The sequence below is a fragment of the Onychostoma macrolepis genome, chromosome 03, assembly GCF_012432095.1.
Source record: "Onychostoma macrolepis isolate SWU-2019 chromosome 03, ASM1243209v1, whole genome shotgun sequence".
Lineage (NCBI taxonomy): Eukaryota > Metazoa > Chordata > Actinopteri > Cypriniformes > Cyprinidae > Onychostoma > Onychostoma macrolepis.
The window spans coordinates 4,741,330-4,813,418 of record NC_081157.1 but is presented as its reverse complement, the minus strand read 5'-3'; the positions used below and the strand labels follow the sequence as shown (position 1 = coordinate 4,813,418).

Sequence of the window (72,089 nt, the reverse complement as noted above, 5' to 3'; positions counted from 1 at the left end):
ACCAGATACCTAGTCTGTCCAATACTTAGTTTGTCTAAAAACGTGAGTATGTGGTCGGTGTTGTAAGAAGCTATTTTGGCATGAGGACCCCATTCTGCGTGATTGCAGCAGTGATGTTACCACCATGTTGACCTGGGACATTCAGATGTTTCTCCCTATTCCTCTTCCTGCACCAATGGGTTTCATTTTTGTTGAAGACAAAAATTCACCTGTTACCTTTTTATAGTGCTTATACCTTGATTGTTGAGTTCACAGTAAAGCACCTAAGTGTCTGCACACCTGACGGCTGTGTTCGATCAGTTGGTTCATACAGGTGCATCTCAATAAATTAGAATGTCGTGGAAAAGTTCATTTATTTCAGTAATTCAACTCAAATTGTGAAACTCGTGTATAAAATAAATTCAATGCACACAGACTGAAGTAGTTTAAGTCTTTGGTTCTTTTAATTGTGATGATTTTGGCTCACATTTAACAAAAACCCACCAATTCAGTATCTCAACAAATTAGAATATGGTGACATGCCAATCAGCTAATCAACTCAAAACACCTGCAAAGGTTTCCTGAGCCTTCAAAATGGTCTCTCGGTTTTGTTCACTAGGCTACACAATCATGGGAAAGACTGCTGATCTGACAGTTGTCCAGAAGACAATCATTGACACCCTTCACAAGGAGGGTAAGCCACAAACATTCATTGCCAAAGAAGCTGGCTGTTCACAGAGTGCTGTATCCAAGCATGTTAACAGAAAGTTGAGTGGAAGAAAAAAGTGTGGAAGAAAAAGATGCACAACCAACCGAGAGAACCGCAGCCTTATGAGGATTGTCAAGCAAAATCGATTCAAGAATTTGGGTGAACTTCACAAGGAATGGACTGAGGCTGGGGTCAAGGCATCAAGAGCCACCACACACAGACGTGTCAAGGAATTTGGCTACAGTTGTCGTATTCCTCTTGTTAAGCCACTCCTGAACCACAGACAACGTTAGAGGCGTCTTACCTGGGCTAAGGAGAAGAAGAACTGGACTGTTGCCCAGTGGTCCAAAGTCCTCTTTTCAGATGAGAGCAAGTTTTGTATTTCATTTGGAAACCAAGGTCCTAGAGTCTGGAGGAAGGGTGGAGAAGCTCATAGCCCAAGTTGCTTGAAGTCCAGTGTTAAGTTTCCACAGTCTGTGATGATTTGGGGTGCAATGTCATCTGCTGGTGTTGGTTCATTGTGTTTTTTGAAAACCAAAGTCACTGCACCCGTTTACCAAGAAATTTTGGAGCACTTCATGGTTCCTTCTGCTGACCAACTTTTTGAAGATGCTGATTTCATTTTCCAGCAGGATTTGGCACCTGCCCACACTGCCAAAAGCACCAAAAATTGGTTAAATGACCATGGTGTTGGTGTGCTTGACTGGCCAGCAAACTCACCAGACCTGAACCCCAGAGAGAATCTATGAGGTATTGTCAAGAGGAAAATGAGAAACAAGAGACCAAAAAATGCAGATGAGCTGAAGGCCACTGTCAAAGAAACCTGGGCTTCCATACCACCTCAGCAGTGCCACAAACTGATCACCTCCATGCCACGCCGAATTGAGGCAGTAATCAAAGCAAAAGGAGCCCCTACCAAGTATTGAGTACATATACAGTAAATGAACGTACTTTCCAGAAGGCCAAAAATTCACTAAAAATGTTTTTTTTATTGGTCTTATGAAGTATTCTAATTTGTTGAGATCGTGAATTGGTGGGTTGTTGTTAAATGTGAGCCAAAATCATCACAATTAAAAGAACCAAAGACTTAAACTACTTCAGTCTGTGTGCATTGTGTTAATTTATTTAATACACAAGTTTCACAATTTGAGTTGAATTACTGAAATAAATGCTCCGTCATCGAGCGGAGCGCAGGAACAGAGGGAGGCTGTCTTTAGAAAATGAGTAGGAAGCGAAAAATGAAGTTAGCTGGGGGGGAAAAGAGAAACAGACGAAAGAAGAAAGAAAAACACAGGATGCTGCGATCTGGAATGACAGGAGCTCGAGAGACAAGTAAGGGCAGGTCTGGGACAAAGAGCTCGGAAAGAATTAAAAAACAGCAGGCAGAGAGAGAAAGAGAGAGAGAGAGAAGGAGTGTTTAGACAACTTTAACCTGCGTGTAGTAAGATGACATGCTTAGCTAGTCCCACCACTGTGTCGACGTAGGACTTGAATAAACTGAGAGTCAAGGCATTTTCGAGGCGCATTTAAACTGGAGTGGAGGGAGTTTCCATGGAAACGGGGTGGCAACTCAGCTGACAAGCAGCAAAAAAACTCTGTCTCTCACTGTTGTTTTTACTGCTTTCAGGTAAATTTAGTCCCTAAAATTGGCTATTATCAATTTATGATATTTTAGTACACAAGCAAAAGAAATATAATGTGAAAAATCACTTAATTTCAGCATCTAGTTTTTGTGTAGTGATGAAAAAAGCAGAAAGTGTCTCTACTGTACTCAGTCTACCCTGCTGTTAATCCACATACATAAACTAAAATGGGCTGAAGCTTATGTTATTTCAAACACGTTTTTATCTTTCATTGTAGACAAATATTGATTCAAATTGTACTGTGATTTTAGGAGTGTCAAAAAAACCCCTCTAATGCTGCTGATAGAGATATAGGAAACACGGCTGATCTGAGAAAGCTTATTAAAGGGATAGTTCACCCAAAAATGAAAATGTGATGTTTATCTGCTTACCCCCAGGGCATCCAAGATGTAGGTGACTTTGTTTCTTCATTATGCCATGGTCTGTCTGAATCCTGGATTCTGATTGGCTGGCAGGTGTTGATTAAATTCGTTGAACTGCAGGTAGTTCCAGGTCAGTTTAATCATGTTCTATATTAATGCGCTAAACATTGGTAACCATAGTAACATACCGTTACAGTTGAACAGTAATACAGACGAAAATAACAGTCATTTTTATCGTTCCTGTCAAATATTGCAGCGTGAATATTATTAACATCTTTAATATGTGAATGCTGGGAAATGACCATGACATAAACGGGATAATCAACAGCTAGCTGTGCATTAAACGATTTGAATGCACTTCGCGGAGGCAACCACCCTCCGCTGCACATCAGGTGGTTCTTTTGCCTCCACGTCGTGCATTCAAATCGTTTAATGCACAGCTAGCTGTTGATTATCCCTTACATAGAACACAAACCGCTGCAGTCTGTCAGTCATATAATGCCAGTCAATGGGCACACATTCTTTGAGAGAGAAAAAAACATGCACAGACAAATCCAAATTAAACCTTGCGGCTCATGACGATACATTGATCTCCTAAGACACGAAACGATCGGTTTGTGCGAGAAACTGAACAGTATTTATATCATTTTTTACCTCTGATAAACCTCAATGTCCGACTGTCACAACATCTGGTGCGTGACGCGTCAACCTGCTCTGGCACATATATATATATACAAATAGATGCCTCATTAGCGACGGTTTCTATGGGCTGCGAAAAAATTTAAATAATAATAACAACAACAACAAATAAATAAACTGTGCAAACATAAAAAAAAAAATACAAAATTCTTGTCAAATACCTTCTTGTTTACATAAAAAGGGAAAGAAAAACAAAACAAAAACAAAAAAGTCCAGACTTCAAAAGAGTAGACATGTCAATTAGCTTGAGTGTCTCTCGGTGTGCCAGCGCTGGAAGCAGTTCCGGGATAACACGAAGCACAGTGCAACGTTGCACTTCACACAATAAATCTAATATATTTACATGTACAGAAATGTAATATGTTAACAAATATTAGAAATTAATATATGGACATATATTGCAATTTAATATATTTACATAGTCTGATATCTAAATGTATTTACATATAAAGGAACTAAATATATGTAAATATTTCCGATAAAAATATGTCGTATATATTTACATATAGTTAATATATGTGAAAAATATTAAAAGCGGCCAAAATCAAATATATAAATATATTTTTAATATATATTTACATATATTGTATAAAATATATTTTCTTCTATTTGAATTAAAAAGATATTTAAATATATCAAAATATATTTATTAAAAAGATATTTCAATCTATGTGACTTCTGTATGGGACGCGCCCACTAACATCTGATTGGTCCTCAAAGCGTCGCTAGAATCGATGACTGACAGAAGCATAGTCCAATCACAGGTGCTGTGAGGTGAGAGTGAAGCAAGAGAGAAAAAGGAGAAAAACAGCGTTCCCAGAACAATAAGGGATGTAACACTCCGAGAGACACAAAACAGTTCTGCTGTGACTTTGATGGGAACTATATTTTCATCAGCAAAATTGAGCAGAAACTGTCAATATTGTGTCTAAAATGTCACTTAATTTGAACTTCTTGTTTATTGAACTACTGTTGTATAAAATTGCATTGCAATGGTGTTGAAACATTTTGGTCGTGCAATGTTACTCAGGCTGTGCAAGCCTCATCTGGCACGACATAAAATCAGTCACCGTAAGTGTGACGTCACAACAGACCGGCTCAGAATCGGCAGACTGACCGCTGGTCACCGGTCCGGGCCGATCATGCGGAAACCGGCTAATTCCAGTCCCTGGCCGGTCAATCGGTGCAGCTCTACTGTTAAGCATTATGGTCACACTTTATATTAGGTGGCCTTAACTACTATGTACTTACATCAAAAAGTAAGTACAATGTACTTATTGTGTTCATATTGTACTGCAAAACACTTTTGCTGCTATTGAGGTGGGATACGGGTAAGGTTAGGGACAGCTTTGGTGGTATGGGTAGGTTTAAGGGTGGGTTAAGCTGTAAGGGATGGGTCAACAGTGTAATTATAAATGTAATTACAGAAATTAATTACATATAGGTATTTAAAAAAATATATAAGTACAATGTAAAAGCATGTATGTACACAATAAGTGCATTGTACCAAATGATTAATTCAAATGTAAGTGCATAGTAGTTAAGGCCACCTGATATAAAGTGGGACCAGCATTATATAATGTCTGTTAATGATTTATTAATGAAAGTTGTTATAAAGTGTTTCCGATTACCTGGAGAGTCAGCTGTAATTAATACACATATATGATGAATTCGCAAGAAAGGAAAATAGTGTGATTGAAATGCATCAACGATGCAAAAGAATGTCAGCACAGGTTAAGACTTGAAATCCCCTCCTTGCATACAACCAGTGTAGCCAGAAAAGAGACTCTGGGCGTGCATCAGAAAAACTGGGTCTGCCACATCTATTGCTCTGCGTATCACTACAGTTACAGAATGGACTGGCCAATGTTCCATCAGCTGTCTGTCAAGAATGGAAATCCACAAGGATTGCAAATCCATGTCACTCCTAAAGGGTGCACATCTATCCACTGTAGAGGTCACATGAGAGTCGGAGAGCCTGGCAGGTCATTTTCTGTTACGTGTCATGCACCCACTACGTCCCAGTTGTGCACATCGGGTTTTTCTTTTTCATGATTCGCTCAAATACCCGTCTGTTATTCCTAAACCTAGCAAAATTTATTTTAGGCCCTCAATCACGTGGACACAGTCAGTAGCAGAAATCACTTGCACTGAACAGTTTAGAAAATGCAACAAGGAGAAAGACAAGGAGAACATCTTGGTCTGTATTTTTTGCAAAAGAGACTCGGCATCTACTGTGGTCTGGCCTGAGTCTTCTGCAAACTCGCTCAGCGTTTCCAGTGTGGCGTGGTACGAGGTGTGCAATATATATCGTCTTCGATAATATCGTAATTGTTGTTTTAATGATGTGCGATTTGACATTGTAGATGTGTTTTGTGTGGTTTTTGCTATATATATATATATATATATATATTTATATAATTTTATATAGTTAATATCACACGAAAACTGTTGTTTTTTCCCCCCTAAAATCAGCATGATTACAAATGTGATCAAGAGACTTATGTTTTAGACACCATATTTCCTGTTTTTGCTCTCTGAGCAACATGATGCTGTTTCGTTCCTGAATGAATCAACCGTTTAAATGATTCGGTTCAATCAAATTATATGAAAGAGTTGCATGGTCTCCTCTGAGAAGTGAGGGAGTCTCACTCGGGATTCTCTCTACTGGAAAAGAAATCTTAAACGGACTTTTTAACATCAGTTTTTCTGTGGCTGCCGTAACTGGGTTTGTAAAAAAGGACATTTGTTAAAGCAAAACGATGAATTTGGTTACGTGATGATGAATATCCGAGTGTCATTACAAGACTGCTGTAAATAATGCAAAACTAACAGCTAATATACTCATTAAACATTAAACTCCTGATGAGATCATTGAATCAGGCCACTATATGATGATTAAATCATCATCATCAATAAGTAGCCAAATTCATCTGAGCAGATTTTCTCTCGCAAGTTCTGCTATAACAAATGTGCTTTAGAAACACACAGTTACAGCAGCCAGAAGCGTCAAGACCTCAACTAAAGCAAACGCTTATCTCCACGGTGACTTCAAATGTTATTATTTTCAATAAAACATCAACATGCAAACCTCTGTTAATTCTTAATAAGAAGTTTTGTATGAAAGAAATAAAGTCAGACTGGATTGTAATAAGTGAAGATGCTGAGATCTAGAGAGATCTGTTCATGTTCTGTTGCTGCCAGTCTTCTAACATGTTATTTATTTATTTATTAATTCATTCAGTGAAGGTGTTTGATCATTGTGTTTGAACACGCTGTGAGGAATAAGCCTTATATTTACCACAGAAACGCGCTGAGAGGAAAAAGCTTTGTTTACCTCACAAACCGAACACAAGCGCAGCTGGAGCCGCGGAGGAGGAGATATTTTATACCGAGTAAGTAATGTTTCTTATTGGCATTCGATGATGTGTTGTTGTGACAAAGTTGAACGCATTTACTAGTTGAACTTTTCCCAAACTATAACTCCAGAATAAAATGTGTGAAATCGAGTGCAACATTTTGAAATATGATAGGCAACCTTTCATTGCATTTAAATGTTGCACGACGTGAGGATAGTTATATGTTCTATAAACAATGATATAAAAGTAATGTCTAAGAAAGTTTAGACCAATCTTTACTGTGAAGTAGCCTACTCTGTTTGCAAATACCTGCTCAAACATGTTTATAATAAGCTTAACAATAATAATTTAGTTTCTCAGTTATAAAATGTTGTTTTTGTATTGTATGAAAATGCATGCAAAGCATGTGTGCATCTATGTTATAAAATCACGTGGGCAATATTGGTGATTGCTAATGTAATAATATAGTTGCTCCTGATAAGACTATCAACATGCTCACTAATTTATTTATTAATTTTAGTGGGGGGGGGGGCTTTATTTATTTTGAATAGTAATATGTAGGCCTATATATTATAATAAATATAATGTACTGTTTTTGCTGTACTTTGGATCAAATAAATGAGCTGAAGACACTTCTTAAAAAAAAAAAACATTACAAATCTTACTGTTTAAATAATTTGACTGGTAGTGTATGTATTGTCACCATGTTTGCTTTGTCTTTGTCCGTTCATTGTGTTGCTCACGTCTGTTTTGTGTTTTCTCATGCAGTTTCTGCTGTCTCCTGTTTTCCTGGGTTCCAGTTTCCTGCCACTGTTTTGGATATTTTGGATATTGCACCCACGATGTCTTGCCTCTTCTGTTGTTTATTTGTTCCTAATAAACTGTTTAACTGCACTCGCAAGTGAATCTCAAGTTATTTTATGTGATAGTTATATGTATACACATTTCTTTTTTCCTCACATTCTTTCTTGTAACTCTTCTCTCTCAGTCACACACCTGACTGAATGGCTCATTATGGAGCTCATTATGCGGGCCTTTGTCTTCTCAGGTGTCAGTCATGCCCTCTTGCATAGAGCCTTTCCACTCAAAAAGTGACTTAGAAAATTTAAATCAATATATTGTTTTCTCTGAATGAGTGAGTTAGATTATTTTCAGATCATTTTGAAGCAAATATTCTAGGCTACAAGATCCAGTTCTCAAAAGTCTTGTGAACAAATGTTCTGTATGTGTTTTATGGCCTTATTTCAGTTACTTTAAAATTTTAGTTTTTTTCTAACCACGCATAAACGTTGTTTTCTCAAAAACACAATAATGCACGTACAAGCTGCTCACATATCATTGTAGCCCAGTTTGTGCTGAATATAGTGTTTTTAGACTTTAACCATTAAAATGTTTATAAGCAACTGAAAAAAGCACAAATGTCAGGGCATGTCAAAACTTCTCCGGGCCCCAAAACACTCTCAGACCCCAGAGAGTTAACAAGGTTTTAAAATCTATACAATGTTTGATAGGGAGCCAGTGCAGTGTTGACAGAACCGGGCTAATATGGTCATACTTCCTGGTTCTAGTAAGGACTCTAGCTGCTGCATTTTGAACCATCTGGAGTTTGTTTATTAAGCTTGCAGAACAACCACCCAATAAAGCATTACAATAGTCTAACCTTGAGGTCATGAATGCACGAACTACTGTTTCTGCATTTGACTTTGAGAGCATAGGTCGTAATTTAGATGTATTTTTAAGATGGAAACATGCTTTTCAAAGGAAAGATTGCTATCAAATAGCACGCCTAGGTTCCTGACTGATGAAGAAGAATTGGCAGAGCAGCCATCAAGGGTTAGACAGTGTCTAAATATACTGTATTCAACATTTTTAACATTTTCTAATTGTATATAATATTGTAATTTTCATAAACTGTATATAGTCATTACAACCAGTAATTTAAACTTAAAATATCTTTTATGTTTGTGCTTTTGGAAATGGACCATCACCATCCCTAATTAAGCTTCTTATTTTGCATTTTAGGCTCATTTTGAGCAAAAATGTCCTTTCTGCAAATGTAATAGTTGCAAGTGTAATTGTTTCGATGAATATTATTTTTATTTGTCCATATTGCTGCATACTTTCACCCACGTGGTAGAAATGTGTGTGAATTCTGTTGTGACAACGGAACTTAATAGGAATGTTTAAAATTTCATGCAAAACAATCCCGCTTCCTGTTATATAGTACATATACATAGTATTAGGCTACTTTAATTTAACATGAGCAGTTTAACTTTGACCCCGATAACTTTGACTCTTTTGATACCTTGATGATGCTTACTCATGTCACGTTGTAAATTCTTCGTCACTAAAGCAGCAGCGCATGACCAAGTAATCAGTGTAGCTCACAGCACCCTCTGCTGGTGAAAATAGTCTCTACATGATTGCTCCGGTACTCTGCAGGCTATGTTGATCGGGCTTTTCCGTGTATTTACTGTTTTTTTTTGGATGTGCTGTAAAACAGGGACATTTCCGGGAAAGAGTTGAAGTGGCCCAATTCCACGGGAAAACCATGGACTTGGCAACACTGTTGCTGTGACAAAATAACCAAAACTCACAATGACATTGTTTGGCCAATTAAATACAGTAAACAATAGGCTAAAAACGTCAGATTATTTCCATGTTTTTGCCACAAAATTATGTTTTATGTACAGAAAGGACATACTCTATTTCTCTCGCTCTCTCTCCCTTACAGACACACACCTATAGTACAGAAACATACACGCTAACATTGTTAGCGCTACTCTGATGATTTTATCAGTAAATTAGCTTAGCAAATTAAAAGCTAGATGATATTTCTCACAAGTGAATCAACAACGGCACTGTTCTTGAATAAAATTAATGTAAAGTTCTACTGGTAGTAGAGATGCTGCTGCCGAACACTGATGAGAGACACACAGACTCAGAGAGGTAATTCACACATGCTCTTTCTCTCTCTGTCCAATAACTTCATTATTAACTGCATTAGTCTGCTAACAACGGCTCAGTCCTCCATTACTAGGTTGAAAATGACGTTTTAAAATTAGTGATGGAGGCGTTGGATGAGATGCAGAAAAAAGGAATCCTACTCACAACAATGTTTTAAGGACAAAAACTGGACGAATTCCTTGAAATATATCATCTGATCGATGTCTTGAGGCGTGGTAGCTGTAGTATAAGTGGAATAATTGACTCCGGGCTGTTCAATTATTAGAAAATAATGCACACCCGAGGTGTAACGGTATATACAGTCATGGTCAAAAATATCGGCACCCTTGCAATTCTGTCAGAAAATGCAACACTTCTCTCAGACAATTGTTCCAATTGCAAATGTTTTGGTATTCATGTGCTTATTGTTTTTGTTTGCACTGCAAAAAGTGAAAAGTCAAACTTGATAAAATTTCACACAGAACTCAAATATGGACTGGACAAAATTATTGTCACCTTGTCAATATTGTAAGCAATAATTGCTTTTCAAGCATGTGATGCTCCTGTAATTTGTATTTAGACACACCTGTGGCAAGTAACAGGTGCGGGCAATATAGTAATCAATCTTGCAACCAGTTAAAACAGAGAAAAGTTGACTCAACCTTTGTGTTGAGTGTCACACTGAGCATGGTGAAAAGAAAGAAGTGTAAAGAGTTGTCTATGGAAATTTTTTTGGAAAAACATGGACAATCTCAAGGCTACAAGTCCATCTCCAGAGATCTTAATGTTCCTGTGTCCACTGTGCGCAATATCATCCAGAGGTTTACAGCCCATGGCACTGTAGCTAACCTCCCTGGACGTGGACGGAAGGGCAAAATTAATGAAAAATTACAACGAAGGATTGTTCGAATGGTGGATAAAGAACCCCGATTAACTTACAAACAAATTCAAGCTGATCTGCAGACACAGGGTACAACAGTGTCAGCTCGCACTATCCGTCGCCATCTGAATGAAAAGTGGCAATTATGGTAGGAGACCCAGGAGGACACCACTGCTGACAAAAAGGCATAAAAAAGCCAAAACTTACAGATTTCATATCTGAAAGAGAGACATTTCTGAGAAATGATCGTAAGATCAAATTTAGGATGGTTCTGTGCAACATTTTATAAATGAGGCCATTTATTTGTGCATTATTTTTCTAATAATTCAACGGCCCATCATCAATTTTTCCTTACATATTTCACTTACATGATAATAATAATAATAAACTGTGACAATTTTTTTAATGAACATATTAATTTGACAATGTGAGTGACAATTAGAGGTCTGCAAGCCCGTCGGGTCCCGACGGGGCCCGACACGCCGAGTCCATTCGGGCCGGGCTCGGGCCATTTTTTTTTTTTACAGATCGGGCTCGGGTCGGGCTCGGGCTCATTTAGCTTCTCTCCTTTTATTGTGCCCATATACGCGCAGAGCACACATGGCTAATTAAATACTGATTATTTTATAAATATTATACATCGCCTAAGCAATACGCAACGCATACGCACACATTAGCATACAAGTGACCATGCAGAGCATCAGGAAGAAGTTGGAGCGTGGAGTTACAAAAAGTTCCCAATGCTTCGGGAAAAGCTGCATTTTTGATCAGCCATACATTTGATGATGATCCACGCCATCTCCTCACTGGATGCGCCTTTAGAGAAATGCATCTTTAGGGATTTTATAATGAAAGAGTTTTTGTTTTCGATTCGAATTATTTCGTTTTAAAGTAGTAATTCAAAGCTTTCTATAGATACTATATTTATCAAGTCAGTGAGGCAGGTAGGCTATATGCTGTGTTTCGGTTTTTCAGAAACGCTCCGCTTGCTCAAAACCAAAACTTTTTTATTTTTTTATTTTTATGAAAGCACGTTTTGTTGATATTGTGAGTGCACGCAAATAAAAGTAGACCCTTTACGGTTCCGAACAACGTAGCCTTTTACTCTTACCTTTATGAGAAAAAATGACAGCGTATTTTGAAATGTTTCCAATGCAAGTGATCATTCTTGCGCGTCCTCTAAAGTGCGCTTCAACTTCCACTTTCCGCACAAACTACTGGATATGCATCAGTGCACATTTATCTAGCTCAAGCGTTTAAACTAACATTGTGGAGCTGTTTTATAATTATAGATTTAATTTTAGAGAAGTCGTGATGATTTGAGAAAGCTAAATTTATCAAACATAGGCAATGATCAACTCGCTGTCTGCCGCTGGCCGCTTGATCGTAACTTTAAAAAACAAAAACTTACATTTAACGAATAAAAAAAAAAATGCTCCAAACGTTTTTCTAAATTAACTTAATAAAATAACTAAACGAATTACAATCACTTTGCCATTTCATACAAAACTGAACTATTTTAATAGCTGAAACGGTAGTAGATAAGCTGTTTTGGGAGAAGGGGGAAAAAAGACGGGCTCGGGTCGGACTCGGGCTGACAATTCTGATGAGCTGTCGGACACGGGCCGGGCTAGGGCCTGAGCGTCTCGGGCCAGGGCCGGGCTAGGGCCTAAATTTTAGGCCCGTGCAGGGCTCTAGTGACAATGGCCATGAATATTTAGTGATTCACACCTGAGAGACAAAGGGCCTCCCATAATGAGCCATCAGTCAGTAATGTGTCTGTGAAGCTGGTAACAAAGAATGTGAGGAGAGTAAAATAATGGGGATTTTGATTATTTGTATTTTATTTACAATACAGTATAATCAAAATATACATAATGAAGGTCAAAGACACATTATTGAGTACAATGATCTAAACACAGACTTGAACAGCAATACAACTTTGTGCCATTCCTAAAAAATATATCATTTTCAACTGTAGAAACATGTAGAAACCTGATTTTTCCAAAGTGTCTGCTGCTTTTTTTCAAGAAAAAAGAAAAAAAAAACAGCCCCATTATCAGTAGTCATGGAGCTTATTTTACCATATTAATGTGGGACATCAGTTTGAAAAGATTCATGAGAAAATCCGCAGGACTCACCTGTGCTGCAGGTATCTGATCACTAATAAATAAATAAATCAGTGATCAGTGGCGGACTGTCCATCTGGATGTTTTGGAGAAGTCAGACGGCCGTTGGCCTGGCTGGTTCATCATCAAAGAAAAAGTATCAAATTAAGTGAAGTTGATGGCCGACAAAAGGGGGCACTAATGCAATCTATTTTTGCTTATAATAAACTGAAACTGATGCGAAAGAGAGAGGGCTCGTGATGGCAAGCAAAAAACATGAAGATAAAGGCGGTTGGGAGAAGCAAAAAGGAAAAAAAGTGAACAGTTACCTTTGCCCGTCTCTCTCACTATACACAGTATGTAGCCTATAGCACTGAAGTAAAATCCCAGGACAACCCTAGTCCGAGCGTCCACTGCTATTTATCACTCCGCATTGTCTAGCAAGAATATCCCATTCATTCATTCATAAAGAGATTCAGCAGCGATTCTACAACTTGAGAGATATTGAGTTAGAAAATAGAGTAAATAATGTAGCCTATAAGGTGATTGCTCCGATTAACACACACACAGGTTTGGGAGGGTTACTTTTAAAATGTATTCCGTTACAGTTACAAATTACTTCATCAAAAAAGTATTCAGTAACGTAATCCAAGTACCACAATATGAAAGTAATGTAAATCGGATTACTTTTTTATTCCTTTTAGTTACAGTGGTAGTTTAGTGGTGTGAAAAAGTGTTGGCCCCCTTCCTGATTTTTAATTTTTGCATGTTTGTCATACTTTAATGTATCTTTAATCAAAGATAACACAAGTAAACACAACATGCAGTTTTTAAATGAAGTTTTTTATTATAAAGGGAAAACAAATTCCAAACCCACATAGCCCTTTGTGAAAAAGTGCTTGCCCCCTCCTATTAAATCATGAAAGAACTGTGATTAACCACATTATTTTAGAAAGCTGAGTTCAATTTCACTAACCAAACCTAGGCCTGATTACTGCCAGACCTGTTGAATCAAGAAATCACTTAAATAGAACCTGTCTGACAAAGTGAAGCATGTTTAAAGAGCAACACATCATTCCGCGATCTTAAGAAATTCATAAACAGATGAGAAACAAAATAGTTTACATGTATCAGTCTGGAAAGGGTTATAAAGCCATTTCTACGGCTTTGGGACTCCAGCAAACCATGGTCAGAGCCATTATCCACAAATGGAGAAAACTTGGAACAGTGGTGAACCTTCCCAGGAGTGGCCGGCCTACTAAAATTACTCCAAGAGCACAAAGACGACTCATCCAGGAGGTCATAAAAGAACCCAGAACAACATCTAAAGAACTGCAGGCCTCACTTGCCTCAATTAAGGTCAGTGTTCATGATTCAACAATAAGAAAGAGACTAGGCAAAAACAGCATCCATGGGAGAGTTCCAAGGCAAAAGCCATTGCTGACCAAAAAGAACACAACGGCTCGTCTCACATTTGCCAAAAAATATCTTGATTATCCCCAAGACTTCTGGGCAAATATTCTGTGGATTGATGCGACAAAAGTTGAACTTTTTGGAAGGTGTGTGTCCCGTTGCATCTGGCGTAAACCCAACACAGCATTTCATAAAAAGAGCATCATACCAACAGTCAAACATGGTGGTGGTAGTGTGATGGTCTGGGGCTGCTTTGCAGCTTCAGAACCTGGATGACTTGCCATAATTGATGGAATCATGAATTCTTCACTCAATCAGAAAATCCTGAAGGAGAATGTCCGGCCATCAGTTTGTGACCTCAAGCTCAAGTGCACTTGGGTTATGCAGCAGGACAATGATTCCAAACACAGCAGCCAGTCCACCTCTGAATGTCTCAAGAAAAACAAAATTAAGGTTTTGGAGTGGCCAAATCAAAGCCTGGACTTAAATCCAATTGAAATGCTGTGGCATGACCTTAAACAGTCCATTATGATATTTCCTTTATCCTTTTTGAAGACAAAATAACTGCCAGCAGGAAGCATCGTAATTAACTGTAGCAGCGTCTCATCCCGCGTTTGAGGAGAATAATTGTAGACCGTGTTATTTGCACACGCACCAGCAGGTGGCTCACGTGCGTCAACATGCGTCAACAGAACCAGGAACTACTGTATGATAAAGCAGCGCTAAATATAGAGTTATTAGAGTTAAAAAAACTCATTTATTTAATTTTAAACTAAACAAATGTAATCCTGACAGTATTCCCACTTTTTACAAAATGTAACTAAGTTTTTGATGTAACTCTAACGGATTACAGTTACTAGATTTTTGTATCCTGATTACGTAACACCGTTACATGTATTCCGTTACTCCCCAAGTCTGCACACACAGATATATGAATACTCAAGTTGAAGAATTCTGCGGTTTCAGGTTTCTAGATTTTATGTCTATTATTATGTCATATACATTTTTGCTTTCTGCTCTTTTTATGTAGATTTCAAGTATTTAAGTTCATATAATAATACATTTATTTCAATCTCCTGCTGAAAAAAAACAACAATAGAAACCATCAATAGAATTTGTAATGGTTTTACTGGTTATAATGGAAATTGTATTGGTTTTAATGGAAATAATAATAATAGAATATTATTATTATTATTATTAATGGAAATTGTAATGGACCCTGTTGGTCTCTGCTGATAATTGGTTGCCTATTATTGTTGTTAAACATTATTATTGTTAAAACAACTAAATCCTAATAGAACATGTCCCAAAACACACTACAGGAAAACATTATTTAATGGTTTTAATGATTAAAAGGTGATGGTTTGTAATGTTTGTAAAGGTATTTGTAGTGGAAACCATTAGAATTTCTGTGATGGTTTCTATTGTCTTTTTCAGCAGGGTCACCATGGATTTTGTGATATTATTTGCTATAAATGCTATACATTGATTGCTGTAATATTGTGAGATAGTAGCGGCTATTTGTAGTTGTGGTGGGCCTATTTGGAAGAAAATCAACCTTCCTAATTTTAGATACTATTATTGAGCTGCTCAGTTTAGGGCTATCACTGCTTGGCTTGGTGTTGATAAAGAGGCAGAATAGAACATAATTCTCTTGCTGGAGTTTCTTTGAAAGTTCTGCCATCCATGGATTTGCAAGCACAAAAGGGAGTGAAGAAAACACATATATGGATACAGCATACTGTAAACATTTGGTCCACAATAATTAAAAAAACAACAACAACATTTAGAGGAGCAACAGCCTTATCACATGCAATACCTATTAAAGATTATCCGATATAGAAAGAAGAAAATCTGGGTTGTGTCTTTAGTAGATCGGAAGAGAATGGTTAATATTATTGAACATGGTTTACCTACTGAAAATCATGTAGCCCATATTTATAGAAAACTAATGCAAGAAAAATCTGATGACTCATTTTATACCAAAAGAAATTGGGAATTAGAGTTTAAATACTACAATAGAGGATGAGATGTGGTTAAATATGTGTCAGCTGTTATATGTGTATTAGCAGTCAAATATGGAAGAAATATGACTGGAAGATGAAAATAATATTCTCCAATCAGATATGTGACTGCAGATTTACAGTTGAAATCGAATATTTTCTGTTTTGTTTAGTTATTTATTTATCCATTTGTATTTATTTATTATTTTTTCCCAGTATTAATGTTTTAAGTAAATGCTATGTGTATAGTTATGTTTACAAACTGTTTTATAAAAATACAGTAAAACAAACCACTCATGCCTGTCTTAGTTCATATAATCTATTGTTATAGTATATAGAGTATAAAAACATCCTCACGTCATACAACATCTAGATGCAATGTTGCACTCGATTTTACACAGTTTAGTCTGGAATTACAGTTTGGGAAAAGTCCAACTAGTAAATGTGTTCAAGTTTATGTCACAATAACACATTATCTAATGCAAATAAGAAACATTACTTACTCAGCAGTAATGATCTCCTCTGCTGGATCAAATGGCGCGTCACATTGCGTTCTTTTTCTGAGGTAAGTGTGTGTGTGTGTGTGTGTGTGTGTGTGTGTGTGTGTGTGTGTGTGTGTGTGTGTGTGTGTGTGTGTGTGTGTGTGTGTGTGTGTGTGTGTTTCTGTAGGTTATCTGGCTGTATGGTGACAAAGGAAGGCTGTGGCTATTTGTCTTCAGCTCTGAGTTCAAACCCCTCACACCTGAGAGAGCTGGATCTGAGCTACAATCACCCAGGAGATTCAGGAGTCAAGCTGCTCTCTGAAAAACTCAAGAATCTGGACAAACTCAAGTATGTTGAACAGCAAGTTTTTAGGTTTTAGTATTTGATTTTGAACTACTCAGTGTCTCTATGTAGCTAGAAGTCTAGGGGTTTCTAGAGGACACAACAATATAACAAATTTAAAGAGCATTAGTCTGAGCCCTGCCACACCACCACAAACACCAAGAGCAGTTTTAATTGAAACTAAAAAAAAAAAATTTATATGGTTGCTTGGTTATTTTAAGTTATATTTATGCCTTTAATGAAAGACGACAGTGGAGTGCAATGTACCTTACATTGAAATGATGTTGGTTTCATTTGGTTAAATGACAACACACAATCAACAACTACTCCCTACTTGTTTTTTTTAAAATACTTATACTTATATATATATATATATATATATATAGAATATTTACCATCAGACTCATTGTCATTGTTATTTATCAGAAATAGACATTATTTATGTGACCACCCTGCTGCATGGAGTTTGTGTCATAACAATATTAAATTATTTGTATATATTTTGTTATGTATTTAGGTATGTCTATTTCTATTTACATGTGTATATAAGTTAAATTAAAATTACTTTAATGTGTTATAATGAGTTTGCACTGGACAGTCCAGCTGCATTTTCCGAATTCCTGGTGGCAGTTGAGAGAGAGTAGAGTTACCGTGACAACTGCAGCGCATCCTCAGACAACAAAGAGGACCGCTTGGGCAACCACTAACTCTTGTCTCTGTCTCTCTCATTTATTATTAAGGTTAGTTAAAGTTATTAAAATGTAATGCCAAACTACAGTTTACATGATTTAATGTGTTAATAATTTGTTTAAATTGATCATTTGTGTAATTGTGTAATTTTCATACCCGTTTCATAGAGAAGTTTATATGAGTCGTTTGCATACTACCTTTAATACTTACCGGAGTAGTTGATCTGAGATATTTATGAGTAAATCCAGATGTGTGGAAGATCTGCAACATTTCTGTATATATTATTATCTATTTATTTGTTTACTGTGATTTGATTTAAGTATTTATATGTGTTGATGACTACTGTGATTCAAAGTGTCTTAATGAAATACAATGTATATTAAAGACAACAAAGAGGACCGCTTGGGCAACCACTAACTCTTGTCTCTGTCTCTCTCATTTATTATTAAGAGAGTACTACATTTATAATAAACTTTCTGGAGTATATACATCGTAGAAGTAAATAGCCAAATATAGAAAAGACATTCACACGCACGCGTTCACAAATATATGTCCAAAAATAAATTTTAAACCAATATAACTCCATGTTACAATTTAAAAGCGATAGTTTTCTCAAGAATGACACTTTTCATAATATACACAGTTTTATTTTGTACCGGAATGTGAGTTTTATCTTCAGTGGAACACAAAAGGAGATGTAAGGCAGAACATTAAGAGACTAACAGCCTCAGTCACTATTTACTATCAATGCATCTTCTGAGACAAAATACTCTCCTCTTTCTACATGCTTTTCTGGCATAAACAACAAATATCTTTGGCCAGCTGTTTACCAGTTAGTTTAGCCAGAAGACAAACAAACAAACAAAAAAATCTAAACCTTGACCAAAAGTTTTCTATAATATTTCAATACATAATGAAAAACCTAATAAAAGTAATTATGGCATCCAGTGGTTACACCAGCAGTTCTCATCTCTGGCCCTTGATATCCACTTTCCAGAAAAGTTTATTACATTTGATTTTATTTATTTCTTTCCATCAGATAGCATTAATCTGCCTCTGTGTATTTTAAATGCCTTTGCTCTGGTTTAACTTACATGCTGCATTAATTGAAAAAAAATAGCATAAAATATGTGTAGGTCACAATAACTACTTTTTGTTGGGCAAGAAATAATTGCAATAAACAGTATTATTCAATTATTATTATTATTGCTCAAAAGTCGGAAAATTCCTGTTTATTTTTACATATCTGTCAATCTGAGGCGTGGGTTTCGTGCGCTTTGCTCGACTGATATTCCAGTCTCTCTCAAGCCATGGTTATTTCAGTGAGTGCCTATGGGTCGACGGAAGGAAAAAATAAACTAAACAATATTTTAAACATTTTTCATCAATAATAAAAGCTAATGTGTCGATTTAATAAAAAATCCACATATTATATATTTTAGAATATTACATAATTCATCAATGCCTGTTTGTCATGTATAATACACCAACCAATCATGATCCAGCACAAGAAGTTCAAATTTGATTGGACAATACGTGAAGTGGAGCGGTTATTTTCCATTCTTCTTCATAAATCGGTAGAAAATGACACGGGACAGATGAGCTTATTTGTGGAGCGATCTGGATCTGCGGTTTGTCTCATTTTATAAATCAAATTACATCGCTGGGAAAATGTATGCTAAAACCAATGCAGCGCTAAAAGTTGCCATAATGGTAATCAGTAGGCTATTCAATTCACTTATATTTATGTATGATATCTTACAACGTTTACTATTTGATGAAACTATCATAGTTAATTAAGCCCAAGTGCCACCTACAGGCCTATTATGTGAAGTGTAGGCTGGCGAAATGGTGACGTGAAAGGACTTTATTATATGACCATTTTTGATAATTATGCAGCATTATGAAAGTGTCTTATGCTCATCAAGCCTGCATTTATTTGATCAAAAATACAGAAAAAACTGTAGCCTAATATTGTGAATCATTATTACAATTTAAAAGAATGTTTTTCTATTTTAATATACATTTATTTCTGTTATTCAAAGCTGAATTTTCAGCATCATTACTCCAGTCTTCAATGCATGGTCCTTCAGAAATCATTCTAATATGCTGATTTATTATCAATGTTGGAAACAGTTGTGCTGCTTAATTTTTTATTTTTATTTTATTTATTGGAATCTGTGATACTTTTTTGGGGTTCATTGATAAATTAAAAGTTAAAAAGAACAGCATTTATTCAAAATAGAGATTTTTTCTAACAATGTCAATCTTTATCACTCTTTCTATCAATTTAACAAATCCTTGCTGAATAAAAACTTATTTCTTTAAAAATAAAAAATACCGACCTCAAGCTTTTGAACGGTAGTGTAGGCTATATTGTTACAAAAGTTATATTTTAAATAAATGCTGTTCTTATTTAACTTTTAATTCATCAAAGAATCCTGAAAAAAGTATCACAGGTTTTCAACATTGCTAATAAATCAGCATTGCATAAAATGCATTAAGTAAATAACTAAAATTTTGATCAGATAAATGCGGGCTTGATGACTATAAGTGACTTCTTGCAAAAATATAAAATAGTAATGTATCCAATCTTTTGATCTATAATTTTGCCCCTTTTTCACATTTGAGCCCCTGCCCCTGAGGAACTCTCTGCACGTCCCTTATTGACAAAGGCCATTCATATTCGATATAGGGCAAACAAAATACAAACCTTTTTGAATTGTAAATACCTATAATTATCTACATAATTGGCTCATATTGTCAACATTACCAGAATATTAGAGTATTAAAATAAAATGACAGAAGGGCATTTGTAGCGAGTTTAAATTCAGACTGAGCAAGCTGTAAAACCTCAATAAACACAGTTAACGTTACTTTGTAGCATTTTCAGCGCAAGCCCGTTCACCAAACAACTTTGTAACCATTTGCTAGGAACACACTAACGTTTCATTGAAACGCTATAGATAACCACAACTACATACGTGTAACCATGTTAACCATATTGTCAGGCAGGTTTATTATAATTATAATATATTAGCATATATATTTTTGTTGTATTATAATTAAAGTTAGGCAAAACATAAAAACACTAACCTGAAATCCCAAGCGCTGTAGCAATCGACATGATCGCATTCCCCCTCGCGTTGCAGTTGGTATACTCGGCCATACCCACTGCATAAAGCTCAAGTAACTGTTCTTCTTTTTGATTTGTCCAGAAACCTGCCATTTTAGGATAACGCTAAGCACGCCCACCACAGCACCTACTAGCAGTCATGGCAACGGTTCGTGGCACGTCAGAGTTTGTTGTAGTTTGTTGGAAAACACTGCTCTGACATTCAAACGTCGATTAAGCATGTTCAGTCGCGTGAAAACAAACTCCAACCAACGGCAACAGGGGTAACACACTGATCCAACAGACTAGTTTGTTGGAGTTTGGTGGCGTTTGTCTGTGCGGTGTGAATTGGCCTTTACAGGCACGGGGTTCACTTCCGGTCCAAACGGGTAGTTACCCTGATAGCACACGTACATCACGGAGACGTCTATTTGACATCTGCATTTACATCTGCAAGACATATTTTTTAGGGTGTTTGTTCATTTGAATACATTTTAAAGGATTTCAAAAGTTTCTATTACTTCATTTAACTTTGTTTATGATGTACATGAATGGATTCAGATGGTTGAGCATCAGTTTCAGTCCAGTACGGGTGTGTCTCACTCGTCCTTAAAAGTGAAGCTGCGGGCTCCTTGATCGCCCCCTGGTGGCTGGCTGCAGTACAGGTCATAAACCCCGCCCTCTCCATGTAAACGAATGGGACTTAAGTCAAAATAAAAAAATTAATTACACTTCCAATACAATTTTCCGAAATATGGTTTTGGTCATTTAAGGTAATTGTTATCACGTTGATATATGTTCAGTTGTTCATTTTTGTGATACGTTTGATTTTAGCTAATAATTTGATGCTATAAAAACGGGGCGTGTTGTTATGGTTGATTGGGTCTGCGGGAGTTTGACTCCGCGGCTCCACCTCACGACTCTACTGCGCAGACTCGGGCTCCAAACGAATCTCTACTGCGCAGACTCGGGCTCCAAACGAATCTCTACTGCGCAGACTCGGGCTCCAAACGAATCTCTACTGCGCAGACTCGGGCTCCAAACGAATCTCTACTGTGCAGACTCAGGCTCCAAACGAATCTCTACTGTGCAGACTCAGGCTCCAAACGAATCTCTACTGTGCAGACTCAGGCTCCAAACGAATCTCTACTGCGCAGACTCGGCTCCAAACGAATCTCTACAGCGCAGACTCGGGCTCCAAACGAATCTCTACTGCGCAGACTCGGGCTCCAAACGAATCTCTACTGCGCAGACTCGGGCTCCAAACGAATCTCTACTGCGTGCAGACTCGGGCTCCAAACGAATCTCTACTGTGCAGACTCAGGCTCCAAACGAATCTCTACTGCGCAGACTCGGGCTCCAAACGAATCTCTACTGTGCAGACTCAGGCTCCAAACGAATCTCTACTGCGCAGACTCGGGCTCCAAATGACGTCATTTACTCAAGATGGCAGCGGCCATACTGAGATGTATTCGCTTCACTTTTCTATAGTGGAAGGAAGCGGAGATGCGTCGTCCATCTTTTTTACAGTCTATGGTCCAGTACAGTCGTTACTGTCGCTTGGCAACAGCTGCTGTCACTGTTGCTAGGAGACCAGGTCAAGCATTCAGCCTGTGTGTAGTGAGATCTCTGAATATTTCAACTCTTATATAATATTCTCATAAAAGACTGTTAAAACAAACATATAAGATATATGAGAATATATATCAGAATATGTTCAGTGACACAGGTTTAGGTTTAGTGCAGGTTTGGATGATTTTATAGTCTTATATTAAAGATCACGTGTTTGTGTGTCTGATTTATGAATTGATTCATGATTTCTGATTCTGATGTGCTTTATCTCCATCAGATTCCCATCAGTTCACTCTGGATCTGAACACAGTGAATATAGAAATTTAAAAAAAAAAAATAAAAATAAAAAACATTTGTACTGTTCCAAAACTTTTTAATCATTTTTAGATATTAAATAGCTGAAGGTTTGAATAACTCCCAAAAACTCTAAAATAAAAAAATAACGTATGTACCTTTTGATCACACTGTAAAAAGTGACGTTCTTCAGTATTTTTGTCTTGTTCAGCGCAAACATCAGAAGATTGCTAAATAAAGATTTTTTACTTGGGAACTAAACTGACATGAAGAAAAGGAGTCTTGCTTTCTGTGAAACTGATCAAAATTACACGAGATAAAGGTTAAAACAAGAACAAACATCTGCCAATGGGCTCCGAAAAACAAACTTAATAACATATTTGTTCTTGTTCTATTAACTCACTAAACTTTGTTCAGTTTTAAAAACATAACGTCTTTATTATTCATCTCAATTAATTGTATCTTGATTTAAAGATATTTAGATATCGGTATAGGAAAACTCCAAAAAAAAAAAATTTAATTGGAAAATTATAGATTTTTTTGCAGAGCATGCAACATTTCACGCCACGACTTCATGAATTTAATTTAAGACCTTTTTAAGGCCTGCAGAAACCCTGTAGATCAGGGGTGTTCAAACTTGGTCCTGGGGGGCCACTGTCCTTTATGATGAGAGAATTCGCGTGAGAGCTGAATTCAGTCAGCCAGTGTGTGCAGTGAACAAAAAACTCATCTGAACGCCTCTGATTGGTCATTGCATTCGTAAGCTCAGGCAGACTCGTGTGTGATTGGTTATAATGCTCAACACTGTAAAAGCATAAAAAATCATGGCGCAACATTGAGCAGATCTAAATTTAATCTTGTGCTCAACACTTTATTTCATTTTCATTTTATTCGCGACAGCCGGTAATGGATTTAGTTTAACTGATTTACAAATCCTTGGGAACTTTTGGTATAACATAAATGCACAATTGCATGAAATATATAAATGGATGATTACGTAAATCTTAATCAGGTCTTAAAGGGACAGTACTTAACATGTTGCTGACTCTCATTAAAGGGATAGTTCACCCAAAATGTAATTTCTGTCATTATTTACTCACTCGCATGTTGTCCCAAACCTGTATTAGTGTCTTTCTGTCTGAGAACAACAGAGTGATTACTCGCACTGACACAGATCAGCCGTATCCTGATCATCCAGACAGATTTGATGGATCGAATGCTCAGGTGTTGTGTAGAGAGTGGAGTGGACTGGGTGTGTTTATATCAGTGTCATATAAGAGCATCAGCAGGAAGGGAGGAGGTGATGAGTGTGTGTTTGGACGTAATGTTCAGTCCTGGAGTTTGATCTGCTCTCCTGACAGATACTCATTCATACACACTAACATAGAGACCGATCTCCCTGTGAAGCCCATCATCAGTAGAACAGGAGTGTATGGTAATGTCTATAGAGTAGGAGTGTATGTGGATGAGAGTGCAGGAACTCTGTCCTTCTACAGCGTCTCTGACACAATGAGCCTCATCCACACAGAACAGACCACATTCATTCAGCCGCTCTATCCTGGGTTTGGGTTTAGTATTTTTAGTTTTGGATCATCAGTGAAACTGTGTTGATGAAGCAGAAGAGACTGATTCTACCCATAATGCTTTGAGCTGCATGATAAATCAGTGACAGGGAGATGTTATAGTCTCTTCATCACATTAATATGAACATGAATCAGAAATCCTCATCTAGACAGTAAATCAGTGAATGATGATCTGTGTTTCTGGGCTTTTCTCAAACTCACATCAGTCTTTTGTGTTATTACTATCAAACTCAGTCTGATATCTTATCATTCATGTGATTTTCTCTATTGTTTGTAATAAAACACAATGTCAAATCATCTTGATCATATTTTATTTGATGATGAATGTGTGAAATGTCTGAATGCTGTATGAATTATGAATAAAATCGATTAATCGACTGAAATCAGCTTCAGGAGAGTTTCTGATGTTATCAAATATGACATTAATCACAGCATTTAATCAAATATATTTATTTTAATTACAGTAAAAGACATTTAATTATTATGAGATCTCCTTCAGTGAAAGATCATGACAGAATATTTACTTTCTGAAATATCTCTTTTCTTCTGAGTAGTGAAATGTTTTAATGACAGTATATTCACTGAACAAAAATCAGTTATTTATTTACTAAAACATGTCCAAATGTGTTCAAACATGTGCAGGCTTTGCTCAATTCATTTCAACAAATATTACCATAGAAATAAAGCAAATATTACTGCTGAAATATAATCCTTTTTATTGTAATCGTCCCACTAAAAACCACCTAGTGAGGCAAGCTACAAATAAATTTGAGGGAGGGACTCACTGGCCAAACTTTTAAAGGTAAAAGTACATAACTTAAACATAAACCCCAAAAACACAAATATATTACTGACACTGTTTAGCAATGAAATTAAAAAGAAAAAATTAACCGACCACTGTCCTCTGTAGAGTAATTCCAACGAATTGTAGTTTAGAGTCAGTTGTACCAGAATAAATGTCCCGTGAATGATCCAAACAACAAAGTGAAGAAGCAAGGCCTTGATACCACTGTCCTCAGGGTATAGACCTTTTATAGGTTGATGTAGACGGGTGAAGATTTATTTAAATTTAAATTAAATGTATTATTTTAAATAATAATATATTGCTTTAAATAATAAAACAATTGTATATACATTTAGGGGAAAACAAAACGTTAGATTTGAGATTTGGTATTCTCCAGTTGTTTTGGAAGCATAAAAAGTATTTTATTCTAAAATGTGATATTCAAGACAGTTACTTTACTATAATCCTTTAAAATAATTGTGACCCTGGACGACAAAACCAGTCTTAAGTGTAAATTTTTCGAAATTGAGATTTATACATCATCTGAAAGCTGAATAAATAATCTTTCCATTGATGTATGGTTTGTTATGATCGGACAATATTTGGCTGAGATGCAACTATTTGAAAATCTGGAATCTGAGGGAGCAAAAAATCGAAATATTGAGAAAAACACCTTTAAAGTTGTCCAAATTAAGTTCTTAGCAATGCATATTACTAATCAAAAATTAAGTTTTGATATATTTACAGTAGGAAATGTACAAAATATCTACATGGAATATGATCTTTACTTAATATCCTAATGATTTTTGCATAAAAGAAAAATGTATAATTTTAACCCATACAACGTATTTTTGGCTATTGCTACAAATATACCCCAGCGACTTAAGACTGGTTTTGTGCTCCAGGGTCACAATTGATTTTCAGTTAGACTAAAACATACCTATAATAAAGGAACAAATCCTGAGGTCTTGGAAGGGTAGTTTGGATTTTTTTCCCCCTAAGGCTATATGCACACAGGACCTCATTGGTGGCCACCTTACGCAGCATTTTCCGAACAGTTGCCCCTGGATTTGAACCCCCGATTTATCATAGGTAGTTCACCTAAAATATACTGTATATAAACAAGATGGCAGTTAAATACCATAAAACCATAGAAATTAACTTCTGCAGGCTTTATGAAGGTAAAATTAAGACATCATCAAGAACTTTTTAAGACCAAGTAAAGAGCTTTTTTAAGACCAGGTAAATTTAATTATTTGAAGGGACACTGTGCATCAATTTGTTGTCGAAATGTAAATTTATAGTAGGCACATAGGAGTTGTATTAGCAACACTTCAAAGTTTGAATAAAAAAATAAAATAAAAACATTTGTACTGTTCCAAAACTTTTTAATCATTTTTAGATATTAAATAGCTGAAGGTTTGAATAACTCCCAAAAACTCTAAAATAAAAAAATAACGTATGTACCTTTTGATCACACTGTAAAAAGTGACGTTCTTCAGTATTTTTGTCTTGTTCAGCGCAAACATCAGAAGATTGCTAAATAAAGATTTTTTACTTGGGAACTAAACTGACATGAAGAAAAGGAGTCTTGCTTTCTGTGAAACTGATCAAAATTACACGAGATAAAGGTTAAAACAAGAACAAACATCTGCCAATGGGCTCCGAAAAACAAACTTAATAACATATTTGTTCTTGTTCTATTAACTCACTAAACTTTGTTCAGTTTTAAAAACATAACGTCTTTATTATTCATCTCAATTAATTGTATCTTGATTTAAAGATATTTAGATATCGGTATAGGAAAACTCCAAAAAAAAAAAAATTAATTGGAAAATTATAGATTTTTTTGCGGAGCATGCAACATTTCACGCCACGACTTCATGAATTTAATTTAAGACCTTTTTAAGGCCTGCAGAAACCCTGTAGATCAGGGGTGTTCAAACTTGTTCCTGGGGGGCCACTGTCCTTTATGATGAGAGAATTCGCGTGAGAGCTGAATTCAGTCAGCCAGTGTGTGCAGTGAACAAAAAAACTCATCTGAACGCCTCTGATTGGTCATTGCATTCGTAAGCTCAGGCAGACTCGTGTGTGATTGGTTATAATGCTCAACACTGTAAAAAGCATAAAAAATCATGGCGCAACATTGAGCAGATCTACATTTAATCTTGTGCTCAACACTTCATTTCATTTTCATTTTATTCGCGACAGCCGGTAATGGATTTAGTTTAACTGATTTACAAATCCTTGGGAACTTTTGGTATAACATAAATGCACAATTGCATGAAATATATACACAAGTTTTTGAGCCGTTTCCGCTCTACATCCTAAGCTCCTCCCGTCGATGCAATCCACTTCCGTTCTGGCGGGCTGGGCTTAGTTTCGCTAGCTAGCTCCGTTGTGCCGACAAAGCACTGATATCGCAGTGACAAAGAGGATGTAAACAATTAACGTTACAAAATGAAGAAAAGTGGTTCGGGAACGACGTGTGCGGTAGTTTGTTGCAAATACTCGAGAAAGCACCTGAACGGAGTGACACTTTCAGCCAGTACAAATCACGCAACACTGTGAAATATCTCGTCGCTGTGGCCCCTAATGGGCTAATCATGTTTATATCTGATGCCTATGCTGGCAGAAGCAGCGATAAGTTTATCACCATGGACAGTGGGTTCCTAGACTATCTGAGGGCTGGTGATGAGGTCATGGCGGACCGTGGGTTCACCAATCGAGACTTGCTTGATGAGAGAAGGGTCAGTTTGAACATCCCTGCATTCACCTACAGGCGCAATCAGTTGACCAATGAGGAGACGACACGCACCAGGCGAGTAGCCAATGTCCGCATATACGTGGAAAGAGCAATCCAGAGACTGAAGGTCTTTAAGATTTTATCCCAGACCGTTCCCATCAGCATGGCACCGAAACTGGACAACATGTTAACCATCTGTGCTGGCCTAGTTAACCTGACGAGTCCACTGATCAGAGTGCCTCATGAGGTTTAGAATCTTGCCTTGTGTCCCTGTCTACCAACACCCAGCCATGTTGTTCATTAAATATAGATAAACAAAACAAATACTGCATGCAGTGTATTTTTTTTATATATGAATATTTTCATAGTGATGTAATTGTGTGGGCTGCTTTTGTATTTTACTTTTTAATACCTGTTAAGATTAAACACGCAATCTTTCTTGTTGAAGCCATTTGTTTAGTTTCCTCAAAACAATTAATTCATCCAGTGTTATTTATGTACAGTATGAACTTACTATGAATGATGAACTGTGTTAAAAGAAATTGTAGCACTCTAAGGAGCATAAGGCCTATCATTCATGATCGTAGTTCAGTGCAGAAATGAAATAACATCAAACTTTATTTTCACTCAAACAGTACAGCCACACTGATATATTGCACAGCATAAAGAGATAATGTAATGCAATTTATTTTGGTTTTAAAATGCTGAGATATTTATCTTTTAAATAAACAAAACGATCATGTTTGTATGACATGACACAACCGACTTTGTTGCTGTGCAGATATTGATATGCCTCGGAGGCTTTCAGATTGTCCATTGCTTTTCCATCTATTGCCATGGATTCCATGAAGTAGGAGCAAATCTTGCTGTAGGTTATGCTGGGCCACGTCGTCACGTTATCCTCCCAGTTCTGCACTGAATTCGGGTGGGGGAGAGTAACGCCTTCTCCAGTCAAAATAGTAGAACCGTGTTCCCAAGCTAGCATCATAATCGCTGTGTAATCGCTGTTTACACCGGCAGACTACTTCCGGCGGAAATGAAGTGCATTTGTGTAGAGTAATGGCGCCGCCCGGGATTGGGCGCGTAAACTTGTGTATAAATGGATGATTATGTAAATCTTAATCAGGTCTTAAAGGGACAGTACTTAACATGTTGCTGACTCTCATTAAAGGGATAGTTCACCCAAAATATAATTTCTGTCATTATTTACTCACTCGCATGTTGTCCCAAACCTGTATTAGTGTCTTTCTTGTGCTGAACACAAACAAAGATATTTTGAAGATTGTGGGTCACCAGACAGTAGCTGGTCCCTATTGACTTTGATAGTAGGAAAAAATGCTATGAAAGTCACTGTGGACCAGCAACAGTTTGGTTTCCCTCGTTCTTCAAAATAACTTTTATGTTCAACAGAAGAAAGAAACTAATTCAGGTTTTTAAAAAAACTTGACAGAATTGACAGACAGATGACTGAATTTTTATTTTTGGGTGAACTATTCCTTTAATATTAATAAAAAATAAAAACTTTATTTTTTTCTTATTTTCTAATAACAAAGATAAAACAATGACAAAGATTTTTATCTACGCCAACTTTGGCCTAAATGTCTGCCATTCTTTTTTATTTTATACTTAAAATAAAAAAAAGAGCACACCAGTGCTATGTGCAAAACAAGTTAACGTACAGCCCTATATACAGTGCCTATAGAAAGTCTTCATACCCCTTCATTTTTTTCACATTTTGTTATGTTGCGTTATTATGTTAAACTGCTATAAATTCATTTTTTCCCCCCACATAAATTACACCCCACTCACCATAATGACAAAACAAAAACCACATTTATCACAACTTTGCAAATTTTAGCAGACGCAGTACGAGTGAAGTATCGACAGGGAACTTTATTCACTGTGAAAACTTTAGATAATGCTTATTTGTCATGTCATTTGTAATGACTGGTTAGAACAGATTTATCCCGCTGATATTTTATTGCTTGATGCAGTGCAGTGATATGGTTATTCTCCAGTGTGGATCCTCTCGTGTCTTTTCAGGTCTCGTGACTGAATAAATCTCTTGTCACAGTCTGAACATTTATAAGGTTTCTCTCCAGTGTGGATCCTCTCGTGTCTTTTCAGATGTGTTGATCGACTAAATCTCTTGTTACAGTGTGAACACTCGTAAGGTTTCTCTCCAGTGTGGATCCTCTCATGTGTTTTCAGATGTGATGAATGACCGAATGTCTTGTCACAGTGTGAACACTTATAAGGTTTTTCTCCAGTGTGAATCTTCTCATGCAGTTTTAAACACTCTGCTGAAGTAAAAGTCTTTTCACACTCAAAGCACATGCGCTCTCTCACAACAGTATGTGTGTTCTGATGTTCTTTCAAATCTTTTAGACACAAAAAACCGTTACCACAAAAATGACATGAATAAGGCTTCCCCTTTGTATGAACTCTCAGGTGTCCCGTCAGGTCTGAAGCCCACAAAAATGTTTCACATTGATCACATGTGCACAGTTTCTCTCTAGTGTGGATGTTCATGTGTTCTTTAAGGTTTGCTGATTGTGAGAAACTCTTCCCGCACTGATCACAAGTGTACGGTTTCTCTCCCGTATGAACTCTCATGTGACGCTCAAGAAGTGTATTGCGTGTGAAACTTTTTCCACACTGAGTGCAGATGAAAGATTTCTTGGCTCCTGTGCTTATTAAATCTTTCTGTTTGGTTTGAGAGCAACTCAAATCTTTTTCTCCAATTTTGACATTTTTTTCCTCAACTTCCCTGGATTCTTCATTCTCCACTTTTTCTTCAGTCAACTCTGAAATAAAATAACAAATCATTTATTTTCAGTAACTTGTAAAAAGCTGAGAAATGTGAACATAAAAGTTAACCCTGATGTAGGGCTCCAGACTACATTTGAGAGCAGTATGTATCACATTTGCATGTTCACGGTTCTCTGACATTGGTTAATGGTCATATGACCTGCAAACATAAAATATTACTTATTTTTTGGAGTAAGTGAATTATTTTGATTGTTTTTTTGACATTATGATTTAATTACTTGTTTGCCTTTCATTAAACTCACAAACCCCCTGCAGTTCCTTTATGAACCCCAGTTTGGGAAACCAATACAATATAATGCAATGTTTAATGCACTTGATGTTGTTAATTACAATGAAACTCTTTGTATTTTTACATCATTATGCTACAAGATCATCCTGTTTAAATCAATGTGATAAACGAGTTAGTAATCTGATTATATTACCTAGACTGTGTAATGTAATGGATTGTGTTACTTACTACAATTTTTGTCATGTTATTTGGAATCAGTAACAGATTACAATTTGTAAGTAATCTACCCAGCTCTGAGCGCCACTAAGTTCTACAGATGGAGGCACCAGAAGCAGATTTGGTAGTGCTGGGTAGAGGCCTGCACGGGCCTCAAATATATAGCATTCTTGACCCTATTCCGACCCGAGCCAGTCTTTTTTCCCCCTTCTCTCAAAACAGCTTATAGTTCTGTTTCAGCTAATAAAATAGTTTGGTTTTGTATGTAATGGCAAAGTAATTATAATCATTTTTTGTTTATTAACTCTTTCCCGATATTGACGAGATATCTCGTCAATTAAGAGAGAACGCTTCCCTGCCATTGACGAGTTTTTACAGCAATCTGTGTTCTAGGTGTATTACGGTAAGGAAAGCACTAGCGCATGTCCTAAATGAGTTACGGGACGGAAAAAAAGACGATCGCATAACCGGAAGGATATATACAGTGGTGTGAAAAGTGTTGGCCCCTTCCTGATTTCTTATTTTTTTTGCATGTTTGTCACACTTTAATGTTTCAGATCATCAAACAAATTTAAATATTAATCAAAGATAACACAAGTAAACACAACATGCAGTTTTTTATTATGAAAGGAAAACAAAATCCAAACCCACATGGCCCTGTGTGAAAAAGAGCTTGCCCCCTAAACCTAATAACTGGTTGTGCCACCCTTTGCAGCAACAACTGCAATCAAGCGTTTGCGATAACTGGCAATGAGTCTGATACAGCGCTGTGGAGGAATTTTGGCCCACTCTTCTTTGCAGAATTGTTTTAATTCAGCCACATTGGAGGGTTTTCGAGCATGAATGGACTGTTTAAGGTCATGCCACAGCATTTCAATCGGATTTAAGTCCAGACATTCAGAGGTAGACTTGCTGCTGTGTTTGGAATCATTGTCCTGCTGCATAACCCAAGTGCACTTGAGCTTGAGGTCACAAACTGATGGCCGGACATTCTCCTTCAGGATTTTCTGATAGAGTGCAGAATTCATGGTTCCATCAATTATGGCAAGTCATCCAGGTTCTGAAGCTGCAAAGCAGCCCCAGACCATCACACTACCACCACCATGTTTGACTGTTGGTATGATGTTCTTTTTATGAAATGCTGTGTTGGTTTTACGCCAGATGTAACGGGACACACACCTTCCAAAAAGTTCAACTTTTGTCGCATCAGTCCACAGAATATTTGCCCAAAAGTCTTATAATCAAGATATTTTTTGGCAAATGTGAGACGAGCCTTTTTGTTCTTTTTGGTCAGCAATGGCTTTTGCCTTGGAACTCTCCCATGGATGCTGTTTTTGCCCAGTCTCTTTCTTATTGTTGAATCATGAACACTGACCTTAATTGAGGCAAGTGAGGCCTGCAGTTCTTTAGATGTTGGTCTGGGTTCTTTTATGACCTCCTGGATGAGTCGTCTTTGTGCTCTTGGAGTAATTTTGGTAGGCCGCCACTCCTGGGAAGGTTCACCACTGTTCCAAGTTTTCTCCATTTGTGGATAATGGCTCTGACCGTGGTTTGCTGGAATTCCAAAGCCTTAGAAATGGCTTTATAACCCTTTCCAGACTGATACAGGTAAACTATTTTGTTTCTCATCTGTTTATGAATTTCTTAAGATTGCGGAATGATGTGTTGCTCTTTAAACATGCTTCACTTGGTCAGACAGGTTCTATTTAAGTGATTTCTTGATTCAACAGGTCTGGCAGTAATCAGGCCTAGGTTTGGTTAGTGAAATTTAACTCAGCTTTCTAAAATAATGTGGTTAATCACAGTTCTTTCATGATTTAATAGGAGGGGGCAAGCACTTTTTCCACACAGGGCCATGTGGGTTTGGATTTTGTTTTGTCTTCATAATAAAAAACTTCATTTAAAAACTGCATGTTGTGTTTACTTGTGTTATCTTTGATTAATATATACAATTGTTTGATGATCTGAAACAAAGTGTGACAACCATGCAAAAAACTTAAAAATCAGGAAGGGGGCCAACACTTTTTCACACCACTGTATGTATGTATATGGCCGCATTTACACTGCATGGTTCAAGTGACCCAATTCCGATTTTTTCCTCCCATGTGGCACAGATCGGATATGGCCCACGACCGTGTAAGCAGGAAAAAATCACATGGATTCCGATATTCTCCGATCGGTTTCAGGCCTCATTCATATGTGGAAATAAATCAGATTTGAATCGGATACGTGCATTTGCGCCTGCCGTGTAAGCGGTCAGATCGGATATTCCCCTGTAAATGCGACTCCTACGTCATTGAAAAGTGAGGTTTTTGAAACATTTCGCGGTGCAGACATACCTGTAACAAATGAAACATCTCTAGTTGAGTAGCAGAGTATTAATTTCGTTCGTTTGTGTTAAATAAAAGGCGATTTGACGCTGAAATGTGTTGCTTTTGAAATCGCGCTGAGTGCTCGTTGCTGCTGTTGTCAGTTTCAACGGCTCGTGCTCAGACGAGCGCTTCAGTCCCATTCGTTCCATTGAAACCACAAAATAAAATACACACAAACATGTCTCTGCCGTTGATATACAATCACTGATGAACGCATTTAGTTTTAATTACTAAAAAAACACAGACGATGTGACATGCTTAATATCTACCACCTGAGTATTATTCCACTCGCAAGCTTTCAGCGGAGCTGCGTACATCACTGTCCTGAAAAATTTGTACTAGGATATATAATTATTTTGATGTATAGATGTAACTATTGCATTAAAAACGTTTCTATATGAATTCCATGTCAATAAATTAAACTTAATGTACCATTCAAATTGATTTGTGATGTCATATATGCTATTTTTGGCTTGTTTCACCAAGTGCAGTGTAAAAGGCACACATCGGATACGGGTCACTTTTAAAAGAAATGTAAGCACGCCGTCCAAAAAATCGGATATAGTCACAAAATCGGAATTGGTCATCAAGACCTGCAGTGTAAATGCAGCCTATATGACCTCTCACGCACTCTCTCTCTCGGACACACTAACTCTCCGTGTTCGCTTCACTTTTGTCTAGCCCGGCACATCATAATCACACAATCCCTGCGTCCCAAAGTGCATACTATCCACCCTATCTAACCCTAAAAAAATATTAACGCGTTAAAATATTTAGATTAATCGCATGCGTTAACGCATTAATGTTGACAGCCATAACTGTAATGTACTCATACTAATATATTTAAAAATTATCTTTACATTGCTGGTAGGTTATCATTGCACAAAGTAACAGTCTCTACATTTAAAAAGTAAAAATTAGAAGAGATTTAAACTAATGCGCTGTCTTCACTGTACCTCACGCACACACGTTTAGTCAGATCACGCTGCACGTGCGCAGACATTCAGACATTTTGGCTCTACTAAGGCGCTACCTCTGAGTCCGACAACATGGAAAGCTATGTAAAATGTCACGTTGTCATCTCGGAAATACGGTAATTACAACATGACATGAAGGCAGCATTAACCTTGTTGTAGCTTATATATTATGCTCTATTCATTTTTTTTTTAGAAACCTCACACTTTACTCCGTTTTAAACTGTGCAGTGTTTCCGCTACATTCATTCTACCGTGGCGGGCCGCCACGCCAAAAATCATCCCCGCCACGGCTGCAGCTTCTCAGTAACATCAGTGACGCTCGCATCATTCACAGTCGGGTTATTAGCAGAGAACACAGAGCAGAACTTGAATTTTGGTGCAGGATTGCGGCTAATAATAACGGGCTAATTCTACTCATTCCCGCAGGTTTCGTGCTTATAACGCAATGACAGATGACGCAATGTATCATTTTCACGTGCTTTTAAGTCTTGAAAGAGAACTCACTCGCACGCTCTCTTATAGACCATTTGCTGTGAGCCCACAGATCGCGATAAACAGAGTGACAGCTTTTAAAGATTATTAAGGGAGTTTGCAAATGTGATATTGATTTAATACATGTCAATAAACAAGAAGTCAATATTAAGTGATTTACGTTGTCTGAATATAACACTACTGCCTGATTTTGTGCCATTTCATCAAGGAAAATAGTTCCAAATAAGGTAACAGCTGAGCGCTGCGCATCTCTAAAAGCAAACACAGCGGTGTTTTATTCATGAATGAACTGCGTGTTTAAACGAATCTAGCGAGACAGTGATTCATGATTACCCATTCATAAACACAGTCACTTGCTTCATTCCTGAATGAATCAGCCGTTCGAACGAATCAATTGAATGAATGATTCAGTGATAAAATCAGTGACATACCGCCACCTGCTGGGAGTTTAAGTTTAATTTTTAAAGTATAATTTCAGTTATTTAAATCGTTTAACATTTCTATATTCAACTTTTTATATTTAAAACATTAATCTCAACATGAATTTATGAATTTAATTGCACTCATGCCACATCTGAGCCTCATTAAACATACCTACAAGCCACATTTGTGTTCTTCTGTGCCTCTCTGTAGTACAAATTAACTTATTAATACTAATTTCATGTGATTGCTAACTTGTCTTATTCTACTTATTATATTGTTTAAATTAGAAATTCTAAAAAGCTTATAAATATAAATTTTTGAATTTGACAGATTACATACTTTTAATAAAATGAGAAAAATGCCATTACAAAGGTAAAAAGAAAATGCCCCTGTAAATCACTTTAAGGAGTCAAATATTACCTCGTATTAGGAAGGATAATTTTTGATCAGAATTTTTTATTATTGATCAGAATGTGCTCCTAAGTTTTTTAAATTAGGAGGACAAGCACTCCTAAAAGGAAGTGCATAGAGTGTAACAGTATATTGTATCCGTGCAAGAGACAGCAGCCTAAATAAACCTGCTGCTGTCTGTCATTACTGTCTATTTATACAGTGAAGACTATCCAGTGTTATTTTACAGTTGAATAGATTATTACAATTTTAATTTGTATCTTGTTGTTGTTTGTGCTATTAATTGTCATATTTTATTACTTACTATTCACATTTTCAGTTATAATAAATTAAATTCTGAGTGCGTGAGATTCCTGTAGTCCTGCCACCACAGCTGGAAAAAATCCTAGAGGAAACACTGCTGTGTTCTTGTATTCAAATTAAGTGCAGTCCACTGCTGTGTGCGTGTCGCGATATCGATGCAGAGACAGCGGTATCGATACTCGTATCGTCAAATCTCTGTGACAATACACCATCGTATCGAACACAGCCCTACTGTCTTCAGAAAAGTTGACATGGCTTTTATTCATCTTGCCTCTGTATAATGCATTTAAAGTAGTGTTAATCAGCTTAGCACTGCTTTATTTACAGCAGTAACCAAGGAAACGCTGTATTATTTCTTTTCCATAAGAGCCACCTGCAGGCAGAAACTGAATTTGTCTTTATTAATATTTGAATTTTATAATTGTTAGGCTAGTAGTTTTTGCTGTGGTATCAAAATTGGGATAGAGAATTGTAAAATATAACTGGTATCTATAAGAATGAAAGTTAACATGATTCAAAACCAATGATAACAGAAGCTATTTTATTTTTTGTGGCAGGGCCAGTGAAAATATTGGCAGGGCAAGTAAAAATTTTAACCACTGGAAAAAATCCTTAGCGTTGAGCCTTGATATATGTATTTAAATCGTAGCGTTTGTAAATCCACAATAGCATTATGGTTTATTATGAGTTTTAAATGGGTTGAATATATCAGTCTAACAATCTGTTTCATGGATTCCGGAATGAAGCAAGTGACTGTGTTTATGAATGCGTAATCATGAATCACCGACTCACAATGAAATGAAATGAAACACCGCTGTGTTTGCTTTTAGAAATGCGCAGCGGCTCAGCTGTTACTTTATTTGGAACTATTTTCATTGATGATATACAGTAAAATCATGCAGTACTTGTTTATTGATCTGTTGTATTAAATCAATATCACATTTGCAAACTCCCTTAATAATTATTAAAAGCTGTCACTCTCCTTATCGCGATCTGTGGGTGCACAGAAAATGAGAGCGTGCGAGTGAGTTATCAAGATTCAAAAGCATGTGCAAATGTGATGCATTCCATCGGAACCAGGATTTCAATCGCTGGTCCCTCCTTCCTATATCCCTGATTGGTAGGGTTAACTGTATTAAGATGAACGTACTCCCTACATTTTTATACTTATTTCAATGTATTCCTATTTGTATTCCTATTTTTATTCCTAAGTCTTTTTTTGTCACACTTGATAGCTCTATTTCTAGTTTTCTCTGGAACAAAAAAATATTCTTCAGAAGTCAAAACAATTGGGTGGTTTGGCCCTTCCAAATTTTCAAATATATTACTGGGCAGCGAACATACGCCCTACTCTGCATTGGGTCCATTCATCTAACTTAGTCAATCCCCCTCCTTGGCTGCATATTGACATTGCCTCATGTAACAAGTCTTCCTCTTTGGCTTCCCTTTTATGCCTCCCATGTACAATGACCCCAATGAAATATTCAAATAATATAATTGTAAAAAACAGTCTTAAAATCTGGACACAATTTGTGCATCATTTTAGTCTCCATTATACCCTTTTATTATCCCCAATGACTAGTGTTGTCAAAAGACCCGGTACTTCGGTACCAAGTCGGTACTAAAAAAAATGAAAACGTCACAGTACCAGGTTTTTTTAAGTACCGGTGGTACCAAGTACCTGGTCAACCCGGTTCTTGACGCGTATGGCCGTATGATTTCCGCGACGCAGAAAACGCAGACGGAATCGCGGAATCCAGTTATAAAAACGGAATTTACAGTTTAGCACGGAATTTGTCAAAGTTTGGATGAATTAATCAAAAGTAGGTCATTGCACTTGAATCAAATCGAGACACGGACTAGTATCTGTAAATATTAAGCCGCAAAAGTCGATTCAAATATGAATCCCGCATGTTCTGCGAGTCTCTGTGTGAATGGCGGAGACGCGTTTTTACTACACATACTGAAGCGCGCCTGACGCTCGCGGTGATTTCAGCATCTGCCGTCTCAATGAGGACAAAAAATACATAACATCTACAGAACTGCTCTGAGAGTCACTTCACGAGCATTCTACCGTTTCATTTGAGTAAAACCAGCGTCATGTCATATATACACACAGAAATGTAAAGGTATTCACGGCAACCCGTCAAAATAAAAGTTTATCTTAAAGACATTGTGCCAGAAATATATTACTATTATTTAGTAGAATGTATGTGATACTATTACTACTGTTGAAATTTTTTGAAATATTTATTTTTAAAGAAATAATCGCACAGTATTTCTTCCATATTTTAATTTGAATAGTAAATCCCCTTTATTTACCAAAAAAATAAAATGTGTTTAAATTTCATTAATTAAAAGACAAATTAAATTTGGGTGAAACTTTACTGTTTTTCATACTTTTATTACTTGCGGAAAAACTTGAAACACAATTTAAATAAGTATAAAGAATGGCATTGATTTTTGTACATTTTATTTTTGTTTGAATTTATTATTAAAAATAGAGTGTTTTTTAATTAGCATGTGGTGCCGAAATTGGTACCGAGAACCGTGGATTTTCACTGGTATCGGTACCAAATACTGAAACACTATTGGTGACCATTGATGGTGTTTTTGCTTCTTTTGATCAGTTGACCACTCGTTTTAATAATCCCAAACGTCGAGATTTTGTGCGGAAAAAATGTGTTAACTTTCCAAACGCGCTTCTTCCTTCGGATCTTTCATATACAAAAATGTTACTCAATCCTAGCAGTGAACATGGACATTTAAATATTAAATGAGAAAACCCTTTAAATGCTTAAATCAGCGCACTGAAATAGGAGTAGAAAATGGCCTTTAAGAGAACTTAAAAAAATAATAATAATGAAATGAAGCAATTAATGAAGCTGAAATCCTTTCAAAAAAGAAAGCTGCAGGAGGGCAGATAGTGTACAAAAGTACAGGACAGTTCACAGATAGTTCAGCTTTGAGAATGAAAACCAACCTGTTTGTTCTTCATGTTTGACTCTGAATGTTTCTTCAATGTTCATGTCTTCACTCTCCTCTTTAATAAAATCCATCTTTGTTTGTTCCTCAGTATCTTCATGTTTTCCTCTGAAAGCGTTCATGTCTTCACTCTCCTCTTTAATAAACACCATCTTTGTTTGTTCCTCAGTATCTTCATGTTTGACTCTGAAAGTGTTCATGTCTTCACTCTCCTCTTTAATAAACACCATCTTTATTTGTTCCTCAGTATCTTCATGTTTGCCTCTGAACGTTTCTTCGATCATCATGTCTTTACTCTCCTCTTTAATAAACACCATCTTTATAATAGTGTCATGTGGATCTCAGTTAATCCAAGAGGAGTTTTTCCTGTGTTTGAACACTTTGTCCTGTTTAAGATCAGAATAATTAACAGAAAGAAAAGTAAATCTCTGAGTGCATCAGTAGTCAGAGTGATAGTTAATGGACTTAAATGATCTGATTAGACAAACTTTTAAAACCCAACTTACTGTTCAGTTTTGATTAACATCAGGTATTTTAAGGAGCTTATAATATGTCAAAACTATTTGAAGTGTGTAAATTCAATGATTGACAAGCGTCATTTAACCAAACTGAATATTATATGGCATTTAACATAGTTCTGAATTAGATTTTTTTTTTTTATTGAATAATGAACATTTGAAATTTAACACAATTGAGTTGTTTTATGGCAGTTTTTTTAATAGACATGTATTTTGAAACAACGGATTTTTGTTCTGAATTCTTTGACAGCAAATATCCAGTTTTTAAAAATACAGCATCCAGTTTTCAATATGAAGAAATTCGGAACATCAAATTCAATATTTAAAACTCAAAGCGCAGAAATTCAGATCGTACACAAAGCAGGTCAGAGGTCATCCACAGGGAAGAGTAGATGATCTCCGAAGAGTCGAAACGAAGCATTTGCGTGTGCAGACCGATCGGTGTATGCAGTGGTGTAATGTAACGAAAGTAATAATACTTCGTTAATAATAACAATAATAAATTTATTTTTATATAGCGCCTTTAAAAGTTAATTCTCATTCGTTACAGTACTTAAGTATTTTTTGGGGATTTTCTGTACTTTACTTGAGTTTTTATATTTCAGCCAACTTTTACTTTTACTCCACTACATTTCCTAATTAAAATGAATACTTCTACTCCGATACATTTCCCCGAACTATATTCTTTTCTTACAACAAAATAGTCAGAAGTCAGAAGAACACGGACTGCAGGAAAGCATGTTTGATGAATCAGTGGTCTGGCGCTTGCAAGTTAGACTCCTAAAAACATTTGCTCATGTGTAAACTCATGTGTTGTGCAGCACTTCGTTTGCCAAAAAATAAAAGGGTTTAATTTTCATTTGATTAAGATCAATTAAATTAATGTTTTATGCCTTCATCTGATTACCAGAAAAATTAAGAACATTTTATAGGGCCCTATTAATGTTTAAGAAAGGACGCCATACAAAAAAAAGAATAGGTTTAAAATACAGACCTGTGGGTCTTAATTTCTCTTTATTAATTCACTATTTGTAAACTGCGTTTACGGTTCATTTTTCAGAAATATCAATAGCTTTTGTCTTAAAACTATATTCACTGAATGTAATAAAAAAAAATCGAGAATCGAATCGAGAGCTTGCGAATCGAAATCGAATCGGGATATCTGAATCGATATCCAGCCCTAATAGTTAATTTAATCTATATAATCACACAAAGAGTAACGTTTTTCTACAGATATCAGCATGATAACACATTAATAATAATAATTTCATACAAGTTCAGTAAATAAATAAGTGGCTTACATTTTAGACATAATATTGCTTGTTTTTGCTCAATTTTGCCAACGAAAATAGTTCAAAGTAAAGATCACAGCACTTTGTGTGTCTGAGCTACTCATTGAATGAATCAGCTTTTTGAACGAATCGGTTGATAAAAATGATTCAGTGACTCACTCATTAACACAGTCGAAGTCTTTTGCTGTGTCCCAATGTGCCTCCTTATACTACGCCCTTAAAGTATGTACTCTTGGGTGAAGAAAAAGTACACACTTTTGAGTGTGTAGTAGAAGAGTAGGCAAGCTTTGGGACATACTATCACGTCACACAACTGCGTGTTTACCGGACCGCTCTGTTACACGCACCCTGTTACTGTAAACTGGTCTGTCAATCGTCGTCACAGTTAACATCCTCCACATTTCATTTCATTTAACTTCCTACCGGATTGGAGAGAAAAGAAGTAGCTGATCTGCCAGTCGCGGGTCTTTCATGCGGAGAACTATTTTCTGCATAATGATGCATTTTTAAATTTAAAAAAAGTAAACATTTTTAAAAAGTTAACTACTATATGGATGTTTATAAAAGTTCACATTGCTGTTGCAGTTTTTTTATCAGGTTATATGTTGATTATTAGCAAGGTCCCTAGTCTTTGTTATTAGTAACTCAAACCCCTTTTTGTAAACCTCTCTACCTAACAGTCAATCGCGCGCATCCACCACGTTTGTAGTTTTTCTAATGCATTTTATTCGTGTTTGTAGTTCTGGACCGAATCCTTCGCCAAAGTGCAATGGATTGTGGGCAATTTTAGCCATTAGAGCGGATCCACACTTCAAAAATCAACCTGAAATAGTAGACCATCCGGGGACTTTTGGCATACTCTTTTCAACATACTATGCTTTGGGACACACTTATTGTAATCTCACGTACTATTTAGGATGGATAGCATGAACATCAGGACGCAGGGACAATTCCTGAATGAATCAGACGTTTGAATGAATCGGTTGAATCTCAAGGACTCACTCATTATCAGTCCGTCACTTACTGGTGGTTTTAATTTCACATTTTGACTATTTTTTTCATGTCTTAAATTATTTTAAATATCAATATTCAATGTTTTATGTTAAAAACAAACCATTAGGCCTATTTATGCATCTGTAACTGCAGTTTAAAGGCATCCATGTCTCCTCTGAGATACATTAAACTGTGTAAATACATCTAAATGCTGTTTCAGATGCAGATTACATGAAAGACACAAGTACCAGGTGAAGTGCTTCTTATTCATACACAAAAACACAAAATGAAAAAAAAAAAAAGTTAAAACTGAACACAATCTAGCTACTCAAGCTGTGTATAAACATTTTTAAATATGTATTTATTTGCTTCTTTTCCATTTTGCATTTACTTGTACTTTTACTTTCAATACTTAAGTACGAAAATTATTTTTTTTTAACCTTAAACGTACCTAAGTACAATAAATATCACATACTTTAAGACTTTTACTCAAGTACTATTCTAAACGGTGACTTCAGCTTCTACCAAAGTCATCTTCTGGTAAGATATCTGTACTTTTCCTTGAGTATGTCTCTCAGGTACTTTATACACAGATGCACCTCATCTGTTACTAATGTGTGGACTCACAAGATAACGCTCGTTAATATAGTAGAGACACTCAATAATTACCAACTTTACATCGCCTGTAAACACTATAAAACAGACGAAGCGCGTTTGTATTCATTCAAACACTTTAAAAGTTGAAGACCACAAACCTTTCTTCAGCTGAATCTCGCGACGCAGCCTGATGACGTCACGCCACCGGATCAAAATAAAAGTCCTGCTCACGCGCTGAAAGTGCACAGATATTTACATAAAGAAAACACATACGAATAATACAACATATGTCAGTGGTATTCGGACTTTAATTCTTGGTGGAATACATACTGAAATATATATGAAGAAATGAACACATTTTAAATACACATTTTTTACAAATTATATTTATAATTATTATATTTTTTTCAAATGTATTTTTCATTCATTTATATATTTTTGACAACATTTATTTCCACAATTGTTTATTTATACATTAAAGTGTCCATAAAGACAAAATAAAATAATCCACGTGACTTTCATGGTTTAATCCCAGTTTTATAAAGCGCTCCAAATGTGCCGTGTGCAGCAATAAAGGGAAACAATATTGACTTTAAATTTCTTTACTTGAGCACAGATGTGGCTCTTGTGATTGATCGTTGTATGATGCATACATGTTGAAGCAAGAGTCAAACTTCATTTTGAAGTGAACTAACCCTTTAATAATCTGGAACACCACTTCAGTATTTTAAGTAAATAGCTGTTTTTAATTTAATTGCTAATTCAGATCTTTGTAAGCATTATATAATCAGAAAATGTACTTTGCTTCTTTTGTTTCTATCAGGTCCTGTACGCCTATACGGAGTCAGAGGGCAGAACAACAGCCACTGACACCTTCGAAATGAGCAGCATATGAAGCGGGAACAAGTAAAGGTGAGCATTTGATAACAGTATCTTCTTAATTTCATTGCAGGAGTTTTACTGTTTTTTGACTCTGGGAGCTGTGTTTTCCGAAGCTCAGACGGGTGCATAGGCAAATTTCTCCCAGGAAAGAAGGCCAGACAAAGAGTTGTCCAGCATTGTAGTCTCCAATGAAGAAAAAAAAAAACACCTTTAAGTAAATTAGAAACAGAAACAAGACTTCAAGGTTAGTCACACATTGATTCCTTACGAAAGTATGCATCAAATGCACCTCTCCCATACAGAGACAGTGAAGAAAGGGAAGAGGAGGTGCAAAGACAGGAAATTAAGATCAACATTGCAGTCAGAAATTTAAAGGGGAAGGTGCACACACACAGACAGGCATATCAGGTACACATTTGAACATTTTTGTGTAATTCTATATATATATATATATATAATATATACACAGGTGTTGGTCATATAATTAGAATATCATCAAAAAGTTGATTTATTTCACTAATTCCATTCAAAAAGTGAAACTTGTATATTATATTCATTCATTACACACAGACTGATATATTTCAAATGTTTATTTCTTTTAATTTTGATGATTAGAGCTTACAGCTCATGAAAGTCAAAAATCAGTATCTCAAAATATTAGAATATTACTTAAGACCAATACAAAGAAAGGATTTTTAGAAATCTTGGCCAACTGAAAAGTATGAAAATGAAAAGTATGAGCATGTACAGCACTCAATACTTAGTTGGGGCTCCTTTTGCCTGAATTACTGCAGCAATGCGGCGTGGCATGGAGTCGATCAGTCTGTGGCACTGCTCAGGTGTTATGAGAGCCCAGGTTGCTCTGATAGCGGCCTTCAGCTCATCTGCATTGTTGGGTCTGGTGTCTCTCATCTTCCTCTTCACAATACCTCATAGATTCTCTCTGGGGTTCAGGTCAGACGAGTTTGCTGGCCAGTCAAGCACAGTAACACTATGGTCATTGAACCAACTTTTGGTACCTTTGGCAGTGTGGGCAGGTGCCAAGTCCTGCTGGAAAATGAAATCAGCATCTCCATAAAGCTTGTCAACAGAAGGAAGCATGAAGTGCTCTAAAATTTCCTGGTAGATGGCTGCGTTGACTGTGGACATCAGAAAACACAGTGGACCAACACCAGCAGATGACATGGCAGCCCAAATCATCACTGACTGTGGAAACTTCACACTGGACTTCAAGCAACATGGATTCTGTGCCTCTCCACTCTTCCTTCAGACTCTGGGACCTTGATTTCCAAATGAAATGTAAAATTTACTTTCATCTAAAAAGAGGACTTTGGACCACTGAGCAACAGTCCAGTTCTTTTCTCCACAGCACAGTTAAGATGCTTCTGACGTTGTCTCTGGTTCAGAAGTGGCTTGGTAGCCCTTTTCCTGAAGACGTCTGAGCGTGGTGACTCTTGATGCACTGACTCCAGCTTCAGTTCTCTCCTTGTGAAGCTCTCCCAAGTGTTTGAATCGGCTTTGCTTGACTGTATTCTCAAGCTTGCGGTCATCCCTGTTGCTTGTGCACCTTTTCCTACCCAAATTCTTCCTTCCAGTCAACTTTGCATTTAATATGCTTTGATACAGCACTCTGTAAACAGCCACACCTTTCAGTAATGACCTTCTGTGACTTACCCTCTTTGTGGAGGGTGTCAATGTTCGTCTTCTGGATCATTGCCAAGTCAGCAGTCTTCCCCATTATTGTGGTTTCAAAGAACAAGAGATACCCGGAATTTATACTGTAGGGATGGTCATTTATTCAAACTCAAATGTAAATATTCTAATATTTTGAGATACTGATCTTTGACTTTCATGAGCTGTAAGCTCTAATCATCAAAATTAAAAGAAATAAACATTTGAAATATATCAGTCTGTGTGTAATGAATGAATATAATATACAAGTTTCACTTTTTGAATGGAATTAGTGAAATAAATCAACTTTTTGATGATATTCTAATTATATGACCAGCACCTGTATATGGACGTAATACTTTCTGTACCTGTTACATGTGTCAGGGGAGGTGGTGAAATAATAATTAATTATTGATTAGCTACTTGAATCAGTACATTATAACAAAAACAATACCTTAAAAATGAAAAGAAGCAGGTTTTTATGAAATTTCTTAAAATATTTGCGTTGCCTCACAAAACATTTGCATTCTCTTGCAAAACTAGTTAGGACAAACTCTTCCTGTTTACTTTACAGCTTGCAGTGGTTCATACAGTCAATGGAGCGGTTCAAAGAGTATTATTTTCAACACTCAACTATAAAGAAATACAGTCAGTGCTTAGTTCAAGGCACGGTTTTGGGACGTTCAAAAACGCTTAATTTTTAAAACAGTGAAGTGGAGGACCTAATTCGATAATAATAAATACTGATAACAATATTAGGCTAATATTAATAACCTTATCAATAATATTACTATTAATAAAGCAGAATAGCCCCGAATATGAATGCAACACTCTGCACATTAAGCTTTTTCTCCGCCGTCTTTATATAGTTGTAACACTTTAATCAGGGAGGCCGGTGTTCTCAAATATTCGGTGACGCTGGGCGGAGCATACATGAGTTTCCTGTTTCGCGCTAAAGCGCCACTGAAAATATTGACTCTTTGGATCACACACGCTCGGCGGATTACACACAAACTGTTTTCAGAATAAGCGTAATGCTTCAAAGTGTGATGAAGTTCAGCAGGTATTTAGGCTACTGTTCATTTAGGCACAATAGTTTGTAGATTGTGTCGCGTGTTATGTTTAATTCAATTATTACAGCTATTAATCTAAAAAAAAAATGTATGAGCACATTTACAGCATTTCTCTGCCGAATGAGTCTTCATGTGGCAATCAAGTCTTAGCATACATATGAAACGCTTTCCACACTGATCACATTTGAAGGGTTTCTTTCCAGTGTGCCTGATCTTGTGACACTTAAGGCTAAATTCTGTTGCGAGACTCTTTCCACAACGATTACATGTGAACAGCTTCTGTCCAGTGTGAATTCTCATGTGGTAATTATAAGTGTATATATGTGTGAAACTCTTCCCACAATACTTGCGAGAGTAAGGCTTCTCTCCAGTGTGAACACTCATGTGCATTTTAAGTCTTTGTTTTTCATTGAAACTCCTTCCACAATCATGGCAGGTGAATGAGCAGTTAGATTTGGTTTTCTGAGCTCTTTTTTGAAAAGATGCCATTTTAGACTGTATGGCTTTTTCACCAGTTATTAAATCATGGTGTTTCTCGTACTGATCTGTCTGTTCCAGTTAATTCGGATCTTGATTCTCCTCTTTCAGCACCAGCAGGTCTAAAGCAAAAAAAGATAAATACAAGTTAACCACAGTTTGAAGCCACAAAGCAAAAGACGTGAAAACGAACATGAAAGCTTTTAAAGCCGGGACACATCAGGCCGACTTCAGAGAACTATCAGTGATGAAAGCCGACGGTGTTGTTGCCTTGTGTCTACAGCATCTGAACCAAAAATCTGCGCTTGAACACACCGCTTGCAAACTAACGCGTGCTTTCTGCACTTGCATGAGAGGAATTAGCTGTCTATATCAGCAACTATCCAACCAACAACATGTATACTAGAGCTTATAAGTACTAAACTACTGTAAGAGGTGTTACATGTAATCTCAGAACCTCTCAATATTTTTAACTTGGCACTTTCTTTAGGACATACCTAAGTTAGTTAGCAAACCCCTTGTAACTAGGGCTGGGTATCGAATTCAATACTTTTTAGGCACCAACCGCATTGCCTCGATACCTCGATAAACTAAGTTACTCTGCTGCTGTGCGCACGTGAGACTGTTACTGAAAACTGTGCTTTATGCTGGACAATATTTATTTATCATGAGATGTTCAAATCGCGGTAATCGAATACGGTTTTAATGATAATTAAAAAATGAAACCGTAATACTAACCGTGGGGAATTTTATCATGATTTATCGTCAAACCGGTAATCGTTACATCCCTAGTGACCATAGGTCCTCTTTTCCCCGGACGTGTCCTCTTTTTGAACCTACAAAAATGCATCCTGCTGGGATTTCTTAATCGCCCAAAATGACCGGGATTCGGCTGTTTTCTTAATCCCGCTGCCGCTGAATTTCTGACCATTGCCGCCTGCTCCCGCAACATGTGATTTAGTCTCCACTCCTTTAAACATTCTAATATTGTATATAATTTTGGCGCATCATGGATTTGCTATCTGTATGCAGTGTATTTAAATATTTTTGAATGAGCGTTTGCGCTGTTTACTTTAACTTTTGATTTCGCGATCACACGCACTCTGTGTAAAGGGAGCACATCTTACAAAATCAGATATTTGTCAATGAGCTCAAGATCTGTTGAGCAGTAAATACTCCAGCATGGTCTTGTCAGTCATCTCTCCTTATTCTTGACCTGTGATCAGTCAAACCTGACTCCTGCAGCTCTTGTTGGATACAGGGTTGCCAAGTCCGCGTTTTTTTACACAGAATTGGGCTACTTTTAAACTGTCAACCATGGGTCGATTTTCCCAAGTGGGTTAAAGGTTTGAAATATTGCATAAAATACATTTGACTGAAATGCTTTTATTGAAACATTTTGCATTCTACCTATGATAAAACTTTCACAGACTTTTACATTAACTGTTCCCTCCTGGTGGAATGACCTGGCCAACTCAATCCAAGCAGCTGAGTCCTTAATATTTTCAAGAAACGGCTAAAAAAACTTTCATCTTCATTTGACTCCCTATACTAATGCTAATTCTAATTTTATCTGCTTTTTTTAATTAAAAAACTTGACCCTCTAACATTTGTACTCTATTCTATTTCTATTCTATTGACTTTTTATTTTTATTTAAAAATGACCCTCTAACACTAGCATTTTCCTATTCTTTTTCTATTCTAATTGATTTCTTTTTATTTATTATAAAAACAAAATAAGCAAACAAACAAACAAAAAAACCTAGTTATGTATACTGTTAGGTGAAGCCCCGCCCACAAACCCCGCCCCCTACTGTCCTCTTTTTGGAAAACTAAAATATTGTCACCCTAGGTATAACGCGTTACTCAGTAAGGCGTTACTGTAATCTAATTACTTTTTCTGGTAACTCAGTAATGATTTACAATTTAAATGTATGTAATTTGATTACAGTTACTTATGTCAATAAAATTACATAAATTACAAATGCAGTGTTAAAAAATGATGTAAAAATCATGTTTTGTGCATCAGTATGCCCTTTAATAAATCACCAGAGAATGCGAGCTAAAATGAGAGTCCTACAACATAAAATAAAATAAAATAAAATTAACTTGACTTTCAAGGATGCGGGGGGTGCCGTGGTGCCCTACCATTATTTTATTTCCCCTAAAATAGTGGTAGGGGAAACACTGGGTATGACAAGTTTGGAAAGCTGTTGGGCACGTGTTGCTATTTTAAATTCAAGTTTTATAAGTGTCAACTAAGACAAATAGAGATTTAGATTTAATTTCAGTTAATCATACAGCCCTAGATTAACCTCACATATAAACAAAAAGCAATAATTCTCAGATCATGCAAATAAGCAGCTCTGTCTCACACATAAGAAACTGTATCGCCCACGTGCTACTGTGGTAAATTTATTCATCGCACAGACCAATTTTTTTTTTACCACAAAAAATATCTGATTAATCAATTAATTGTCAAAATAACTGACCGATTACTAGATTACCAAAGTAATTATTGGTCACAGCCCTAGATTAGTTAAAACATTTCAAAATGCGCCTGCATTGCATTTTGTGACTTTCAGTTGAATAAAAGACCATTTTTCCAGTCATATATTTCGCCATTGAAGATTTCTTAAAAATAGTTTTACAATATCATCTCGTCTTTCTCATGTGAACCCATGTGTATCATCTTGTTAGTAAAGTGCATCGTCACACCCCTAATAAAACTTAATTTACGAATAACAAAATTGTATTGGGGTGGGCAAAGTAAACCGTATACTGCTTTAATAACAGCAAATGTTGCTTGGCTTACATAATTCCAATTTGACGTATTCTATGTTACTAATATAATGTTCTGAAAATTTCAAGAAAATATTGATCAATCATGTGCACTTGTATTTTTTTTGGGGGGGCACACTGGATGTGTACAAATGCCTTTTCTTTAGTTTTCTCCCCCCAGTTCTCATTTTAAAAGTGTTTAGCAAAATGCCTTTGTCCCAAACACTATGGAGTGAAATTTAACATAGATTCTATTACACTAAGTTTGACCAGCAGCCTGATTACATGACTGATTATTTACAGGTTGAACAGGCAAGCACTAGTGCTTCTGAAGCTCAGTTTTCAGGTAGCATGTATGCAGAAGGTGGTGATAGTGCACCCAGAGTTTTGTCTGTGCAGGCATCTCATTGTCAGAGTGATGTAAGGTATGATGTATTCTCAAGAAATCATCAGTGCACATGTGTAGCGCTAACATTTTTGGCCGACCACAGTGAAGGGATTATGTTCAAGATGCCTGACCTTGATAGGGTTTTAGAGGAGGGGGATGCTTTGTATGTTGGTATTAAAATGCAGCTTATTGCTGAAGCAAGATTTCATCAGGACCTTCTGACGATGGACCATGCTGAGTGTTTCAACATTTAACCAAACATATCATGTACGAAAGGCTGAAGTGATGATGGGATATCTAAGAGCCAGAGGGACCCCCAGCAGGGAAGGGTGGTGGATTCCTCTCCCTGAAAGACTGCAGTGTCTCTCAACCGATGCCAGTCATGCACTGCTTATGGTTTCTCCAGAGTGTATTGCTGTGTTCAGAGACAGGTCTGGAAGGTATGGATTCTTTGATTCACACTCAAGGACTGCCGATGGTTTGCCTCATCCTACTGGTGATGGAACTGCTGTCATTTTAACTTTTACCCAACTAAGTGACATGATTGACAGAATTCTCCAGCTTCTCTGGGAACGTTCTGATGAGGCCAGCTATGAATTCATGCCTGTGTCATTTGAAACAGAGCAACAGTCTGGCCAACTGCCTTCACCATCAGTTTGTGAACAGGTATCACAAGTTATCTCAGCTCTACCAGAACTAGAAACAAATGTTGGAGCTAAAGTAAATCTTGTTGGCTCAAGATCTAAAAACCAGGAAATGGTAGATAAAAGAGATAAGCAGAGGACAAGAAAGGAAATGCATAAAACAATTGACTCCCAAAACAATGTGGAGGACCTAAGGACCCAACTGCATCTCGTGTCATGAGAAAGCATAAAAAAGGATTATGAGAGAAATAGGTATGTCAGCTCTTTGCAATTCCAGACAAATAAAAAAGAGGTCATTAAGGAAAAGTACAATCAAGATCCTCACTTCAGAAACAAAAAGAAAGACTACATGGCTAGACGGTACAAAATAGATAAAGTTGTTCAGACAAAGAAGAAAAAGTACATGGTAAGGAGGTACAGCACAGATCCTTTCTTCCAGAAGAAAATGAAAGAGTACATGGTTAGGAGGAACAACACAGATGCTCTTGTCCAGTCAAAGAAGAAAGAGTACATGGTTAGGAGGTACAGCACCGATACTCTATTCCAGAGGAGAATGAAAGAGTACATGGTCAAGAGATATGCAGGTGACCCAGAGTTCAGAGCACATCACATATTGCGATGTACCCTGCGAAAGACACAGAAATGTGTTGGTGATGCTGCATATCATGTTCTTCATCGTTTGCAACGTGCACTCAGGATCAAAAAGAAATATAACCCATACATCCGTTCCAGCCAGGAAACACCCCAGCCTTTGGTTAGCAAAGTGATGGAAAGTGCCATACATGCATTCCGGTGTAAGATACAGAAAGGCCCTACACATGTCTGCACAGTCCAGGGCTTAAAGTGAAAAAAAATCCTGAGCCTGAACTTTCTGTGGCTCAACCAGGACTTTTACCGATCCAGTTTTTTCTATTAACCAATTCTATGAGCAACAGCACAGTCATATTTTCAACGCATTAACAACTATTGTGCCAAAATAATTGAAACTTTTGCAGTACTAGGCTTACTGTGTCAAGAAAATAACATAACATGAATGTTTGTGCCAAAATTTATTGAATTGCTAGCTTTGAAACATGTTAATGACATAAAGTGCATTTATCATTGGTTTCTTTGTAATGTGCAAACAGCATAACGTGCACTCAACATTGCTCACTCTGAAATAAGCAAACATTCTTAGGTGCTTTTACCAATTGTATAATACCATTTGTATTAGTTAGAGAACATAAACACAAAAGTGCATCAAACCAATAAATGCATAGATGTTAGAAAACTACTGTAGTGTAATACTGTACTGTATTACAATCTTAGTGCAACTCAAAAGGCTATTTATCATTCTAAATCTAATTTTTCTTCTGTTTTTTTGTCGTTTCTGGACTATAAATGAAGTCTTTTAAGCGATCTAAGCATCTTCTTTTCAAAGTTTGGACAGAAAGTACTTCTGTTGAATAGGTCATGGCTGCTTTGGCTGCAGAGGAGCTGGCTTTGGCTGCAGAGGAGCTGGCTTTGGCTGCAGAAGAGCTGGCTTTGGCTGCAGAAGAGCTGGTTTTGGGTGCAGAGGAGCTGGCTCTGACTGCTTCACTCAGTTTTTTCATTGCCTCTGCACGTTTCCTTTCCTTCTTCCTATCCAGGTGTGTCTGATAAGTTTGATATGCCAACAGACATGTTCTCCTCATCGGTTGATCTATTGTCATGTTTGCAGCAGTCATCCGTCTTGCTTTTAAACTGGATTTGACTATTGCCAGGCCCTCATACGTTTCAATATTCATGCAACATCTATCCACCTCAAAAATGTCATCCATTTGATTGAAAGATCCCTCAACCAGAGGTCCTGTAAATAAGCTAAGTAAAGCTTTTACCAGCATGTTAAGGACCGGATATCTCTCATCTCCCTCATCATTTTTCATAGCCACAATGGGGCTCCACCAACCAACATCTACACTCATTTCCTCATCTTTATATAGATGAGCACGGGCAACCAGCTCACCATCAATTTGATAGGCCCGTACTTCCTCACTGAGTTTCCCTAGGTCTTCTGGTGCCACAACATTTGGCAAAGCCCTGCCTAATGTAGGAAATGCAGTGCAAACTGAGTCCTCCTGCAATAAAGCTGGACTGAGTGCTGACAGGGATGTGATTATTTTATTATTCAGTGGAAGGTTTTTTAGCAGAAATGCTGCTGCTCTGATGTATCCTTCTCTCAGACTAGAATAGATACTTGAAACCCATAGCTTTTTCTCCAATTGTGCTTTGTTCAGTTTAGAGAAGCAGAATTGTCCAACAGAGAGCCTTTTGTCTGACAAGTGCAAGTCTCTGCAATGAACATCGACCTTTAGGATGTCTTTTGCACTTAGGCCAATGGATTCAGGCTTCATGAACTTACTGAGCAGCTCTCTGACCAAAGCCACCATCTCTGCGTGAAGTAAGTGCACCATTGGTTTCTCGTATTGAAGTTTTTTGAGGAAACTTTGGAACGTTGGGAGAACTCCTGTACACAAAAGAGGACATTTTAATTAAACATCATTATAAAATAATAATTAGTTAAAAAACATACATATTCTACACTAGAAAAAATATAATGACTCAAAACTGATGTTCATGTACATATGTAGTGAATCCCAATTCGTTATATGGTTATATGCAGGATAAAATATTAAAAATGTAACAAGCACAAACAAAATTCTCCAAGTGAATAATCATCCTCATTCAGTGCCTTCCAAGTATTCTTACATTTATTTACATTTAGTCATATACACTTTCTTAATCAAAATACCTCTGAAGATGTCGATCACTACTCTCAATCTTTCATAGTCTGTAAAAAGCACTAATAATCGTGACTTCCTGTCTTTGTTTGCCTGTGTTCGGTAGGCTTTGGCTTGTTGCTGTTGCAGAAATTTTATTCTTGCCCTTTCCTCAACTGACACTGCATTTCTCTGCAGCACTTCAGCTAGCAACCATCTGCAGCAAAAACACATATCCCTGATTAATATGCCAAATCCTAGTAAGAAAGTCAATAAACAACGTAATAAATGAATTATTTTCCAAAATAATATTACCTGTAGTTATGTTCTTCATCTGGTGGTATAAGATGGTAGTAATGGACAACCAAGGCATCCATGACTTCATCCACCCTGTTGCATACATCAAGCATCTGAAGAAACCTGCTGCTGATGGGTCGCACCAAGCTCTTTTGGGGTTTGTGCAAGAGACTTTGGTATTCTGAAAATATCTCTTTTTGCTTGGGAGACTTTTCAGTGTCATAATAAATATCTGAACAAAAGTCCTGTACTTCTGTGCCAAATGGATTAAGTAGGGCTTTAGCGCTGTTTGAGACCATATGAACGGTGTCTCCTGATATGTCCAGTAGACAGGGATTTTCTTTGCGTGCATAGGCCTCCACGCCCCCCTTCTTTCCACGCATGACAGCACAGTTGTCCATAAGAATACTTATTACTTGCTTCCATTCAAGTTTGTACGAAGCTAAAATACCCCCTAGCTCTTCCATAAGAATAGGAGCTGTTGCCACATTTACCATTTTGCTAGCCAAATGCTGTGTTGTTATCGTTCCACTTTCCTCGTCGAAAAATCTGACCAACACATTTAATATTCGGTCTACATTGTTGTTTGTCGACTCATCAATGTTCAGAGAAAACATTGTTTTTTCGAGTTTGTCCGAAAGATCTTTTTTGAATTGTAAAGCGAGGCCGTGTGTATTTAGATAGCTTACTTGCTGGTTCGACAGTGACAGTTTAGACAAAGCCGTTTTGTCCTCGGCCAACTTTTTACATAGATCCACAAGCGGTTGTGAAATTGTGAACGATAAGTCGTGTTGAGATATAAATGCACACAGTCTTAACTTTTGCTCACATACACGGTCAGTGAAAGAGGTCAGAGGAGTTGCCGTAGTTTCTGCTCCAGGTAACGTGGTGGTATGCTGTAGACTGCGCACGTTAGCTCTGTGCGTCTTATCTCCATCATGACGGACAAGTGTTTTTTTACCGCTAGTGGCATAGTGAAGCTTTTTGTGGCAAACTATGCAAAAACAAGCTCCAGGCTCTGGAAGTTTACTGCACCAAGTGCCTAAAGCCTTCCCGTCTTGTCCTCTTACTTCAAGCCATGCCCAGCGCCACTTGTTTTTTACTTTCTTCTCCAAAGCAGATGTATTTTCTCCTGGTTTGATAAACTCCATTATCCATAGCGTGTGTACAAGCTAACTGACTGCGAACTGGTTCACTTCCTGCACAAGACCCGCCCTCCTCTCTAGCAATTGGCTAAGACAACCTAATATCATGCTCCCATTGGCTGTGACAGCTGTGCGCGCTGACTCTTGAATCAAGGTTGTAGGTTGAAGGGGACCGGTATGTTATTCAAGTCAGATTAGTGCCTGTTCACATATCGCGTCATTTGCGCGCTCAAATTCGTTATTTCAAATGTAGCCGCGCGGTATGCGCGCTCATAATGGAAGCGACGCGCTCGTTTTTTCCAAGCGCGTCTGCGCCGAAAGTGCCTCCGACTGTAATTTGCAGCCTGAAAAATACATTTTGTCTGCGCCGGAGGCCGGACCTGCCCTCAAGCCGGAAATCCGGCCCCCGGCCGGACTACTTTAAGCCCTGACAGTCTGTCACAGAGCCCTGTTTCCTGATCAAGTCAGGGTCTGTAATAGAACGCGTTATGACAAAAACGTTCATGTTGCAGCATCGTGCTTAACTGGGAAATATGTTCATGCTTGCGATAGTGCCTGCTCAGATTCTTGTGTAGTTCCGGAAGAGAGAAGACAGGAGTGGATTTGCCACACTTGCGACAGCCATCTGAAGAGAGGACACATGCCTTCAATTGCATCGGCAAACAAGCTTGAATTGCAACCCATTCCTATGGAATTGGTTGAATTGAATGTGCTTGAACATCAACTTATTGCCAAAATTGCAAAAATAGTTGTGTTGCCCAAAGGACAGCAAAAAGCAGTGCATGGTACTATTGTGTGTGTGCCATCTGAGGTGGAACAGACTGTCAACTGTCTTCCAAGACCTAGAAGTGCATCCCAGCTACTGCAGGTGAAGCTAAAGAGACACATTAAGTTTAAAGGATATCAGCACTTCCATACTGTGAATATGCATAATGTGCTTGCAGCTTTATCAAAGCTGAAAGCAATGCATTCAGAGTACAAGTATATCTCTACAAGATAAAGTGCAATGTTTGAAAGTCACCTAGATGAGGAAGGTGATGACACAGAGAAGCAGGACAAAAGCCTGTCGGATTTTTCAAGATCCCAAAGCTGGTAGCCATGGCGTTCCCTGTTCAGTTCCCCACTGGACAGAATACAATTGATGAGGCAAGAGAAATATCATTATCTCCTAGTATGTACTTCAAGGCAAGATTGTTCAGCGTGGACACGCGTTTTGCGAGAGATCAGTTACCTATTCTTTGCGCAGTTTGTGACAGAAACGCAACTGGCTAGAAACAGCATGTCTATCCAGTTGCGAAAAGGCAAACCTATAACAAGAGATGGCCGAAAAATTTCCAACAAATTGCTTCAAGATAACCGAGAGATTGAAAGATTGGTACATGACAGAGACGCCACACGGTTCATGCAACCACTGAGAGGTTCTCCATCTTATTGGGAGAAAACGTTGAGAGATCTACAGGCTATGATTAGACAGTTAGGAACCCCTACTTTTTTTTGCACATTCAGTGCAGCCGAAATGCGATGGCCTGAAGTAATAACAGCAATCAAGGCCCAGCAAGGTGAACAGGTTGACTTTTCAGAGCTTGACTGGATGACAAAATGTGAAATCCTTCGAAGCAACACTGTCACTGTCATGCGAATGTTTGAGAAACGAGTGGATGCACTAATGACACATCTGCTTTTGTCGCCTGCCCAACCCATTGGTAAAGTTGAGGATTACTTTTATAGAGTTGAGTTTCAGGCTAGAGGAAGCCCACATATTCATCTACTTGTTTGGGTAAAGGATGCACCCGAGTTTGAAAAGGATTTTGATAAGGTTGTGTGTGACTTTATTGACCGCTACATAACATGCCAGTTGCCTGATTCTAAGGCTGATCCTGAGCTTCATCAAATTGTCACAGAGGTCCAGCTTCACAGCAGGAATCACTCCAAGTCATGTAAGAAAGGAAATATATTATGTAGATTTGGGTTCCCTAAACTACCAATGTCTAAAACCAAGATCGCTCGTCCAGGACCACAGCATCCTGAAGTACAGGATAACAAAGCGCAAAACTAACGAGACAGAATGAAGTCGAAACGGGAGGCTGTTCAAAAAGCAATGAGCGATGCCAGGATAAAACTCAAGCCTCCTTTGATAGCTTGTCAGAGCTACTGGCAAAGTGTAATTTAACCATGGATGACTACAATAGCTACGTTGAGGCATTGTCCACTTCCAACGTGATTTTGCTGAAGCGTGACCCAAAGGAGTCTTGGGTGAATGGATACAATCCAGATTTGTTAAGGGCATGGAACGCTAACATGGACATTCAGTACGTTCTTGACCCTTTTAGCTGCATCATGTATATGCTGTCGTATATTTCCAAGCCAGAGCATGAAACGAGCAATTTACTGAAGAACGTAATCAAGCGTGTGCGTCAAAGAGATGTTAATGAGGAAGATGAAATGAAGCACATAATGCAGGCCTACTCAAAGCTCAGGCAAGTAAGCGCTCAGGAGTCTGTGGCACGAACATGCAGCTTACCGATGAAAAAGTGTTCACGAAGCATTGTGTTTATACCGACGGACGATGATGCACTGAAGATGAGTCTTCCCCTCAGTGTCCTACACAACAAAGATCCCGATTCAGAGGCAGTGTTGCCAAACCCCTCCCTCAGAAAATCTCTAGAACCACCCTCAAAAGTCTCCATTTTTCAAAAAAAGTCGCCAAATATGAAAAGAAAGTAAATACAGGTAAATTTGGTAAAGGTAAAGGAAAGTAAATGTATATCTACTTTACAAATGATGACAGTATAAAAATATAACAAAAGATGTAGGCCTATAACAAAAAAATCTTAAGTGAAATTAGGAAATGCTTAGGCCTACTTGTAACTCTACAGGACACATTTGAATCAGTAAATTCTGAATCACAAATTCCAAGTATGGGTCACTTTCTTTCTTTCTTTCTTCTTTACTATTACTATTACTACAAAGTAAGTGCAAAATACTGCATCCCAGCACACATGACACGATGATGCACTGTGTCTCTCAGTATCTGGTTGACATGATTGTGCATGATTTGTGGCATAACTTTTGTGTCTGTGGTTAAAACAAGATGTTCATGCACTGATGTAGCTAATCATATTTTTCTCCACCATCTTGATGTTTATAATGAAATGGTGGTGCGTGTCATCATGTCTGAATGGCAGATGTACTGATGTGTGTTCACTGCGCAGACGCATTAGGTGCGTTCGACTTTAAGCGGCGCTGCGCAGAATGGTCAGTGTCATCAAAGCACCGCGAGAGACAGATCGTATGCATTCAAATCGCTCTCGCGGTGCTTTGATGACACTGACCATTCTGTGCAGCGCCGCTTAAAGTCGAACGCACCTATTGGCATGATTGAGAGCAAACGTGAGAGGTCACGGGCCTAGTGTGGCTAAGTAAAAAATTAAAAATCTCCAAAAAAAAAAGAATCGCTATTTTTATTTAAATATAGCTAAAATAGCTCCTTGTCTCAAAAAATCAATACAAGTCGCAGCAACAATGAGAAAGTAGCTAAATTTGGCGACAAAATCCCCAAATTGGCAACACTGTTCAGAGGATGTCTGGATGTCAGGGATAATAGATAAATATAGGGCAAGGCCTCAAACACGGGAGTTTGAAAAGAAGCAAAGATTTTGCTTTGGAATACCGTATTGTGTATGGTCAGCAAACGGAGGGTAAGAATGTTCACCGGCTGCTCAACAGTATGGGATTTTTTCAGAAAAGAACTGTTGGTAAGGCTGCAGTTATTAGATATGCACGGTTTTCGGAGGAAGAACAACCCGAAAAGTTTTACGGTAGATTACTGAAGCTTTATATGCCACATCGTTTCAATGCACAGCTAAAACCTCATACATTTCCAACCTATGAGCAGTTTTACAAAAGTGCATCTGTGGAACTTCCTACCCACCCTGGTCTCCTGATGCCTGTTCGTGCTGTAGTGAAAGCACACCAGCAGAAGTTTGATGAAGTGGATAAGGCACTTGATCAGCTGCAACAGCAAGGGCCACCTGAGAACGCGTGGACAGCTTTTGCACCTGAAATTGAAGTGGATCGTTTGGAGTGCATTGCAGAAGGAGACGACATCAATCCAGATGATGAGAATGTACAATATGATGTACCAGAATATCAGATTCTTGAACATGGAGATGGAGTCATGCCACAAAGAGAGGCACCGCAGTTGAGTATTGAATTTGCTAGGAAGTTGTTTAGAAGTCTAAATGAGACTCAGGCAGCCATATTCTACACTGTCTGCCAGTGGTGCCAGAAGCGTGTGTGGGGTCAAAATCCAGAACCGTTTTTTTACTTCGTATCAGGTGGTGCTGGTTGTGGAAAATCGCACGTCATCAAGTGCATATACATGGAAGCAACCAAGATTCTGCGACAACTGCCTCGAGGGGATCTCTCTGTGCCTACAGTGCTCTTAAGTGCATTTACTGGAACGGCAGCATTCAATATTTCCGGTAAAACACTGCATCCCATTTTAAAACTTCCAAGGAATCTGAAGCCACCATATCAAGGACTTGGAAATGCCCTAGATGAACTACGAGCTAGATTACGTGATGTGGAGATTCTTATCATTGATGAAGTGTCAATGATTTCCAAGGATCTTTTTGCCTACATAAACTGGAGATTTCAGCAGATCAAAGGCAGCAAGAAACCTTTCAGGGGAATCTTGGTCCTCGCTGTGGGCGACTTTCACCAACTGCCACCGCTTGGTAAAGCCAAACCACTCTGCGTGTATGAAGATGATGTTTTGGACTTCTGGAAGGACCATTTCCAAATGATCACCCTCACAGAGATCATGCGTCAGAAAGAAGACCTTGCTTTTGCCCAACTTCTGAACCGACTACGAGTGGAGCAGAAGACCGAAGCTCTCAGGGGAGAAGATAGAGGTTTGTTACTGCAGGCTGTGAAGAAGCCCGAAGACTGCCCTCGTGATGCACTGCACATATTTGCCACCAATAAAGAAGTTCACAGGCACAATGCTGACACAGTACATGCTCTTCACACTGACATCATTACCATTGATGCCGAAGACTACAGGAAAGACCCAAGAACAGGAGCGATGAAGAGACAAAACAAGCCTATCATCGGAAAAAAGGATGACTTGCTTGATACCATACAGGTTGCAGTGGGAGTACGTATTATGGTGACTAGGAATCTGGATGTCGAAGATGGAATCGTTAATGGATGCTTTGGGAAGATTTCAAACATTGTCACTAAAACAAGAAATGGAATCGACACTGTACAGATGCTAGGACTTCAGCTTGACAGTCCAAATGCAGGACAGAAATACCGCAAAAGGGTGCAAGGTGATGAAGATAACTTGGTTTATATTGAGAGATCCGAAGAAAATCTAAGGAAAGGAGCAGTTCGTCGACAATTCCCCATCAAGTTAGCCTACGCCGGCACAGCACAGATATTCTTTGCACAACGGAAACTCACCTGTCAGGCTCATGTATTTCACCACATCTCCAACTGAAAGGATACAAGATGATTGCAAAGAATAGACACGTCTCCTACTCAACCTATGCAGAAATTGCGAAGAAAGATGGTGGAGTTGCAATATTTTGCAAAGAAGACATTCAAGCTCAACCCCGACAGTACATACACAATGTCACTGACCTGGAGTTTGTCATCATCAAAATTGACACACCCACGAATGCAACGATTGCTACTGTGTAAAGGCTTTGCTTTAACCCCTGGTAAAGTTTAGTTATGAATTTGCTTTTATTTTATTAGTTCATTAGTATTTGTATATGCAGTGATCCCATTATTCATTTAATATTTATAGGATGGGACAAACTGTGTATAGCACTGAAGACCAAAGCAAGGACGATGCTGAAGACAGAAGAAGCAGAGAAATAAGCATACTAAAGCAGGTAAAGTTTATAAATACTCCTGTAAGATCGAGTGTTTCAGTCTGTATGCACTGTTTTGATGTGAAAGCTTTAAAGTGTAAATGGTTCTCAGAAGAAAAATCTCTTGCAAGACATAAATCAGACCTGTCTTTCAAACTTTGTTCTCCATAAGTCTTGTGGAGTCGATTCAAATAAATTCACTAACAGTGTCACATCTGTTTTACCACAGGATATCCAGCCTGTACGACGAATCAGATCCAGTGGCTAGATGGCGGGAGATGCTTCCTTCATCTAATAATTGGATGGCTAATTAATCTTAATATGTAATTAATAAATTGTTTGACCATATTACATAATTGGTTTAATTTCTAAATATATTAATATTTCACATATTAAGTAAGTAAAATGAATGTGTTCTTGAAATGTGTGCGTCGTGCCAGAGGAGGATGGGTCCCCCTGCTGAGTCTGGTTCCTCTCAAGGTTTTTTACCTCCTAACTTTATGGAGTTTTTTCCTTTCCTTCACTGGGGGTGTTGTGCCAAATCCCGTCTCTCTCTCGGGTCCTTTCCAACCAGGGTTTTCAAAACGGACGTTTTTAATCAAATAAAAATTTAATGAAATAACCAGGGCTGCACAATTAATTAAAAAACTAAATTAAATCATGTTATGGCTTAGTGACAATCAAAAACGTATATATACGTATCTAAAAATATAATATAATATTTATCTAAAAATCTATATGTATCTATATTTATATGCATGATCATGTATATTATAGTAAATATATATTTATTTATGTATAATTATCTATATATATATATATATATATACCCAGCCAACATTGATATGTGGGCCCCATATGGGTTATACCCGGCAGCATGGGTTCCATGTGGGCATGGGCTGAAAATGGGCAATTTATGTGGGTCCCATGTGTGTTTCACAATGTGGGTCCCATATAGGTTTGAACATATGGGATCTTTATGGGATCTATGTGGGCAAAATTATTTCACACTTAAAATACATACTTATACCTTTAATTTTTGGGTTAATAGTCACTTTTAACAAAGAATATAGATTTTATGGATCTGATCAATATACCCAGCTAACACAGTTACGCCGTGACGACGTAACTGGACCGACCATATACGCCGCAGCGACGTACCAAATAACGTTCCAGCGACGTAACTTTGTGATTCCCATATTCGTCGTGGCGACGTTATTTGTTACGCCGCTGAACGCGTGCTGAGAACGCCCTAACAACCAAACCGGCACGCCGTGAGGACGCCACTCTACCGTACCATATTGGTCGCAGCGACGCATCAAATAACGCACCAGCGACGTAACTTTGTGATTCCCATATTCGTCGTGGCGACGTTATAGTGGTACATCGCTGAACGTGCTGAGAACGTCCTAACGACCAAACCGCACGTTGTGAGGACGTGACAGTACCGGATCATATTGGTCGCAGCAACGTACCAAGTATGTCCTAAGGACTAAAATACCACGTTAATTTTTAATTTTAATATTTACACCTCGCCTTTAGTCTGGGTCCTGAGAATGTGTTCCGACTATTACCTTGAAATAACCTTGAAAACTCATCTTTGGTGCAAAAAAGAAAACTTATAAAATCTAACAGTAATTTAATTATAGGGGATTTATAGTAAATACATTCATTACATACATGCAGTGCAAACCAATTCAAAAACATTAAATTCTAATAGAAAATAGACAAAAACACAATGCATTCATTCATGAATCAACATTTATTCAGTGTTACTTTCTACAAATACTAAACCAAAACATTACACCTGTTCTTTAACCATGCAAAGTGTTACCAATCAACTGAAAAAGTTTGTGTCTCATTAAGGTTGGGCATAGTTAAATAATGCTGTTATCAGTGAAAATTATCAATAATTATCAGTACTCTTATTGATACAACTCCCTTAATTTGGTGCAAAAAAATAAAGACATGATAAAAAAGATATGAAACAATTCAGTAGATACTTCATTAATATCTGGTGCTGATGTGCTTTAATACTGCTTCACTATCAGAAGATAAACCTAAACAATGTTACAATTACCAAAGAACCATAGTTCTTGGGCTTCTCAGAAGATAAAATAAATAAAGAAAATAACATTCATAAAGAGTAAAGATATGTAAAATGAACAATATAAAGATTTCTAGCATCACTCCTGTATAATTTGGCCCACCCACAAAACATAAACAGTTTTTGTTTAGGAAAATGAGCGTGTTGACTTTCTCTGGAGAATGTGTGATCTCTGATTACTGACTGTGGAGAAGACTCTTTCAGACAGTGCTGAGGAGGCAGAGTTAGGTGCTGGATGGCTGTGAGAGACGAGGAAGAGTGTCGTTCTTACCCCAGCAGCAGAAGACAGGCTCTTCTGAGGGAAGGACAGGAGGAGACTCTTCACTCTTCATCTTGTCATGGAGGGTTGATGCAGTGTTTTGCTGTAGAACAAGGCTCCTCCTCAGCACTTGGTCTTCCTCAGCAAAGAGTTCCTTTAGGGCAGAGTCAGAGACTCCAGATTCCTTGCAAACTGGAATCTTTTAATAAAATTTACCATATTATTGTAGTCAGGTTTATTGTTTTTATTATAACACATGACAAAGGTATGAGAAAATTATGTTAAAGGTGTTCTTCCTCCTCTTCGCCGTCCTGAGCCTGCATCGTCAATATCCTTCTCCGGCAGCTGAAAGGGAGGATATCATCATGTTAATGTTGCTAATGTATGAACACAACCAGTCAAAAATCTGCAATCTTTTTCTTTTTTTAATGTTTTCAAAAGAAATCTCTTCTGCTATATTAATTTGACCAAATTTACAGTACAAAACATATATTTTTTTTTAATTTAAAATAACAGTTTTCATACCCTTTTTCTAATACACTTTAAAATGTATTTCATTCCTGTGAGGCAAAGCTGAATTTTTCAGTAGCCTTTACTCCAGTCTTCAGTGTCACATGATCATTCTCATATACTGATTTGCTGCTTAAGAAACATTTCTGATTATTATCAATCAGTGCATTTACATGCACCTAATCACATTTTGCCTCTCTGACCAGTGTGCATGTGCTCGTGGACGCACGTGAATGACGTGACACGCACCTGCAGGGGTGCGTTCCCAAAAGCATCGATAGCTAACTATGGTCGTTAGTTCCACTGAACTCTATTGGTAAGTATGGAACTTGTGACCATAGTTGCTTTTGGGAAACGCACCTCAGATTAGAAATGATGGGGAAGAAAGCTTTGCATTTCTGGAGAGCCGAATCACTAAACTCTGTCAGCACCAGTCTCTGCTCCTTACCCTCATCCAGTGCAGGCAAACCCAGCTGAAGTGACACTGCCATCACTTTGCTATGGTGGCGAAAATGTATGGAATACAAACATACAAACATGTTTTGCATTAGACAAATTAAAACAGCGGCTAGTAACACACCTATTTGTGCTGAGCAGTGGGGTTATGTTATGTGAATAATGGCGGTAAAAAATAACCACAACTCAAATAATACGAATAATGGAAATTGCATATAAACGGGAGTGAAGAGCTTTGCTCTTGACATGTAAACATCATAATGTGATTAAGTCCTTACTCTGATTATTGGAAATAAATCACATTATTTGTGCACATGTAAACGTAGTCTAGAAACAGTTGTGCTCCTTAATATTTGTGTAAATCGTGATATTTTTCTTCATGATTATTTTATAATATAAGTAAGCCGAATATAAGACGATGTTTTTTTCTTGGAAATACATCTGAAAAAACGCGGTCGTCTTATATTCGGGGTCTAGACTTTGACATGTCAGTAATACACCCACAACAATAGGTGGCACCAAAAACGCATAAAACGAGTGTGCCATGAAATGTGTAATGTAATGTGTGTTGTAAAGATCATGAGTGAAAACAAAAGAAAAGAAACGCTTACAGCGGCACGAGTCGTGACTGTCATGTTAGTCTGATGGGAACAAACTTCCTCTGTAAGTGATTTAAAAACATAACACAGTACCCAGATTTGAAGATTACAATAATATTTCACTTCTACTGATAATAAAATTTTGGTAGGCTACTCTGAGATGGATAGACTAAATGTTATATAATTCAGATGGGCTACCTGTTATTTCAATGGTGTATCAAAAAGTGTATATTTTTCAATGTCATTGTTGGTACATTTTACCAGTATTTACCATACTTTCAAAACAAAAATTAAAATAGGAAAAATATGCAATTTGAAAATAATTTAAGAAAAAATGTGTTTTACTGAGAGAAAAACAAAAAACAAAAACAAGATTTGGTTTTCAAAAAGCCTTTTTCCAAAAGGTACATCTGGAAAAAGGGGGGTCGTCTTATATTCGGGACAATACGGTAATAAGTATTTTCTATCACTTTAATTCAATTTTATGCATCCTTGCTATTAATGTCTTCCCAAAGAAAAAAAAGAAAAAATCTTAGTCACTCCAACCTTTTGAACCGTCGTAGACCAGTGTTTCCCAACCAGTGTGCCGTGACAGGTCAGGTGTGCCATGGAAGATTATCAAAAGCTTCCTTCTCTATTATATTTCGTTATTATTATTTTAAATCAGTGCAGTTGGTCATTGTTATCATTAACAACAAGAGAAACTGAGTGCCCATATAGCTACAATAAACTTTATAACCTGCAAACTGATGAAAACGCTAAGCTATTAATTTACTGTCTCAGATGCGGCCGGTCTAATGATGGAGAAAACACAGATCTGTCAATCGCTCGTCAAAAACCTTGTTAACTCCATTTGAGTATGATTGTCAGAAATTAAGTGCAAGTGTCTGATCATAGATAAAGCCAAAATACCAACTCTGATGACGCAATGTTTAATTATTGAGAAAAAAACAACCTTTTCCCTTGGTTTTTATTTTTATTTTATAATACTTAGTGGTGTGCAGCGGATTTTTACAGGTCAAAACTGTGCAGTGGCAGAAATAAGGTTGGGAAACACTGGTGTAGACAAAAATATTGGGCAGCACAACTGTTTTCAACATTGAAAATAATCATAAATGTTTCTTGATTTCTGAAGGATCATGTGACACTGAAGACTGGAGTAATGATGCTAGAAATCCAGCTTTGATCACAGAAATAAATTATATTTTAGAATATATTTCAATCTTTTGACCAGCTGTGTACATTGCTACATTTAAATGAAAACACAACTTGTAATAAACAATGCACACATTCTCAAAGAACTTACATTGTGATGATTACTTCCTTCCTCGCTGCGGTCTTCTTATTTTTCATCTTTCCCTTGAATCTACACAAAATAAACAAATAAAAATAAACAAATAATTTTATAGACAATTTGGATAAGTCACCCGAGACTTTTTTTGATGGTGGCCACAAACTGTGAATCTTCCTTTTGAAATCTTAAGTGGTTCTCCAGCTTCTCAAGGAAAGGCAGATTCTGGGGCCATTTTCACAGAGAATTGTATCTTACTTCTAGGTGTCCCAGCTAGAGGAGATTTAGCTTAAAACCTATTAACAAAACTCTTAAGGGTCTACAGTAACTAAAAAGAGGGTTGAGTCATTGCATTGACTTTTTTCTTTGTTAAGTTTCCACGCTGAGCATGCATTGAAGCTCTTAATATTGAACTCTCAAAGTGAACCAGATAGACAAATGTAACTTTAAAATGTACATAATTTCTTAAATGAGACCATGCCCCCAGATCCCCCAGACAGAACAAGCAAAGTGATGTGGTTGTGTAAGGTTTAGGAATAGGGGAGAGTCTTTACATTGGTCAAATTTAGGCCAACTCCAATATTTTTTAAACATTTAAAAATGACTAGGAGCTCGGGAGGTGCTCATAAAGGCAGTGGTTTACAATTGTGGTCCTGGGGACCCATAGCACTGCACACTTTGTATGACTCTCTTGTTAAACACACTTGATTCAGATAATCAGCTCCTTAGGAAAGAGCTCCATGAACTAAACTAAGCTTGTGTCAGTAAAGAGAGATGTATAAAATGTGCAGTGCTGTGTGTCCCCAGGTTCAGAATTGAAAACCACTATCATAAGGTACTCTGCTCAGTTAGTAATTTTTCTCATAACAAGACCATATGAACATCAACGATTTAAGCAAAATTCCACCTGACTGGGGAAAAACAAAATCTCTCAAAGGCTCTGGAATTAGACTATTAATTGATATCTATCTAGCTATGAGTAACTGAATTGTGAAATCCAACTAGAGATGCATCCATCCGATACTCAGGATCGGTATCGTCTCTGATACTGGCATTTTTTGCCAGATCGGGTATCGGTCAGAGGAGACCAATCCAAATCCGTTATTGTGCGTGTACTATTCCGTGTTATTTTTAAGCCCCACTAAAGGCACAAAACATTATAAAGCACCATAAAGTTTTGTGCGCTATATTCCAAGTGTTCTGAAGCTGTTCCATAGTTCAGTGTGAGGTACAGATGAATATTTAAATCACTAAATTCAAGTTCATGTAAACTCTTCTCTGCGCTATGGCTGTCTGTCATCCTCCATTCAGCATTCAAACCGCGTGTCACGCTCGGTTACTACAGTCAAAACAATGAAACTCTCTTTAAGAGCGCACATAAACTGAGATTTAAAACTGTTAAAAGAAAAGGCTCAAACTATCACGCAGATTTAATACACTACACACCAATATCTCTTTCCTTTGTGCTTTGAACATTTCTCTGCGTGAACGCTGCGCTGTGACTCCGTGTTGCTTCAAGCGCATCATTCTGCGCACGGGTTGTACATTTGTGCCGCTACACACGACATATGAAAGCAAATAGACATATGATTATAACGATATATTTTCTGTATGTGTTTTGTATACAGCTCGTGGTATTTTTATAACAATGAAGGATGTTGATGACATACAACTGCCTATTATAATCAAAATCAACTATAGATCACAATCGGAAGTTATTAGAAGCACTCGATGATGGTTTTAAGTGACTTATAAACAAACACATTAATAATTACATACATTTTCAAGTGTAGCTTGATTCTAATTGTACCTCTAATTATATTATAGGATATTCTTGTAAGTATTAAAGATATTTGTGTTTCTGGTGTAGAACCAAACTTTACTTATCAAAATTTAATGCTGTATATTGAGCAGCAGACGATGTTAAATCCATATACGAGATACACATCTGAGGAAAAATACATTGTTGGTCGGCGCCACCTAGCGTGCATGCGTGAATTAGCACAAGGTGAACAATCGTTTCGCACTCGGTGTGAAAGCACCGTCGTCGGCGATTCACATTGCGCTCAGTGTGGAACGGCCTTTATTTCACTAAAATGTTTCACTAAAATGTTTAGATTTTATCAAATTATTGTGCACCCATGATTTTTCTAGAGTATCTTTTGCTGCTGAATTATCCAATAATCTAGTTTATAATAGTATTTTTGTCATAGATTATGATTACCGTATTGACCGAATATAAGACAATGTTTTTTCTTGTAAATACATCTGAAAAAATGCGGTCGCCTTATATTCAGGGTCTAGACTTTGACATGTCAATAATACACCCACAACAATAGGTGGTGCCAAAACGCATAAAACGAGTGTGCCATGAAATGTGTAATGTAATGTGTGATGTAAAGATCGCGAGTGAAAACAAAAGAAAAGAAAAGCTTACAGCGGCATGAGTCGTGACTGTCATGTTAGCCTGATGGGACCAAACTTGCTCTAAGTGATTTTTAAACATGACAGTACCCAGATTTGAAGACTACAATAATATTTCACTTCTACTGTTAATACAATTTTGGTAGGCTACTATGAGATGGATAGACTAAATGTTATATAATTCAGATGGGCTACCTGTTATTTTTATGGTATAACAAAAGTGTATATTTTTAAATGTCATTGTTGGTAGGGCTGCACAATTTGGAGAAAAAAATCTAATTGTGATTTTTCTGATCAAAATTGCGATTTGCGATTTAAAATGCGATTTATTACTATTTCATAAAAAGAGCTACAGGTTTGTTGTGGTGGTTTTAACAGCACCAAAGAAAGACCAAGCATAACCACAAACTATGCTACACTGTGCTACTGTTTATTTAAAACCTCTTAAACATTGTGTCCATTTTTTTTTTAAAAGTTGTCAGGATGCAAACATCTGTCATGACATTAAGAACTACAGTATCTTAATTAAAGTTAAATTAACAATCATATATAAAATTTTAAACTTTTAAGAACCCAAACACACTGTACTTTCGCAGGTTTTACGCCCGTTTCACACATGCTCTGTTTGCAGTGCGTATTTTTTATCCCTAAATCCAACCCTGTGGATTACCTGTCTCTCCTCCAGAGCCTTTAGTCGTGTGGGTCCAGGAAGGGTGCTTATATGTCTGGATACCGCTGCACAAATCTTTCAGCCACGAGAAATACAGTTCCAGCATGTCTTCAAATCCAGGACAACAGAATGGTCAGGATGATCTGAAACATATAACCTACTGAAATCAATTTAAATGTATTTTGCCTTGCCTGAGTGATGCTGAAACAACCAGGTTTAGTTTTTCACCCAGGATTCGCTGCTTCCTATTGAACAGTCTTCATGATGAATGATCTCTTGATCCTGGATCCTTGCATCTTATTGCACCTTGCACCTGGATCTTGAAACCCATCTCTACTCGTAATAGTTGTCTTGTTGCTGCTGCCCAGATTGTCTCTCCACCTGATGATTAAAAAAAAAAAAACTTAGTTTTACAGCAATGAATAAAACATTTATAATACTATGTTGTAACAAATGAGCATCTTTTCTAATAAGCAACTCACTGAATCATTGACTCGACTGGTGGCAGTCAGGACCTAAAAAAAGTGAACCATTTGTTTATTAAAGATTTGTTGAAACTAAAGTATCAGATCTATTTGAGAATGAAACTAGCATAAAAAGCATGCATGTAAAAAAAACACCATTAACACCATTAACGAGCAGATGACACAATTTACAGGCCTGTCACTTGAGGGGGAAAGGTGTAATTATTAATCCCACACACTGAACATGATTTCGGCAGCCTCGGTCTAATTAAACTTTATACAGCAGTTTATATTCAAGTTTACAGTATGGCTAGCATGAGCATCATCGACTAGCGCGAAAGGCAGGCAGTCAAACAAACTAATTAACTTTACTACGGTTAAAGTTTAAAGTATTTGAAAGTGAATACTGTATAGTTTATCGTGTTAAATTTCAAATAACTAAAAGAAAGGTATAACATTTTATCTCAAGGTTTCAACAGTTAACGTTACCTCAGACCACCTCATGAGACTGCTCCTGAGCTAATTAACCAAACAGGGCATTTATTTATTAAATTAAATTGGAAAACCTACAAAAATACAAAACACTACTCATCTTTGGTGACATCTAACGTTATAAATCAGTAAAAACGATGAATACAAGTAGATTTATTAGCGCTTACCTTTTCCTCCGTGTCCGTCTGCTGGAAGTTGACCGTTAATGACGGGCACGCGCACTCGCGCAGCAGTACAGACAGTGACGCGCCGCGCGCTGCTGGTTTAAATGTTAATTTGTCCCGAGCCCTCTTTCAATAAACCTCATTCTCAGTCATTCACAAACATGTAATTAACAATGATCACCATTTGCTAAGCAAGCTATTTGGTTTTTGTTTTGTCCTTAATTTGATGACACATACGTACCTACAAATATAATAATTCATGCCATCTTTTAAAATTTTCCAAAATATAGGCTATCCAAATGGTATCTTAACATAATAATACATGTAGTGCAATAATATGAAAAGTTATCATGAGACCAGCTGACCACGTCGCTACAACGTTCTTCACGGACTAACAAGCGACGTCTTTTGAGGATGTGCCCACGACGTTTCTGGAACGTTAGCCAAGATTCTAAAAAATGGAACTTTACCACGACGTCCTCACAACGTCGCCATAAAGTAATGTCGCGCTGACCAAAGGACGACGAAGTGGCGACGTCGTCACAACGTTCTGTGTTTGCTGGGTAACTACTTTTAAATGAAAATGCATTATTTTCTATTGTGATGTTTCATTTTGTTTGAATTATCAATATTACAATGTTAGCCTGCTTATGCATTTATCAAAATGTATTTGTTTTCTTTTACTGTAGCCTACACATTTTAGCAGGGACGATCACAAATTCCAGAATTTAAATGGGTCTCACATACACGCTCAACATTCGTCTCTGACAACACCTTCCGCTTGAGAAAGTAGTCCTGATGAATTCAGCGTTTCGTTTAGAATTTATCCACATAATTTAATATCATAATATCATAGATCTTTGTTGAAAATAAGCGGACATTTAAAATGTAAAAGATTTAAAATGTTAAAAGTAGAGGAATTCCCGCCGCGGCGCAAGGATACAGTTTCCTCCAAGCGCAGTGGAGCGGCGGCGCCGACGAAGCGGGAATCACCTCAGTCGTTTCAGCAAATCAAGGATGTGGATGCGGAGCGAAAATATGCAGGTACATGCAGATTTTCTAAGCATGTCTTTGTTAATATGTGTTTAAGCATCGGAAACTTTGTTTTTACAGTTTATATAACCCCTAAACTATCTGTTTTTGGGGTGTAGCCGCCATTTTTTCCCCTGAGGGAAAAATACATTTCCAGCCGATATAGCACTAATTTTGAATGACATAATTCTGAATTTGCTTTCTGACATAAATTAAGTTCTGAAATATGGGCTTTCAGGCTGTGTACCACCAAATTTATTATGGCTGTCGACGATTAAAGTTAAAAATGAGTGATGTTGATTGCGGCATTACATAATCTGCTTATGTTGCTAAGCCTTAAAACCAATCACACATGTTCATGTTGAGTTTATGAATGTAGTGGCCAATCAGCGTTTAGATTAGTCATCGTGCCGAAGTTTTGAATTTCGCGCTCTGAATTCTGCATTTTCATCATAAACATCAATGCACCATGCAAGAGATTCATTTTACAGTGTGCACTGCTTCAATGATTATAACGAGAGGTTTTACAAAGGTGCATAAAACCTAACATAAAAATTATTTGTGGTATTAATTAATGTGACATTGTGAAATTTTATAATAAATGCTGTTGATTGAGGTTAACTTTTTTTGAATCTTGAATATTTTTAACTGGTTTCCCATAATCATTAATCATGAAACATCTGTAAATGTCTTAATATATAAATATATAAAACACCCAAACCAGTAAAAATAAATAAATAAAATAAAAACAACCATATAGGAAGTATGTGATGTTAATAAATATTAGCCTACTCAGTACTTAAATTTGAAATTGCACTGCAACAAGGACACTAAAATAAAGTGTAACCCAAATATGCAGCTGGACATTTATATCTAAACTTATGCTTTTACAGGTGGACTGAGGAAGAATACTACGATTAAAGATGTGAAGGAGGCAGAAAAGGCTCCAAGTGGTGTACTGGGACCAGAGACGAGTGGAAAGAGATTAGAGAACAGCACGAGAAAGACCGTCTCCAGGACTGTTATCAGTTTGTGTTGTTTTCTTGTTTGTTTCTAAATTTTGTAGTTTTTCAGACAGAATATGTGACCCTGGACCACAAAACCAGTCTTAAGTCGCTGGGGTATATTTGTAGCAATAGCCAAAAATACATTGTATGGGTCAAAATTATCCATTTTTATTTTATGCCAAAAATCATTAGGATATTAAGTAAAGATCATGTTCCATGAAGATATTTTTAAATTTCCTACCGTAAATATATCAAAACTTAATTTTTGATTAGTAATATGCAT

At 37.2% G+C, this 72,089-nt stretch overlaps 3 protein-coding genes and 1 long non-coding RNA gene across 5 annotated transcripts; 1 reads left to right on the top strand and 3 right to left on the bottom strand.

The window, feature by feature from the left end:
• Nucleotides 1-28,355: 28,355 nt before the first annotated feature.
• On the bottom strand, nt 28,356-42,584 carry LOC131536277 (zinc finger protein 239-like). Its single transcript, XM_058769097.1, has 3 exons — nt 42,509-42,584; nt 38,949-39,336; nt 28,356-30,517 (listed from the first exon to the last, which is right to left on the bottom strand). The coding sequence occupies exons 2-3, from the start codon at nt 39,265-39,267 to the stop codon at nt 29,718-29,720; spliced, it is 1,119 nt and encodes a 372-aa protein (XP_058625080.1). The 5' UTR covers nt 39,268-39,336; nt 42,509-42,584; the 3' UTR covers nt 28,356-29,717.
• A 9,022-nt stretch (nt 42,585-51,606) lies between these two features.
• Nucleotides 51,607-56,395, bottom strand: LOC131534036 (uncharacterized). The gene is made up of 3 exons (XM_058766644.1): nt 53,320-56,395; nt 53,037-53,221; nt 51,607-52,751 (listed from the first exon to the last, which is right to left on the bottom strand). The coding sequence occupies exons 1-3, from the start codon at nt 54,450-54,452 to the stop codon at nt 51,607-51,609; spliced, it is 2,463 nt and encodes an 820-aa protein (XP_058622627.1). The 5' UTR covers nt 54,453-56,395.
• Nucleotides 56,396-56,618: 223 nt separating this feature from the next.
• LOC131534030 (uncharacterized) lies at nt 56,619-61,028 on the top strand. Its single transcript, XM_058766626.1, has 4 exons — nt 56,619-57,125; nt 58,051-60,175; nt 60,265-60,352; nt 60,561-61,028. Exons 1-2 carry the CDS (start codon nt 56,619-56,621, stop codon nt 59,950-59,952), a joined length of 2,409 nt encoding a protein of 802 aa, XP_058622609.1. The 3' UTR covers nt 59,953-60,175; nt 60,265-60,352; nt 60,561-61,028.
• A 750-nt stretch (nt 61,029-61,778) lies between these two features.
• LOC131535887 (uncharacterized) lies at nt 61,779-69,850 on the bottom strand. 2 transcript variants are annotated; one of them, XR_009269766.1, is made up of 4 exons: nt 69,771-69,850; nt 69,130-69,162; nt 68,648-69,028; nt 61,779-63,042 (listed from the first exon to the last, which is right to left on the bottom strand). It is a non-coding gene; the product is annotated as an uncharacterized LOC131535887 (long non-coding RNA). The 2 variants fall into 2 exon arrangements; XR_009269767.1 differs by lacking the exon at nt 61,779-63,042 and adding an exon at nt 65,589-65,628.
• Nucleotides 69,851-72,089: the final 2,239 nt, after the last annotated feature.

Bases quoted from the DNA above. Each gene is read 5' to 3' on its own strand.
- LOC131534036 (XM_058766644.1), bottom strand. From the start codon at position 54,452: ATGGAGTTTATCAAACCAGGAGAAAATACATCTGCTTTGGAGAAGAAA. The intron at 53,222-53,319 runs GTAATATTATTT...TTTTTGCTGCAG, and splicing joins GATGAAGAACATAACTACAG to ATGGTTGCTAGCTGAAGTGC. The intron at 52,752-53,036 runs GTATTTTGATTA...TTTTGTGTACAG, and splicing joins AGTGATCGACATCTTCAGAG to GAGTTCTCCCAACGTTCCAA.
- LOC131534030 (XM_058766626.1), top strand. From the start codon at position 56,619: ATGGATGACTACAATAGCTACGTTGAGGCATTGTCCACTTCCAACGTG. The intron at 57,126-58,050 runs GTCTCCATTTTT...CAGGGATAATAG, and splicing joins CTCTAGAACCACCCTCAAAA to ATAAATATAGGGCAAGGCCT.
- LOC131536277 (XM_058769097.1), bottom strand. From the start codon at position 39,267: ATGGTGTTTATTAAAGAGGAGAGTAAAGACATGATGATCGAAGAAACG. The intron at 30,518-38,948 runs GTTGGTTTTCAT...ATTTTATTTCAG, and splicing joins CAAACATGAAGAACAAACAG to AGTTGACTGAAGAAAAAGTG.